General features: G+C 37.8%; 1 protein-coding gene and 2 long non-coding RNA genes across 7 annotated transcripts; 1 reads left to right on the forward strand and 2 right to left on the reverse strand.

The window, feature by feature from the left end:
* Positions 1 to 1,109: 1,109 nt before the first annotated feature.
* LOC141385658 (uncharacterized) lies at positions 1,110 to 4,298 on the reverse strand. The gene is made up of 2 exons (XR_012406472.1): positions 4,099 to 4,298; positions 1,110 to 2,979 (listed from the first exon to the last, which is right to left on the reverse strand). It is a non-coding gene; the product is annotated as an uncharacterized lncRNA (long non-coding RNA).
* A 2,182-nt stretch (positions 4,299 to 6,480) lies between these two features.
* On the reverse strand, positions 6,481 to 24,712 carry LOC141385652 (uncharacterized). Of its 3 annotated transcripts, XM_073951573.1 has the most exons (8): positions 24,635 to 24,712; positions 23,216 to 23,393; positions 19,436 to 19,629; positions 15,494 to 15,678; positions 15,206 to 15,349; positions 13,333 to 13,422; positions 12,965 to 13,221; positions 6,481 to 7,149 (listed from the first exon to the last, which is right to left on the reverse strand). In XM_073951573.1, exons 5-8 carry the CDS (start codon positions 15,339 to 15,341, stop codon positions 6,907 to 6,909), a joined length of 726 nt encoding a protein of 241 aa, XP_073807674.1. In that variant the 5' UTR covers positions 15,342 to 15,349; positions 15,494 to 15,678; positions 19,436 to 19,629; positions 23,216 to 23,393; positions 24,635 to 24,712; the 3' UTR covers positions 6,481 to 6,906. The 3 variants fall into 3 exon arrangements, with proteins under 3 accessions (XP_073807674.1, XP_073807675.1, XP_073807676.1); XM_073951574.1 differs by lacking the exons at positions 23,216 to 23,393; positions 24,635 to 24,712 and having other exon boundaries at positions 19,436 to 20,646; XM_073951575.1 differs by lacking the exons at positions 19,436 to 19,629; positions 23,216 to 23,393; positions 24,635 to 24,712 and having other exon boundaries at positions 15,206 to 16,613.
* Positions 24,713 to 27,900: 3,188 nt separating this feature from the next.
* On the forward strand, positions 27,901 to 41,164 carry LOC141385654 (uncharacterized). Of its 3 annotated transcripts, XR_012406467.1 has the most exons (5): positions 27,901 to 28,015; positions 28,583 to 28,616; positions 28,850 to 28,951; positions 33,125 to 33,255; positions 39,036 to 40,802. It is a non-coding gene; the product is annotated as an uncharacterized lncRNA (long non-coding RNA). The 3 variants fall into 3 exon arrangements; XR_012406468.1 differs by lacking the exon at positions 33,125 to 33,255 and having other exon boundaries at positions 39,036 to 41,164; XR_012406466.1 differs by lacking the exon at positions 39,036 to 40,802 and having other exon boundaries at positions 33,125 to 35,836.
* The last annotated feature ends 30,925 nt before the right edge of the window (positions 41,165 to 72,089 follow it).

Genomic DNA, 72,089 nt, shown 5'->3' on the forward strand with positions numbered 1-72,089 from the left:
GGATAAAAGCTGCTTTAAATTGATTATTAATTTGAAATTGATATAACTGTAAACAAAGAAGCACAACAAATGAAACAAACACAAACTCATTTATTAAACATCATTTATTATAGATTATTCTGAAGTATTCTGCTTTAATATAATCCACCCAGCAAGACATACACTGTTAAAGCCAAAAAGTTAAGGTAACTCAAACCATTTGAGGAAACCGACTGAAACCAACCATTTGAGTAAAAAAACTACACTGTAAAAAGTCATGAGTTTAGTTTTCTTAGAAAAACTGTGGAAACTGATAACCTTATTTTCAAGTAAATTAATGTATAATTTCTGAGTTGATTAAACTACAATAACTTAGTTCAGTTAACTTTTTTATTTGTAAAGACTACCTAAAAACCTGAGTACAGGGAACTTAGTATAACAAGTTCAGTTGACTTAAAGGTCTAAGTTAGACTTATTACTGATAATTCAATTAAAACAGTTCAGTTAACATACAGTTGAAGTCAGAATTATTAGCCTTGCTGTTTATTTTTTCTCCCCAATTTCTGTTTAACGAAGAGATTTTCTCAACACATTTTTTAACATAATAGTTTTAATAACTCATTTCTAATAACTGATTTATTTTATCTTTGCCATGATGACAGTAAAAAATATTTGACTAGATATTTTTCAGGACACTTTTATACAGCTTAAAGTGACATTTAAAGGCTTAACTATGTTAATTAGGTTAACTAGGCAGGTTAGGGTAATTAGGCAAGTGATTGTATAAAGATAGTTTGTTCTGTAGACTATCGAAAAGATTAAAAACTGCTTTTATTCTAGCCGAAATAAAACAAATAAGACTTTCTCCAGAAGAAAAAATATTATCAGACATGCTGTGGAAATTTCCTTGCTCTGTTATCACATGTTATAGTATCATTTGGGAAATATAAAAATAAATAAATAAATACAATGAATATTTATAAATACAATAAATAAATAAATACAAATACAAATAAACAGGGGCTAATAATTCTGACTTCAGCTGTATTTGCTAGTTCACATTACTAGAAAAAGGAAACTGATTATTTAAATTGCTCTAATTAGTTAATCATACACAGGCAGATAGCAGATTGTTGGAACAACAATAGGATCATTTATTTGTTCCATAAAACATGTTGTATGTTAATTCAAAACAATGTTAATTCAAGTCAATAAAGCATGACATATCAACAATATTGCACATTTGCATCAACAAAAATTGCACTTTGAAAAAAAGAACAGTGTGCCCTTTTACATTTATAACTTCATGCAAAATAGAACAACACTAAAGAATACACTGCAAATAACAAAACATCTTTATTAAGCATTTTTGTCTTGTATTTTACAAATATCTAATCATTCTTGAATCAAGATACACTTTCTTGACAAAAAAAAGTTACCTCTGATCGTTAGTCTTGTTGTGTAAAAATTTAACAATCAAGGTTTATAGAACAAAACAAGCACAAGCAAATGATGAACCCGAGTCAAATTATGAACTTACATTATTAAATTGTCTTTCATAAAACAAGATTTAATATCGTATGGCTTGTTTCTTGTTAATTGTATATTGATTCAAAAAGTTTTCGGTGTTCATACATATTTTTACTACTAAAATTCCATGACTTTTACAAGACTTTCAATTAATTTTCTTGACCTAATGTTTCATGCAACGTCTATATATGAAAAAAGAAAAACAATGCATCTTCAAATTTATTACAGCATATCGTTATATGCGTATCGTAAACACACAGCAATCTATTTAGGTTCAATTTATATTTATGTAAAATTGATTTAGATAAGGGCAAGCAGTGGCGCAGTAGTGCTGTTGCCTCACAGCAAGAAAGTTGCTGGGTCGCTGGTTCGATCCTCGGCTCAGTTGGCGTTTCTGTGTGGAGTTTGCATGTTCTCCCTGCGTTCGCGTGGGTTTCCTCCAGGTGCTCCAGTTGTCCCCACAGTTCAAAGACATGCGGTACAGGTGAATTGGGTAGGCTAAATTGTCCGTAGTGTATGCGTGTGTGTGAATGAGTGTTTGTGGATGTTTCACAGAGATGGGTTGTGGCTGGAAGGCCATCCGCTGCATAAAACGTGCTGGAAAAGTTGGCGGTTCATTCCGCTGTGGTGACCCCAGATTAATAAAAGGACCAAGTCAACAAGAAAATGAATGAATGATTTAGATAATGCTTACACCGCACTAATAATGTGAGAGTATGTGATTGGCCAAGGACAGAATAGGTCAACACAACTAACCTATATTCAAGTATACAGATATCTGTTTTCCATGACTTCTCCAAAACTTTGTGGGTTTTTCTGTTTTTTCCAAAATTCCAAAAATGCCATGTCAAAATTCCATGACTTTTCCAGATTTTTCGTGACCGTATGAACCCTGAGTTTTACATATTTAAAAAAGAAAAGACAAAAATGCCTAATGAAAATGTCATTTTTACAGTGTAGCTGACCATGCAGTTATTCAAAGCAAGAAAAACGGTAAAAGAAAAGTAGCAGTCAGTACTGAAATAAAAAGTACAGCAACTTCTCATTACAAAGCACAACTCCTGTCTCCTTACATCAAGTTACAGTTTTTCAGAAATTTAGGACCTGGATTTTGCCTTACAGATCATTTGCATCTAGCCCAAGCAGCAACCTCCCGCTCTCCCTCGGGAAGCCAATACGAAAGTAACTAAAACTGCTACTTTTCGAAATTCTGCTAGTCCTGGCTCCATTTGGAGCAAATTTAACCCAGGCTCATTCTGAAAACGTAGTCCCGTGGACGTTTCTGGAGATAGCGAAATGGTACGTATGGCTACATTTCTTTTTTTTTTTAAGCGAACGCTGCGAGGCGGTGTGACACTGTTCTTTTCGGCGCTTGACGGCTGGCCAGCCGCGTGGAGGGCGTTCCAGCTGCAACCAGTTTGTCCTGTTAGCTCGTCATGTGCGTTGGTGGACTGGAGGCGCAGAGAGGTGCTGACCACGACAACCAGGTTGGAGTCCAGAGAAGAGCGGTTCCAGAAATCAGGTAAGACAAAAACAGAATCCAAAAAATAAAGCGAACAAGTTCATTACAGGGTGAGAATGTGGTCAAAATCACAAAACAAGGTAAAAATCAGACGAGGGCTTTTCTTTTTCTGGACGGCTTTCGTAAATCGTCGTTGGTTGGGTTTAGGGAAAGAGGAGGGTGGGTCAGCCAATTAGCCGGTCGCACGGTCAGTCATTCTGTCATTCAGACAGACAGACAGACGGAAGGTCGTTTGACAGCGGCCACTGGCGGGTTTACGCGAGAACAGCGACGTTTGAGATGCGAAAAAGCACGCACAGCGGCCGTCACTTTACCTCAGCTGATTCCGGCTGATTAGCTGCTGAACTCGGCATATACATCAAACTTTCATTATGTTTTATGAGGCTTTACACACTCAGTTGCCTTTTGGAATTATTTTCAACAATTATCAGATGATATGGCATGCCGTGTGCACTTTATTTTGCTCACAAACCCTTCACATGGCCTCCGTTTCCCAGGTGAGTGAAATTATACACTTATATATATCTATAAATGTATTTGTTTTATTTAAGATCATTTATAATTTATATTTCTCTTTAGACCTGTAATGCCCTCCAGAATCTGACAGATTGATTAGCTGTAGGCTCGAGAACAGTCGTCTGAAACATTGCTATACAGTGTTATGCTTGGATTTCATAAATAGCCTTGCATTTACAAACATTTACACTTACATTTAGTCATTTAGCAGATGCATTTATCCAAAGCGACTTACAAATGAGGACAGACTATATACTTTCTTCTGCCAAAAAACGTCATAAGAACAATGTTTGGTGGCTCACTGTGTTACAACTGTGTTTTTAAAAGTGTACAACCAAACACGTGTGGTCAGAACACAAACTTCAAAAAATGAAGTATTAAGCATTTCTCCCATAGGAAAGCCTGTCTAAGCAAAACACTATCAGGCGTCTGTAGCTCCACTCATGCTCGCATCTTTGCCCGTGCCCTTTGTGACGTCACGGATACTACGTCCATATCTTTTACAGTCTATGATTTAGCCAAAATGTTTTTGAAATACTTCAAAAGAGTACCTTAGGTTTTTGTGAGAAAGTTGAAGCTTAATGCGTAAAAAATTATGCATTTGCCGCATTGTCCAAGTTTTTGGATGCCATCAGTGATGATTCCAACACCTTCACAATGGTCTGTAGTAGCTATCTGCCTCTTTCTATATGACGAGATGGTTTTCTCGGGTGTTGTACAGCATAGTTAGGGCTTCTTCATGTTCATCATCCTAAGATCAAGTACAAAATAAACAATCACCAATAGACCAAAGGGCAAAGGAGTTTTGTTTAATTCAAGATTTAAATAAAATGTAAATAACTTGCCATGTGCTCCTTTATGAGTTTCAAAGGGTCTTCAAGTAGACAGCAAGGGCTTTCAGGATGCATTCACATTCTTTCTACAATCTGAACAATGTGAAAAAAGCTTTAGTTAGGATTTTAGTTTTAAAGTGGAAATGAAGCACTCAGTCAAGTTTAACTTATTTTCTACATTGGATTCCACTTATAACTGAAGACATAACTGAAGACACTTAAATGCTTGTATTTGTACCAGCTCTGTGATGCTCATCCACAACTTCATGCATTGGGTTAAATTAGGCTGTCCAGTCTCTGTGTTCAGTCCGTTACAATCATTGTTGAAACCCATACAGGCAGTGTAATACAGAGAGTAGAGCAAAGCACATCAAGCTGGGTCACTTTTAGTTTAGCTAAGCAAAAATCATTGGATTGGATTAGACCATTAGCACATCGCTTAGAAAAGGCCTAGAAAATAGCAACTTTTTAGTGTCGTTTGGTCTTAGTACACAAATGAACTACAGAAGAGTGAAGCTTTAAATAAGAAAAATATCAGAACTCTTCTTGAAATATTTAAGCGAGAAGCTAATGGTCTAATGCGATTCAATGATGCTAAGCTAAAAGTCCTCTCACCAGTCCCAGAGATTGGCTGAATAGATTAAAACAAGGTAAAACTGAACTGTTTCACTTTAGGAGAGTTGTAAAATGAGCCTATTTCCAAAATAAGAAGTGGATTAATGGTTTAAATCAGCCAGCTTTTTGGGACGAGTCACGGTATGCAACATAGTGAGATTGTACTTGGGGAAAAATGCTAAATTTGATGTCTTGATTCTGGGGGGAAATCGTCTCCTGATGTGTGTGACGATACTTCAGTGTGTTCTGTAGGAAGAGTTGTGTTATGGCCTTTTTTCTGCATGTTCAGCTTGTCAGAGGAAAAACGGACATGATTACACAACGGTTTATTTTCTTCTGTGTGTTTTGATTTTATTTAATTGTTATTATTATTATTTTTTACTCCACTGCTGAAGAGCGCTGGCAGAGCGGAGGAAAAACTCAAGGTTTCTGCTATAAAGCCAGTGATGTGTACTTCATAAGCACTGTTAGATTGCAAACTATTTGATATTTTAATATAAGATTGAAAGGAAATGAAACACTGGTGTATTTGATTTCTGTTGGAAAGATATTGAGGATACTGTATTAACAAGGGTAAATGTTGATGTGACCTTTTTTCTCCGTTTTTAGTAAAAGAAATAAAAATGTACCTTGAACACTGGATGTTTCTGCTTTATTTATTGAGTCTTCACATTGATCCCGTGGGCCAGCCTGATCACCTGCCGGTTACCTACCCACACCTGCAGTTCTCCACGATGGACGTCCAGTGTTCTCCAGCCTCCAGCACCTAGATTGCAGTTCCGTACAAGAAGTTTGGCCAGAGGAGAAATGGTCATGCCCAACTGAGCCATGCTTCTCTAAAGGTTTTTATTTCCTTCACTTTCGTCAATTGGTGAAGATTGTTCCTCACCACTGGCTTGCTCGGTCTGGGACTTGTATAGATGTGCATCGATGGATTCGCCCTCAGTGTTTGGACGTTCAGCAGTGAAAATTAGACCACACTGAACTGAACTGAACTTCGCCTCTGAAAACTGGACTGACAGTTTCAGTTTACTATAATCTTCTGTGTTAAGCTGTGTCATCGGTCCTTTGGGAACAAACGAATTGCTGAACGGTCCATATAGAAGTCGCTGGGATAATTAGGTAAAGATAAATGCATATTATAAGACAATGAAAGTGTTTTTTGACCTTGCACATATATCAGCATGTTGTTGGAGACCCCTAAAACCTAAAAATGATCTTTTTAATGCAAAATGGGGGTTCTTTAATCTGTAAAGGGCACCTATTGCACCCCTTTTTAGGATTTAAGGTAAGTCTTTTGTGTCTCCAGAATGTGTCTGTTAAGTTTCAGCTCAAAACACCCATCAGATTATTTGTGATTCCTTTTAGAATTTTATACCTTTTTAGACACACCTGGTCCAGATCCCCCATGATTGCTGAAGCTGTGAATCCTGCATTTGGATCTTGTCCAGCGTCTTCTTCACATGACAGAAGAATCAGCCACAACATGGATCCAGTAGATCAGCTGTGTCTGCTAAGACAAGGATCAAGCACTCTTGAGGACTATATCTGTAAGTTTTTGGACATTTCAAATGAATCTCACCTCTCAGACTGTATACTTGGAGATTTGTTTGTATCATGGACTAAATGAGCCATTTAAATCATGGGGGATCTGGACCAGGTGTGTAAGTGAAGTGCATGATGGCCTTTGTAGTTTATCAGTGATTCTGCAAAGGCTGGATCGCTGGTGACGGTGACAAGAATCATCACCAACATGACTCCAGACACAAAATTCAGCACTTTTAAAACAGACAATTGAGCAGATAAACACAACAAGCAGAATTTTTTTTTTTATTAAGCATTTCAAACATTTACATATGTACAATCTTTTAGCAAAGGTTCCTCTGCTCTGTACACTTTCTTCTTCAAACTTCATCTCCTCTTCTTCCTCTTCTTCATGCAGATTTCCACCTCCTCCTTTATCTCGTCCTCTTTTGTGTCAATTTTCCTTTTCCTCCTCCACTTCTTCGTTTCCTCCTTCTCAGCCTCCTTTTTCACCTCAGTGTCCATTTTCTGTATCCCTCCCCTCCTCCTCCTCCTCTTCTTTATCATCATCTCCTTTTCCTCCTCCACCTTCCACTTCTCGTTTGCCTCCACCGTCCACTTGTCATACTCCTCCCACTTCATCCTCTCATCCGCCACCTCCCACTCCATCTCCTCCACCTCCATCTCTTCTCCCTCCTCCACCTTCCACTTCTCATTCTCCTCCACCTTCCACTTCTCATTCTCCTCCACCGTCCACTTCTCATAGTCCTCCCACTCCATCCTCTCATCCTCCACCTCCCACTCCATCTCCTCCACCTCCATCTCCTCTTCCCCTTTCTTCATGATTTTTTTCATCAGCATCAGAAAATTGGAGAGAATAATCTATAAGCCACTTCACAACTTCAACAAACCCACATAGAACTTCTCAGTTTTGCAGGCTTAATGTACCGTTTGGAACTACGATTAGAACACATTCTACGCATCATAGCTCATGTCACAGCATGTTTTCTTTTAAATAAATGTCTGAGGATCAATGCAAATGGCATAAAAACTAATACAATTCACATTAATGATCCATTTAAAACAGCTTTTGTCTCTTAGATTAATCATAGAGGTAGGATAAACGCTGTTTTAAATTGATTATTGATTTGGAATTGATATAACTGTAAACAAAGAAGCACAACAAATGAAACAAACACAAACTCATTTATTAAACATCATTTATTATAGATTATTCTGAAGTATTCTGCTTTAATATAATCCACCCAGCAAGACATACACTGTTAAAGCCAAAAAGTTAAGGTAACTCAAACCATTTGAGGAAACCGACTGAAACCAACCATTTGAGTAAAAAAACTACACTGTAAAAAGTCATGAGTTTAGTTTTCTTAGAAAAACTGTGGAAACTGATAACCTTATTTTCAAGTAAATTAATGTATAATTTCTGAGTTGATTAAACTACAATAACTTAGTTCAGTTAACTTTTTTATTTGTAAAGACTACCTAAAAACCTGAGTACAGGGAACTTAGTATAACAAGTTCAGTTGACTTAAAGGTCTAAGTTAGACTTATTACTGATAATTCAATTAAAACAGTTCAGTTAACATACAGTTGAAGTCAGAATTATTAGCCTTGCTGTTTATTTTTTCTCCCCAATTTCTGTTTAACGAAGAGATTTTCTCAACACATTTTTTAACATAATAGTTTTAATAACTCATTTCTAATAACTGATTTATTTTATCTTTGCCATGATGACAGTAAAAAATATTTGACTAGATATTTTTCAGGACACTTTTATACAGCTTAAAGTGACATTTAAAGGCTTAACTATGTTAATTAGGTTAACTAGGCAGGTTAGGGTAATTAGGCAAGTGATTGTATAAAGATAGTTTGTTCTGTAGACTATCGAAAAGATTAAAAACTGCTTTTATTCTAGCCGAAATAAAACAAATAAGACTTTCTCCAGAAGAAAAAATATTATCAGACATGCTGTGGAAATTTCCTTGCTCTGTTATCACATGTTATAGTATCATTTGGGAAATATAAAAATAAATAAATAAATACAATGAATATTTATAAATACAATAAATAAATAAATACAAATACAAATAAACAGGGGCTAATAATTCTGACTTCAGCTGTATTTGCTAGTTCACATTACTAGAAAAAGGAAACTGATTATTTAAATTGCTCTAATTAGTTAATCATACACAGGCAGATAGCAGATTGTTGGAACAACAATAGGATCATTTATTTGTTCCATAAAACATGTTGTATGTTAATTCAAAACAATGTTAATTCAAGTCAATAAAGCATGACATATCAACAATATTGCACATTTGCATCAACAAAAATTGCACTTTGAAAAAAAGAACAGTGTGCCCTTTTACATTTATAACTTCATGCAAAATAGAACAACACTAAAGAATACACTGCAAATAACAAAACATCTTTATTAAGCATTTTTGTCTTGTATTTTACAAATATCTAATCATTCTTGAATCAAGATACACTTTCTTGACAAAAAAAAGTTACCTCTGATCGTTAGTCTTGTTGTGTAAAAATTTAACAATCAAGGTTTATAGAACAAAACAAGCACAAGCAAATGATGAACCCGAGTCAAATTATGAACTTACATTATTAAATTGTCTTTCATAAAACAAGATTTAATATCGTATGGCTTGTTTCTTGTTAATTGTATATTGATTCAAAAAGTTTTCGGTGTTCATACATATTTTTACTACTAAAATTCCATGACTTTTACAAGACTTTCAATTAATTTTCTTGACCTAATGTTTCATGCAACGTCTATATATGAAAAAAGAAAAACAATGCATCTTCAAATTTATTACAGCATATCGTTATATGCGTATCGTAAACACACAGCAATCTATTTAGGTTCAATTTATATTTATGTAAAATTGATTTAGATAAGGGCAAGCAGTGGCGCAGTAGTGCTGTTGCCTCACAGCAAGAAAGTTGCTGGGTCGCTGGTTCGATCCTCGGCTCAGTTGGCGTTTCTGTGTGGAGTTTGCATGTTCTCCCTGCGTTCGCGTGGGTTTCCTCCAGGTGCTCCAGTTGTCCCCACAGTTCAAAGACATGCGGTACAGGTGAATTGGGTAGGCTAAATTGTCCGTAGTGTATGCGTGTGTGTGAATGAGTGTTTGTGGATGTTTCACAGAGATGGGTTGTGGCTGGAAGGCCATCCGCTGCATAAAACGTGCTGGAAAAGTTGGCGGTTCATTCCGCTGTGGTGACCCCAGATTAATAAAAGGACCAAGTCAACAAGAAAATGAATGAATGATTTAGATAATGCTTACACCGCACTAATAATGTGAGAGTATGTGATTGGCCAAGGACAGAATAGGTCAACACAACTAACCTATATTCAAGTATACAGATATCTGTTTTCCATGACTTCTCCAAAACTTTGTGGGTTTTTCTGTTTTTTCCAAAATTCCAAAAATGCCATGTCAAAATTCCATGACTTTTCCAGATTTTTCGTGACCGTATGAACCCTGAGTTTTACATATTTAAAAAAGAAAAGACAAAAATGCCTAATGAAAATGTCATTTTTACAGTGTAGCTGACCATGCAGTTATTCAAAGCAAGAAAAACGGTAAAAGAAAAGTAGCAGTCAGTACTGAAATAAAAAGTACAGCAACTTCTCATTACAAAGCACAACTCCTGTCTCCTTACATCAAGTTACAGTTTTTCAGAAATTTAGGACCTGGATTTTGCCTTACAGATCATTTGCATCTAGCCCAAGCAGCAACCTCCCGCTCTCCCTCGGGAAGCCAATACGAAAGTAACTAAAACTGCTACTTTTCGAAATTCTGCTAGTCCTGGCTCCATTTGGAGCAAATTTAACCCAGGCTCATTCTGAAAACGTAGTCCCGTGGACGTTTCTGGAGATAGCGAAATGGTACGTATGGCTACATTTCTTTTTTTTTTTAAGCGAACGCTGCGAGGCGGTGTGACACTGTTCTTTTCGGCGCTTGACGGCTGGCCAGCCGCGTAGAGGGCGTTCCAGCTGCAACCAGTTTGTCCTGTTAGCTCGTCATGTGCGTTGGTGGACTGGAGGCGCAGAGAGGTGCTGACCACGACAACCAGGTTGGAGTCCAGAGAAGAGCGGTTCCAGAAATCAGGTAAGACAAAAACAGAATCCAAAAAATAAAGCGATCAAGTTCATTACAGGGTGAGAATGTGGTCAAAATCACAAAACAAGGTAAAAATCAGACGAGGGCTTTTCTTTTTCTGGACGGCTTTCGTAAATCGTCGTTGGTTGGGTTTAGGGAAGGAGGAGGGTGGGTCAGCCAATTAGCCGGTCGCACGGTCAGTCATTCTGTCATTCAGACAGACAGACAGACGGAAGGTCGTTTGACAGCGGCCACTGGCGGGTTTACGCGAGAACAGCGACGTTTGAGATGCGAAAAAGCACGCACAGCGGCCGTCACTTTACCTCAGCTGATTCCGGCTGATTAGCTGCTGAACTCGGCATATACATCAAACTTTCATTATGTTTTATGAGGCTTTACACACTCAGTTGCCTTTTGGAATTATTTTCAACAATTATCAGATGATATGGCATGCCGTGTGCACTTTATTTTGCTCACAAACCCTTCACATGGCCTCCGTTTCCCAGGTGAGTGAAATTATACACTTATATATATCTATAAATGTATTTGTTTTATTTAAGATCATTTATCATTTATATTTCTCTTTAGACCTGTAATGCCCTCCAGAATCTGACAGATTGATTAGCTGTAGGCTCGAGAACAGTCGTCTGAAACATTGCTATACAGTGTTATGCTTGGATTTCATAAATAGCCTTGCATTTACAAACATTTACACTTACATTTAGTCATTTAGCAGATGCATTTATCCAAAGCGACTTACAAATGAGGACAGACTATATACTTTCTTCTGCCAAAAAACGTCATAAGAACAATGTTTGGTGGCTCACTGTGTTACAACTGTGTTTTTAAAAGTGTACAACCAAACACGTGTGGTCAGAACACAAACTTCAAAAAATGAAGTATTAAGCATTTCTCCCATAGGAAAGCCTGTCTAAGCAAAACACTATCAGGCGTCTGTAGCTCCACTCATGCTCGCATCTTTGCCCGTGCCCTTTGTGACGTCACGGATACTACGTCCATATCTTTTACAGTCTATGATTTAGCCAAAATGTTTTTGAAATACTTCAAAAGAGTACCTTAGGTTTTTGTGAGAAAGTTGAAGCTTAATGCGTAAAAAATTATGCATTTGCCGCATTGTCCAAGTTTTTGGATGCCATCAGTGATGATTCCAACACCTTCACAATGGTCTGTAGTAGCTATCTGCCTCTTTCTATATGACGAGATGGTTTTCTCGGGTGTTGTACAGCATAGTTAGGGCTTCTTCATGTTCATCATCCTAAGATCAAGTACAAAATAAACAATCACCAATAGACCAAAGGGCAAAGGAGTTTTGTTTAATTCAAGATTTAAATAAAATGTAAATAACTTGCCATGTGCTCCTTTATGAGTTTCAAAGGGTCTTCAAGTAGACAGCAAGGGCTTTCAGGATGCATTCACATTCTTTCTACAATCTGAACAATGTGAAAAAAGCTTTAGTTAGGATTTTAGTTTTAAAGTGGAAATGAAGCACTCAGTCAAGTTTAACTTATTTTCTACATTGGATTCCACTTATAACTGAAGACATAACTGAAGACACTTAAATGCTTGTATTTGTACCAGCTCTGTGATGCTCATCCACAACTTCATGCATTGGGTTAAATTAGGCTGTCCAGTCTCTGTGTTCAGTCCGTTACAATCATTGTTGAAACCCATACAGGCAGTGTAATACAGAGAGTAGAGCAAAGCACATCAAGCTGGGTCACTTTTAGTTTAGCTAAGCAAAAATCATTGGATTGGATTAGACCATTAGCACATCGCTTAGAAAAGGCCTAGAAAATAGCAACTTTTTAGTGTCGTTTGGTCTTAGTACACAAATGAACTACAGAAGAGTGAAGCTTTAAATAAGAAAAATATCAGAACTCTTCTTGAAATATTTAAGCGAGAAGCTAATGGTCTAATGCGATTCAATGATGCTAAGCTAAAAGTCCTCTCACCAGTCCCAGAGATTGGCTGAATAGATTAAAACAAGGTAAAACTGAACTGTTTCACTTTAGGAGAGTTGTAAAATGAGCCTATTTCCAAAATAAGAAGTGGATTGTTGGTTTAAATCAGCCAGCTTTTTGGGACGAGTCACGGTATGCAACATAGTGAGATTGTACTTGGGGAAAAATGCTAAATTTGATGTCTTGATTCTGGGGGGAAATCCCTCCCCTCCTCCTCCTCCTCTTCTTTATCATCATCTCCTTTTCCTCCTCCACCTTCCACTTCTCGTTTGCCTCCACCGTCCACTTCTCATACTCCTCCCACTCCATCCTCTCATCCTCCACCTCCATCTCTTCTCCCTCCTCCACCTTCCACTTCTCATTCTCCTCCACCTTCCATTTCTCATGTGCCTCCACCGTCCACTTCTCATAGTCCTCCCACTCCATCCTCTCATCCTCCACCTCCCACTCCATCTCCTCCACCTCCATCTCCTCTTCCCCTTTCTTCATGATTTCTTTCATCAGCAGCTTTTCCTCCGCCTCCTTCTTCATCTTCCTCCTCCTCTTCCTGATTTCCTCCACGGTTATGGGAATCTCATCATCTGTTAAAGGAGAAGCGATTGCCGTTTACCCAAGGAGACCTTAAGCTCCAGCTAAGGGTGAATGAAGCTAAAGTTTCATTAGAATAGATTTATGCAATAACAATCGTTCACCTTTAGAGGATCTCAAACACCACATCTGGCACATTGATCTGAAAAAACTTGCCAGTCGGTTCTTCTTTTTGTTCTTCATGTTCTTCTTATCTGTTAAAAGAGAAATGATTGCGCAGTTATTTGAGAAGAAATGAAAAATGTGTCTTTGTTATTTATCCCTCATGAAAACTCACCATTTATGCTAAGCTACTTTAAGCATGTGATTTTACATTGTGTTTTATTATTTATGCCTTTAACTGCCTGCTCTACCAAATAATTGGCCATGATTTGATTGTGTTAAATAATGACTGGTAAAGTTTACAATTATAATGGTTCGCACTACACTCTCAGAAATAATGGTGCAAAGTTGTAGCAAAGAAGGTACAAACCCGCGTCACTGGGGCAGTAACTACTTATGGAACAGAATTGCACCTTAAGACAAAGAAACACATTTTGACCATTGCAGTTTGTACCTTTAAGGACATGATTTGTACCATGGAAAACCAAAATGTACCTTTAGTTTTTAAAGTCTGCAGATACAATATTGTACTTCATCAAAGGTACAAATCTGATCTACGAAGGCACCACCACAGTGACAAGACACTTTGTACCTTAACAGTGTCAAGTGTGTTTCTTTAAGAACTATTTAAGGGTATTTTCCATATCCAAAATGCGGCAATTTATTTTCAGTAAATATCAAATATTAAATACACTTTAAACGATGTTTTTTAAAAGTTTCTGTTTGTGTAAATGTACCTTTTCCATTTACAATAAAGAAAACACTTTAACATCAATCAAAAAATTTATTTTCTGCTAAACATTTCACAACACTTTTTAAAAAAAATCTTGAAACACATTCTCCCATGTACAATATAAAACTTTTTTCTCCATTGTTCATACAATACTTTTGTAATCACTTAAAAGTTGATTTAATTTACTTAATTTTAAAATAGAAATAGAATTATGCAAAAGTATTGGAATGAGATATGCACAATGTTTGAGTAGCTTTACAATAGCACATTTTTTGCATGAACACTTTGCATATGCAGGACTTCTGCCAGCTCACGTGTGTATATTAATAATGAAAATGTATTTATCAGAAAATGTTTTCCAAACGTTCATTAGAAATATCTTAAATGTTTAGTTTACAATACCTAAAGTTTTGTTTGACACTCTAAGAAATAAAGGTGCGCTGTCACTGGGGTGGTACCTATAAAAAGGTACACGTTTGCACTTAAAAGGTTCACATTGGTACCTAAAAAGAATATATTAGTACCTACAAATTTGAAAAGGAACACAATTGCACTTTTAAGATACTAATACGTACTCTTGAGGTATTAATATGGACTTTTTAGGATTTTTCTGTACCAAAATGTGTACATCTTTTACAAATGCAAAATGCGATCCAAAAAAAGAATTTTCTTGGTGGAGCAGTTAAAGGGTTATTAGAATTGATTATAATAATAGTTTTTAATATAATTTTCATAGTATTTAAAACAGGTTAGGCCTGCACAAATGGCACCAAAACACACGTTCAGAACCCTTTTATAAGTTACACAAGTAAATTCTTTATTTTAGTAGGGGATTTGAGACTAAAGCTGTATCAGAAAAGCTGTAAATGGGATACAACATTAATTTACAGTTCATAAAGAGACTAGAATTCACAATGTCAGCTCTGTTTCTGCTAGTTCTTAACGGTGTAGAATGAAATAAGAAAAGTCACTTTGTTAAACTGCAGAGTTGAATTTTCAACATCAAAAGTGGCCAGAGCTGAAATCAACCGTAAAGTAACGGGAACGGTAAGGTTAGCCTTGAAAAGCTTGATGGAAAGGTGGCCTAATTAATCTCTAATTGGGGAAATGTCTGAATATTCATTCATATCACAATAACTTACCATTTGTGTAACAAAAAGATCTTAATTTCAGGGAAGAGGACCTCTTCATCTTCAGTCTTGCCCAGTTGAAGCTTGGTTTTTGAGGCTTCAAACCTGGATGGTGTTGGTCAACCGTTATATCAGGATGTTCAGCCATCTGAGCCCCTGAGATGTAAGAACAGGGTGTTTTATCAACGGTATTAAAAATAGTTAAATCACGAGAAATCACTGGAGAGAATAATCTACAAGCCACTACACCACTACAACAAACCCACAAAGAACTTCTCAGTTTTGCAAGGCTTAATGTACCGTTTGGAACAGGCACGTGCACACATAGGGCTCAACCTGTGCAGTGCACATGCCCTTTTTAGTCTTGGATAGAAAGTGCCCTTCCAAAATGATCAAAAGTGCCCCCGCGACGCGGCACACCTTCGGTCCCGCCCTTCAGTAGGCGCGCGACAACACCGCTCTTCAGTACGCGCGCGTTGATATAACTGTAAACAAAGAAGCACAACAAATAAAACAAACACAAACTTATTTATTAAACATCATTTATTATAGATTATTCCGAAGTATTCTGCTTTGATCTGATCCACCCAGCAAGACAAACCCTGTAAAAAGTGATTAGTTACTTAAAGCAAGTAAAATAATTGACTTCACAAAGATAATGTAAGTAAACCCATTGTGACTTGGAACTGTTAAGTTGACTTAATTTTTATAAATCTGCTAATTTTACTTTCAACTAATCCCTTTTTACAGTGTCACACTATTGCAGAATGTCTGTTTTAAATTTTAATTATCACTGTAATTATTACAATATGACATTTTTGGTGTTTTATTAAGTCTACAAAATCTACAATTATTGCCTGTGTGGAATATAAAAGACACATCTCCACACTGTGCAGTCTGGAAGAGCAGATTTATTCTACTGGATGTCATTTTTCTAGATAAAGAAAAGCTGATATTTTTTAAGGTGTATTGAAAAAAGGTGATTAGTTTATATAAAAAAAGAAGTACAATTTGCATATTTATAAAAAAATTAGGTCAACATAACAGTTTACTTACATTTTTTTTAGGAAAGTCAACTTGTTGCTTTTAAGGCAATTGGTTTACTCGCTTTAAATAATAATTTTTATCAGTGTACACTGAAAAACCCAACAAGTTAAGGTAACTCAAACCATTTGAGGAAACTGATTGCAACAAACCATTTGAGTTCAAAAACTAATCTATATGATTACTGTGAACTTAAAGGGCACCTATGGTGAAAAATCTACTTTTCAAGCTGTTTGGACAGATATATAGTGTATAGACCGTCATATTGGGGTGATATAAACACACACAGTCCTTTTTTCAATTTAACAGAGTAAAAACAGTGGACCAATTAGAGCGGTTTTCAGACCGACCACAACTTGATGTAGGAGTGCGGTCCCCTCGCCCACCAATATTTATTGACAGGCGCATCACCTTATTCTTAGTTTGTTGTTTCATGTCCGCCATTTTCAGTGTGTGAGTCAAAGCGATATCACTAAAGGAACACCCTTGCTCTATTTTTAGATGTAAGGCTCATTGGGCTCAACACAAGATCAATATTCTCCACATTATCGCTCTTATTGGAATTATTGTTTGTACCTTTAGGTAGGTTTGCAAACGTGTACTTTTCATTGCGTCTACCTTAAACTTTAGCCGTTTTCATTTCTCGCGACCACAGAAGCTCCCTGTGATCTTAACTACGTGCAGCCTGAAAAGTGCAAGCGTTGCCTCGTGCGCATCTCTCCACTGGAAATAAAAAAACGAACTTGTCTGCAGGTCGCACACCAGAAGCACCACTCTGGTGTGCCGTGTCGCGGCTTCGAGCGGTGCATCCGGTGCCTTAGTCAAAGTTAATTCAGTGTGCGTGGTTATTAGTCTCGGTGTACAAGCTCGGCACTTGAAACTAGCACACAGTTGGCTGTAAAACTACAAAGACACAAATGATTTTGTACTTTCTGCTTGGTCTGTGTCCAAGTCGTACATGTACGGCTGAGTGCTGATTCTCTCCCTCATGTAGCTTAGCTTCTCTCTGTCTGCCTGTCTGTTGCAAACACAGAGCATGGGAGCTCTTGGCTCCGCCCACTTGTTACGTTGGCAGGAAGCCGAAACTAATTTTCATGTAAGGCAACACGCCCCTAAAACAGCAAGCTGTGTACACGCCCCCAAAATAACACCTTTTTTAACACGTTGTAATAAAAACATCTGAACTGTGTTTTGAACTGAACCTAAACTGGCACACTCAGAAGAACCATAATATTAATATTAAATCATAAAAAAGGGATAAACTATGTGCCCTTTAAACATTTTGAGTACACACAGCTATTTGAGCACAGTAAAATCCAATAAATGAAGAGAACTATGCAATACCTTGCTGCTCGTGCCATATATTACTTATTACGGGTTTGAGTGTGTGGAAGTCTGTGCATTATGTTTTATGATGTGCAATAATCTACTAGGTGCAATATTTGTACGTTTTTTTACTAGGTCTTAAATATTTTTAGTGCAATATCATTGTTTTTTAAATGAGTGTTGAATCACTTTATTACTTGAAATATTTTATGTGTAATTGTTTTATGTGTAATATTATTGGTTTTGGTTAATATTATTTTCATTACTTGATATATGACTTAATAGTATTAGTTACCACTGATTCTTTTAAGTGTAATATCTATGTAGTATAATAGTTTGTATACTTATGTATTTTGGCTGTTTCCTTTTATAGATTGGTTGGATTTATGTGACTTATTTCACTTATTTAATTTAATTTATTTATTTTGTCTTGTGGTTTTGTGTTTCTGTGTTTTGTGTGTTATGGCAGTCATTACGTAAACAATTTCCTGCGGGATCAATAAAGTTTTCTAAGTCTAAGTCTAAGTCTAAACCAATTGACTACTGTAAAACCCAATAAGATAAGGCAACTCCAAATGGTTTGTAGCAATCGGTTTCCTCAAACAGTTAAATTAAACTAATCTATATGAGTGCTGTGAACTTACTCCATTTGAGTTGAAGTGATGAGTCAATTAGTGATTAAGTAAGTGTTGGTTGAGCATTAATGATGAACACCTGCTGTTAACAAGCAGAATTACTGAAGAGAAACACTAAACTACAGCTGACTTCAGTCACAGCCTTAACAGAAATAAAACACATTCAGTCTCTTAACATTTCAGCAGAGCATCATTAAACAACTCGACAAACATCAGCAGCTTCACTTATTATTTACCTGCTTGAGTTTATCTTTGTCAGATGTCTTCTGAAATTCTCTGAAAACAATAATTGTCTTAGACATCACCCCTGATGTAAACAGTGTTTGCTTTATAGGGTCCTTTGACTACCTCACATTAGTTTTCTTTGGCTTCTGTAACTGTGTGTTATGGCAAGCGTAATAAAAAGAAATAAAATATATATATATATATATATATATATATTATAGGTGGGCATAGATAAATTTTTTAATCTAGATTAATCTCACTGTAATCTTGGAATTAATCTATATTAAAATGGCTCATTTGAATACTGCCGAAGGCATTCAGAATATGTGCTACCCAAATAATAAGTCTTTGAGAACAGGTTTCTTAATTTAGGTGGCGCATTAGACCAGGGGTTCATCTCCTGTTTCCAAAATGCTTTACAAACTGCTTAAGAAACTGTTCTACTGTGATAATTGGTGATGAAAATAAATTTGATCTAGCATTCGTTGCTAGATCGGATATGATTACGGTCGGAAATTAATGAGAATTATTTATTGAATTTATTACATTTCCCATTTATTGTATTTTATTAGCGTCTACCCCCACTCCAACCCTAAACCTAACCGTCACAGTACTGTAAAAATATTCATTATTGTTATACTGTCATAAAATATGCTGCTATTTTGATTTGCATATTGCACTTCTAGTCGGCCGTCAGATCTAAACTTTACCTACATCGATGACGGTTGATGACGTTTTTTAAGAAGAACGCTAGTACAGACAAGAACGCATACTTGGAAACAGCCATAGGCATTTAAGCTCCGCCCTCTTTTGAAAAGAGCACAATCTCATTTGAATTTAAAGCAACGGTCACCAAAATGGCACAATTAGGGTCAACGCCAAAAAGCTGCATGACAGTCAAGGTGAATAGGTTATTCAGTGAACGTCAGGGGGTTAGAATGGGATGTCTTTCATTAAGTTCTTCTCTCTGTCTGTCTGTCTGTCTCCACAGGTTCAGGTATTGCTGTATTACCTGCAGCATCCGCCCATATCCTTCGCTGAGCTGAAGAAGAACACACTCTACTTCTCCACTGACGTCTAGCACACACACGCCACGCCATCCAGTTCTTCAGTACTCAAGCAACGCCATCAGCAAGAGACTGTTCATGTGCAGCCCTGAGAAGAGCTGGGGCGATAGGATGACCATCTGAGAGAGCCCACCATTCACTGTCAACACAAGCAAATCACAAACTTATCACACTGCTGTCCTGCCAATCACAAACACCACCCCCATTACTGTCCCTTCTGAAGGTTTGTATGATGGGATGTTGGCTCATCAGAGACACGGATGCATGCTGGGATGTCTGTGGACTCCTCTGAAGCATGTTTATACATATGATTTGTTTTGTTTAGTGTCAGAAGCTTTTGTGCATGTGATATGATTGTGTGTGTGTGTGTGTGTGTGTTTGTTTGTTTTTATATCCTGGTGTGGACTTGGACCTGTTTACACACCAAACCCGTGGGGACCTCTTGAGCAAATTTAGGTCCCCACCGGCACAACCATTGAAACTGATAGAAATGGCCATTTTAACATAGGTGGCAGTGTTTTCCTGAATTTGCCCCAAAGTCCTAATGGGGTTGGTTTCACCAGACATTAACTGTGTGTGTGTAAAAACTGTGTTTGAGAGTGCACCTTCAATGGTCAAAATTGGAACAACTGTGTGTGCGTTTTTTTGAGAGTGCGCCCTCTATGGTCAATATTGGAACAAACGTATGTGCGGTTTTTGAAGCTGCGCCCTCAATGGTCAATATTGGAACAACCGTATGTGCGGTTTTTGAAAGTGTGCCCTCAATGGTCAATATTGGAACTGTGTGTGTTTTTTAATATAAATTCTATAATTCTTTTTTTTAACACTGATTAATATAACTTGCAGATACAAGCTAATTTCCATTATGCAATATTATTAATTATTTTAAAAAATAGTGAAACTTATTCAATGATTATGGAATTTTTCCAGAAGAAAGTAATGAAGTAAACAATGAATTTTACATACATATATACATTAAATATTCCACTCTCATTAATAAGCACTGAAATGACGTAAAGTTGATAAGCATAAGCGTAACCAAAATTATATGGATTTAGACAGACTTTTCTGTTTTTAATGACAAGGAGGGTGCACTTTAAATGTATTTTCCTATGTTATAAGAATATATATATTAGTGAAAACAATGATCATTGATGCACAGTATTATTATTTTGACAGTCACTGCTGTATATTTGGTGTAATAGTCCATTCTTCGGTTTGATCTAATGATAATAGCTTACAGTACAACTGCAAGCACATGGAGGTTATGAGACAACATTATGAGAAATACCACCGTATTTGAAGGATACAACTTTTAAAAAATGATTAAGATTCAAAAAACACTTCACTGACACACAGAGACAGATAATTGTATTAGTTAATATTGTTTTAACTATATATATATATATATATATATATACATATATATATATATATATATATATATATATATATATATATATATATATATATATATATATATATTTCTATAAAATAGATAACAGATGTGCACATTATCTGCAAAGCTTTATCAGTGTAATAAAATTTAAGTGTGAAACAATCATGGATCATTTTCATGGATCTATTGGAATATTTATCCTAAAATTTTATATGGATTATTATTACTATTATTGGCAATAAAAATCCTGCAAATCCTGAGTTTTTTCCTGCATGTATAACTACGGGGCAGCCACCTCCATCAAATGTTGCACTGCCTTCCAGCTTTTAAACAAATGAGGTAGGCTTTGCTGTTATGTGCACCAACAAAACCTAAGTGATGTTCAAGCACTGGTCATTTTGGCCATTGACAATTTTGCATACTTTTAGGCTGTAGTTTATTTTAAAATATGACCCATGTTATCCGTTCTTAATACAATGATGTGTATTTAGCCATCTATTGCATGTTGCAGTTGCATAAGTGCACAAGCCAATGCTGTTATGGTTATCAGCTGGAGTGCCAACAAGACTCAAGGGCACTCCAGCTTATATGTACACTAGGCTTGGGCGATATTACGGTATTATGGTATACCGCGGGATCTAAAAATAGCAACGGTGTCAGTTTCAATACCGTTATACCGTCATAAAGTATTAAATATCCTTTATTTAATGCCTAAAAAACGTGTGTGTGGTTGTCATCACGGGACAGTGTGGAGGAGAGAGATAGAGGAAGAGGGAGGGGGAGAGGGAGAGAGGGACAGGGAGACGTGACGTGACGAGTCGCGCTTCAAAGTGTCCTGCAGTTTGGCAGTTTCGACTGAACAGAAGGGAGACGTGGTTAATATAAACGAGAGGTCTGCATTAGAGCTGAAGATCTTTGCCCGAACCCGGCGAGACCCGAAAAAATCCAAATCCCTGCATTAAAATCCATCCCTGCAAAGGTGAAGCAAATTATGAGAAGTAGTAAAAAAAGAGAATTTTGACGGCGGTCAAGCCAGTCAGAAAGAGCGGTTATTCCAGCCGCAGGTATTTAGCGGTCACTCATACACTGCGTATTACGGTAGAGCCCTAAACCGCAAGCTGACAGGTAAAATGTCGAGGCCACTCGCTACCCTGAAACTACGGTCATGGAAAATTCAATGCATGTTCCTGACTGGTATAAGATGAATAAACAATCCTACCTAAAACTTGCAAAATCAGCCAGATCAGAACTCTGCATCTCGGCCTGTAGCAGTAGCAGTGAAACGGTGTTCAGCGCTGCTGGACGCACATGAGCGCAAGACTGCGCTAAAGCCAGTGGATTTAATAATGTTCCTCCACAAACACACGTAGCCTAATCTTGGTGAGTAAAGGGTTTTAAATTATAAATAAATATTAATTAAACCATATAATCATAATGTAGACAGAGTATACAGACTAATGGTGGCATTATTCTTTTAATATTCAGCTTCAATTTAGTTACTGCCAAAATACCCGTCATCATTTAGAGTTTATTTGATTTGTTAAGCAAGATTTCTTTTCATTGGTGTGTTGGCCAATTTAAAGGCTAAGTGCATGTAGACCTATAGAGTGCTGAGATGTTACGATGTTACAGAGGACTTATTTTATTTCTTTGTTCCAACTTTCAAGTGGGATATAGTCTACGTTTGTTACGAATAAATGCTGTTAAAACATATAAATGACTCATTCTTGAAAAAATGCATTAGAGCTGTAAGGGCTCGGGCTTTATAAAGCTGTCAATCAAAATGTACGTGTCGGACTCGGGACCTATCGGGTATAATTTTTATGGCCCGATTACAGCTCTCTGCATTCCCGCGGGAGCCGGCCAGATTTCTTACGGTGTGGGAGTAAATTTCTGAATAAATCGCGGGAGAGATGTGTGTGTGTGTGTTTGTGTAAGACAGAGAAAGTCTCTCTGTCTGTCTCTCTGTCTCTCTCTCTCTCTCTCTCTCTCTCTCTCTCTCTGCCTAAGGTCGCATAGAAGGTATTCAGTTTCTGAATGGTTTAGGCTTAAGTCAACAGTTTGGTGACGCTGTCTGAGCCTTACGTCATAATTTTTTTTATTACGCCGGTAATACCGGATACCGGGGTAAAATATGGAGGCGGTTTGACGGTCTCAAAATTTGGACACCGCCCAAGCCTAATGTACACTTCACCAGCTACTCACCAACATCATGCTTTGTACCAATCCTATTACACTCTACAGCTGATGACAATCTGGATTTGTCACACACATATCTGCAGGTCATTATTGGCAACCTCAGCCTCAGCTCTGTGCCCAAGCCCACCTCAGCTCAGCCTCAACTACATGCCCAGGCCTTCCTCAGCTCCGCTTTATGCCAAGGACCGCCTCAGCTCCCCTTCCTCAGCTCCGCCTCACGCCCAGGCCCGTCATGGTTCGGCTCCACGTCCATGCTCGCCTCAGCTCCACACACATGCTTCACACAGCACAGCTTCATGCCCACACTGTAAACGATTTCTTGTTAAATTAACAGTAAGTTACTGGCAACAATTATCCAGTAGCTGCTGTATTTCATAAAACAGTAAACAATAGTATTACATTTACTGTAGAATATAATATATATAAAACATTGTTTTTATTGTTTTTGTTGGCGAAATGCAGTTTGTTGTAAATTCACAATTACACTAACGTTAATGGGGAAAAGATCAGCAGGCATTGTTCTTGAAGATTGCAAGTCAAGTGCCCACACAGGTGTGTAAAAAATAAAGTCTCATTTTAATGTCTGACTCTGTATAGCTCGAATATCTGATTCCATGACCTCACTACTAGCGCTTCCACGGATTTAAGAGGGGTTAACACAGTTCATTCTGACTTTAGGAGGCTACATATTTAAAATAAATAAATAAAATAATCCAATTTAACGTGACTAATGTTAATGTTAATTAGGTTCTTTTAGGCTTTAAATCTGAATCTGTGGTACAACCATACCAATCTGTATGGGGTTAAAATAAATTTGTACACAAATCATTCCCTGACCCCATCAATTTATCTTAGAATAGAATATATATGTACACACACAGTTGATGTCAGAATTATTAGCCCCCTTTTGATTTTGATTTTCTTTTTTAAATTCTTCCCAAATGATTTTTAACAGAGCAAGGAAATTTTCACAGTACGTCTGATAATATTTTTTCTTTTGGAGAAAGTCTTTTGTTTTTTATTATTAACTCTATTTAATAAAACGGTTAAGACTTGTTTCATTTTGAGTTTAGTTTAAATAACTAACTTGCAGTTAACAAATTCAACCATTATGAAAGCTTAGTAATAATGACTACGTGAAGACCAGCTTACCCTAACCGTAAAGGTTTAATTTTTTATGGTGACTTTGCCTTTATCTCAGTGTTGTGCTGAAATAGATAATTCATTAATGTAGTTACACTAAGTTAAAGTTATGTTTTTTTCAGGTAAAGTTAACTTAACGTTACTACGGTCAAAAACTCATTTAAGATAAAATCACTGTATCTAACGTTAATACCTCGCAAACACTACAATGACCCCCTGGCGTCTGTTATATCTTGTTTAAAATACCATTTGTTAACGAATAACGTGACATAACTTTACTACATAACTTTACTACTAAAGTCACTTGGTTAATTCTTTTAAACTAACGTTACACACACGCACTACACAGAAATATATACAAAACAATCCTTTAACGGACAGAATTAGACTTTTAAACACTTACCGAGGATGAATTCACTGGATGAAAGACGACAGATGGTTCAAATTAGGAGAGCCGTTGCCTGCAGGTCGAGTCGTGTCCGCTCGGTTCTATGAATCGGCTCCTTAGTGAACAGTAAAGAATCGAATCTGCCTAAAACCGATTCCTTTTTGTGTACCATTGTAAGACACAACAATATGATTAATTACTATTTCGTTATACTGCTCGGCCACACGCATTTATACTCTAATTGCATATTGCTGAATGTGCTTGTGAACACGTGTGATAAAATAAGCAAACGGTTCAATCCGGTTCAATCCGATTCAGTGTCGCTCGAGTGCTGAACCGAACCAGTGCAAACGTGATATTGAATAAAAAAAATAAATAAAAAAACGTGATATTGAATACAATATAGCAATATTGTTTTTTATTCACTTTACCAGCGAAAATATTACATATACCTGACTTTAACAATACGAAAAAAGTTAGTTTGAAGTGTTTTGAGAATTATTTTTTTTTCTCCCAGAATTCATTTCACATCAACAAGTGGTGACGTGTATGTGACGTATGTATACTGTTTTCGGGTCCAAGCCGCCATTTATTTAAGTGGAGAAATCATTCGTTTATGATCACGTTTTATTCCTATCACACGTTAAAGTTAATTTTATATAAAATCATAGTGTACACACCAATCTCTGGGCTTGCTGCATAACAAATACCAAAAATTTAGCAATTTATAAAAAATTAATCACTTTCTGGGCATCGGATATTAGGCATGGACATATATACTGCGATCGTGGTTTTCGAAATCATTAAATCGCTTTGTAAACGTTTATTCATGAGTCTCCCCATTCAGTTGAATGGAGCGCTCTATATGCGACCTCTATGGTGACGATTGCCCAATCCTTTTTGCATGAATCCGTCTAAAGCAGGCTGGTCATTCTGACATATAAGCTGACTTTGAAATCATTCTGGGTGTTTTACAGTCTTTGGTTTCATGAATCAATTACTTTTGTTCCAGTTTACGTTTTGGTTAACCACAAAGTTATGTTCATTAAAAATGATTTAATATTTTCATGTTAACCTTAAAAAATTAAGGTGCAGTGCACCCAAAAATGGAAAACCATGGGACAGTTTAATGCACTGAACAGTCTGAAGAAACTGGTTAGTTTATTTTTCTTGACAAAATACTTTGGCAAAAAAATAAACGTAATAATAATAATTTATAGTGTGTGTGGAGTTTTTCATGGTCATTTGCAGTACTGTATTTAGATGGACAGTACCTGATTTTTTCTCAAAATTCAATAAAAAATCTGCAGTAGCATACTGTTAACCATGTTCACAGCATGGAAATGTTGAGAATACATTATCATGCTGTGAAAACAGCAATATATACAGTAACACTGTGCACAGCTTATGCAGAAAGAAACTGTTGAGAAATGCAGTATAATACTGTGAAAACAACAGAAATCGTTTACAGTGCAGGCCCACCTCAGCTCTGCTTCATGCCCAGGTTCGTCACGGCTCGGCTTCACACCCAGGCTCGCCTCAGCTCCACGCCCAGGCCTGCCTTAACTCCGCTTTACACCCAGGCTCGTCACGGCTCAGCTACACAATTAGGCTCGCCTCAGCTCCACCCCCAGGCCCACCTCAGCTTTGCTTCACGCCCAGGCCCTCCTCAGCTCCACGCCCAGGCCCTCCTCAGCTCCACACCCAGGCTCGCCTCAGCTCCACGGCCAGGCTTGCCTCAGCTCCACTCCCTGGCCAGCCTCAGCTCACCTTCAGCTCCACGCCCATGCTTGCCTCAGCTCAGTTGCACGCCTAGGCCCTCCTCAGCTCTGTGCTCTGCTACACTCCAGGTCTGCCTCAGCTCCGCTTCACATACAGGACCACCTCGGCTCGGCTCCATGCCCAGGCCCACCTCAGGTCCATGCCCAGGCCCGCCTCAGCTCAGCCCCTTGCCCAGGCTTTCCTCAGGTCCATGCCCAGGCCCGCCTCAGCTCAGCCCCTTGCCCAGGCTTTCCTCAGCTCCATGCCCAGGCTCGCCTCAGCTCCACTTCCAGGCCCGCCTCAGCTCAGCTTTAGCTTCAGCTCCACGTCCATGCCTGCCTCAGCTCTACTTAATTTATACAACACTTCAGTATATCTTTTATTGACAGTTATTAGCCAAAATATTCTGATTGTCTACTGCTATGCTGGATTTTTTTCAACAAAAACAGAATCAAAGTAGGACAAAGCATCAGGGAAGGTGAAAGCTGGTGACGCCTAAATTGACAACATTTGCTTATTTTTGCTGATGATCAGTTACTCAAAGGCATTTGGATATTAGACTAGCGTGACTCCAACTTACACTATTTTGTTTTAAAATTTAATATCATTGTTTAACTGCATTAGGCCAAATAAAGTGTTATGCATGACAGGTTCTAATTAGGCCTGATCTGCTTGTCTATACTGTTTTAATCACAATAAATACAGTTTAATACAGAACAAAATATTAATTTAGCAAAACATGGGAATTAAATGATTAGTTCACTTTGAAATTAAAATTACACCGTTTTATTCATCCTCAAGACATCTTAAATGAAACTGAACTAATAATTTATCTGAACCAACATATTAGTTAGATTGTCACCTCTTTTCTGTTAAAAAGCGAAATACTCTCCCCGTTAGATGTAGGCCTACATGACAACATGCCTGCAGTGATGTGAAACACTCTTAAGATCACTTAATGTAAAAAAACGTGAATAAAGTACTAAGACCCAAATTCAGCATACACCAAATTACTGTATGTAATGGCGATGCAACTTCATAAACAGATAAGCCAACAAAACCATTGATAAGACTAATGCAATGCCATGTTATTTAATGCCTGTTTCAGTTTTAAAATGGTCATGTACTATCATGGGTTCAGAATAAAGGCTCTCAATGGTGTGGGAGAGTTGCTCTCTTTATTTATCATTCTGGTTTATGTATCAATAAATCAAAAAGTCAGTTTTTAAATATAGCATAATAAACAAATTTGTATATAAAATAATTATTTTTAGTTTTTATTTCCATGGTTAAAAAGAAATCATGGACACAAATGAACATTATTTCTGTGTTTTGCATTAGACCTAAATCAACTTAATGTAAGGCGTCTAGACAAAACACTGACAATAGATGGTCAGAACGAAGGCCTGATGAGTACAACGAAACATTCCCCAACAGTGTGTTGACCTGACTTAAGTCCCCACCGCGACCACCCCTCCCCCACTGGATGATGCAATCGCGGAGCGCGCGGCCGCCATTTTAGTTTCTAATTGGAGAGCAGTAGGTAATGCAGAACACACCGAGCCGAGCGGGACGCTGGCGGCACCTCATCAGAGATTTCATTGAGTAATGGACGCATGATGGAGGAAATATAAGGTAATACTTGTTATATAATTATGGTAAATTTAGAATTCTGTTTATAGACTGACCACTTCAAGAGATTAAGCCTGCTAAGATTGCTTTGGGTATAACGTTATAGCAAGGCTAACGTTAGTTTACACTATTAAGGTTAACTAATGTTAGCAAGCATATTGCTTTATGTCGTAATTAACTTTCAGTACGCTAACAAAACTATTTGAAGGTCTTAACCTAAGAGTACGTGTGCTGTAAACATTTTTCATACACTTTAAGGTAATAATACAAACTATTGTGCTTAAAGATTTACCAATGTCTCATATTCATAATGGAAATGTTTAAACTTGGAGGTACGTTAGTAATGCTGACCCCAAGTTCACGCCTGAGTTAGAATCGGCGTGATATTAACTGTTTATTTTTTTCAGTGAGATTCGTGCTCCTAAAGACAGTTTAAGCATGTTTTGTTAACTTAAGAGTAAGTTACTTTATTTAATACTAGCCGCTTCTAGTTGTATATCACACGTGGCCTAATGCGGAGTTCAGTATGTGTACATTTATTAATATTACCTTTACTTTGCTTCCATACAGATTAAACGAAGAGAGACATTCAGCTACACAGAAGGTAATTCTTATTTGTTTATAATGTATATGTTATTCATTTTTGTTTTTATTTCATTATCTTAAATAAATACATTAGTTTGTATAATATTGCAGTTAAATTGTTCACATCATAAGTTGTTCATTTTATGACAAGTTTTACCAATCACATTTTCATGTCAAATATTATTTGTACTATTATTATTATTATTATTATTACTACTAATAAAAAACTGACATATTAATCTTTTTGTCCAGGACATGGATAGTGACGCAGAAACTGTAATCCTAGAATTACCCAGTTCTTCATCACCAAGAGCCTGTGATGTCCCAGAACAAAGGAGGACTGAGAGTGTATTTGTATGTTTCTCACTTGTGTGTGTGTGTGTGTGCTGATCATTTTGTCTAAAGACTACATTTAGTGTATATATATATATATATATATATATATATATATATATATATATATCAAATGATGTTTAACAGAGGAATTTTTCACAGCTTATTTGTTTTATTTTAGCTAGAATAAAAGCAGGTTTAAATATTTTGAATCCTATTTTAATAGCTCGATATTATTACCCCCTTAAGCAATTTATATTTTTGATTGTCTGCAGAAGAAACTACTTTTATACATTGAGTTGCCTAATTACACCAATTAAGCCTTTAAATGTAACTTCAAGCTGAATACTAGTATCTTGAAAAATACCTAGTAAAATATTATGTACTGTCATCATACCAAAGATAAAAGAAATCAGTTTTTAGAAATGAGTTATTAAATCTGTTGTGTTTAAAATGGGTTGAAAATAAATCTTTCCATTAAACAGAAATTGGGGAAAAAGTAGGGCTGCTCAATTTTGGGAAAAATCATAATCAACATTATTTTGGTCATAATTGTAATCACGATTATTCAAAACGATTATCAGTTAAAGTCAAAATATTAGCGCTCCTGAGAATTCTTTTAAAATAAATATTTTCCAAATGATGTTTAACAGAGCAAGGAGTTTTTTACAGTATTTCCTCTAATATTTTTTCTTCTGGAGAAAGGCTTATTTGTTTTGTTTTGGCTAGAACAAAAGCAGGTTTAAATATTTTTAAACCTCTTTCAAGGTCAATATTACTAGCCCCCTTAAGCAATATATATTTGATGATCTGCAGAAGAAACTACTGTTATACAATGACTTGCCTAATTACCCTAATTAAGCCTTTGAATAGCACTTTGAATTTGAATGCTTGTGTTTTGTAAAATATCTAGTAAAATATTATGTGCCGTCATCATAGCAAAGATAATATAAATCAGTTATTAGAAATTAGAGATTTAAACTATTATGTTCAGAAATGTATTGAAAAAAAATCTTTCCATTAAACAGAAATTGGGGAGGAAAAGGGCTGCTAAAATTCAGGAGAGCTAATAATTCTGACTTCAACTACAGTTATTTTCTACCCTGCAAAGGAAAGAGAAATAAATACAATAGAGTAAAAATATGATACAAACTGTGCTTTAAGCATCTTTACTGTCAGAAAAACACTTAAGCAACAAAAGTCCTTCAGTCAAGAGCAGTGAGGGGTTTTCTCCTTGTTGTTTTATTAATCATGATAAAAACAGGAGGCAGCAGCAATATCGCATTGTCTTTTTAATAGTTTCTCTTTCACTTGTCTTTTGATCCTCAACTCGTTTGTTTATTACACAAATGAGGGTTAATATGAATAATCACTAAACACTGCGTTTTGACACCTATTTGACCTTTAAAGCGCTCGCGTTAAGATGACTTTAGATGTGTGTGTGCTCTGCTCGTCCACCCCGTTAATTTTATTTATTTATTTATTTTTTTTGTGAACTATCACGTAAGTATATGGCAATAGCATATATTGTATAATAATAGTATATGGCATTTCCACTGTCAGGCCAGTGTGAGCCAGGGCTTTTAACGGGCCAGGCCGGGCCAATCGTCCAGAAGGTTGAGCAGTGAGGCTGAAAACTTATCGCGTTTTCGCTGTCAGGCTAGTAGCTCGCAGCGTGTCATGCAAACCCCGCCCCCGAAATGTCCTCTGAATCAAACGTCACACAACCCGCCCACTTCAGCGGGAATCAGGCAGATAAAGCACACCATCGCATTATCACGAAACTATTAAAATGAAGACAACCGAAACAAACAAATGACACGTTGCTGTACAGCAGTACATTATAGGTCTATACGCACAGGCCTGTGTGTTTTTATTCATTACATTTGTTTACTCGTCAATCCACTGTTGGCATTGTACATCAAGTGGTCTCGCCACTAACGGAGGAATGACCCAGAGCACAACCCATAATATAAAACCACAGAAATTCTCCGGTTATAACTCGGTATAAAATTTATTTTATAACATCCTCTTTTAGATAGACACAAACAATTTATTTGTTTGTTTGTTTGGCGCATGTGCTCGTGTGCGATCGGAAAAATAATGTAATCTTTATCTCTGTAAATATCTTTACTGAACTCGGGCAAAGTCGGCCTCTCCATTCACTCCACCCCAAAGCCCCATCTGGCCCTCCTTGGCCAAAGGTATTCGGCGGGCCAAACAAGGCTGGCCACTATTTTTGTTAGTGCCGGTGTGCTACACAGCTGTGCACTTGGATGATTAGTTTCGCTCTATGGAAAATAAGCATTTAATTAACGCTCCACGTAATTGCTGTATCACCAACCTCTGTTATATAATTGCTACATTTTTAATGCAAGTCGTTATTTTAAAGATTATGTCTTAAGCATCTGATTTTTCCTCGGTTTTGTGTGCTTTTATTTTCTCCATCTCACACGTGGCGAGTTCAGGCCAGGGAGTGTTTTCGTATGTAAAACGTTTAAATATGTTGCAGTTTAGTTTTATTATTAACATCAAACTGGAAGTGAAATATCAGGTTTGAACTTCTGGTTATTTCACCGGCGATAAAAGACGTGTATTACAGATTTCAAGCGAAGTATCTCATTAAAGTGGAAGGAGCTGACAATAGCAGATTCTATCAATGTTGTAATGAATGCTCTTAAATAATGTATTCTGTCATCTGTCATAATTTTGTTCTTTATAGAAGCTTTAAACAGATGCACGTGCGCTCATTCAGCCATGACGAGGCACATTGATTGAGCAAAGGGTACTATATAAGAGATTTTATTTTTTTAATATAGTGTTACATTACTTAAAATAACTTACATTTTAACATACAGTCTGTATATAAAATGAATGCTTAGCTTAGGTAGCGGTGATCATTATGCCAAAATCTTTATGCATTGCATCAGCTTATTCTTCAGTTCACATTCCTTGATTAAAGCGCTGTATTTTAGTCATTGCATTTAGTCATTAAATGATCATATTAAATAAGCAATTGTTGCTTTTTTCGATCTTACTAGACTTATTAAAAAAAAAAACATTTCTTTGGGTGGGGATGCTTGCGTATTGAATCTGCAATATAACAGACACATCTCGCATTATTGAGGATCAGTAATAATCATAAACGGTTATTATGTACTGCCTTAATTTATCTCATATGCATTATATGGCGGTAGCTTACTATGGTGGGGAGGAGACTGCGAGTACTTAAAATGCACAATTCACTGCTTGTTACTTTGCTGGACAGTCTTTCACTGACAGGAAAGTAGCTCACATCAGAACCCAACAAGGAAAAATTTTAAGTTAAAACTCTCTCACTTTCGGAGTCTCGTTTGACCTGCTGGCGTGTTTGTGAGGTAACATTTCATGTCCTCTCTCGGCTGTTACAACAATAACGTTACTTGTGGATCCACCTCATTGCCGTCTAATGGATCAGCTGATTGCTCGGTCGTTTAGCATCAGTGTCCTTGTCACTGCTTGCTGAACAACGACAGAGCCGCACTGACCATTAGAGCCAATCGCAGCCTTTTCTGTTAAGCGCGTGATCAATCATAGTGTTTAATAACTTGTCTAACAACGCTTAAAAAAAGCAAGCGAGATTATATTTACATTAGTTTATTTGCTTTAAATGCTCATGTTGTTCTGTGCATGTACTTGAGTGTTGTTTGATGCATTCAAAAAGGGTTTTCTTTAAGCAGGTAAAATTAAAGCTACAGTACATATATCTGACTGCTTGTAATAAAGTACAAAATTGTATTACAAATAATATATGAATATATATATATAAAAATTAATTATAAATTTTAATACAAGAATTAGTGTTGCTAAGTAAAACATCGAATTGTTAGTGAAAGGCATATTCAATGCTCCTAGATATTGAATTGAACCGAATCAATGGCATTTTATCTTAACCGAACTGAACCATGAGACCACTGTAGGTTCACACCACTATATACAATCACAGGTTTTGGTGACCATGCCTGCAGCTACACTGAATGCAGTCTGTTTAAATAAAGATGTTTGATGGGTTTTAAAACCTTGTAGGTCTCAATAGTAATGGTCTGGTACTCCTCTACCTTATATTGAATACAGAAGTTCTAATTTACATTAAAAAGCTGTGTGCCTAAAGATTGTTTGTGTTAAAAACTGAAGTAAAATTATTTTTATTTTTAGGTGCCTCAAAATACCCCAAAAAAAGAAAGTGGAAAATCTGAAAAGGAGGTAAAGGCAGTGGAAAGAGAACTTTTGGACTGCATCACTTCTGGCACGGTACCTGGTAAAAAGAAATGTGAAGACAGCATCAGGTCAGCGCCTCGAATACTTAAGTACAGAACGTGGGAATCGGTCAAACTTTACATAAAAAATGTACATACATTTTTAATTTACATTAAAAATTGGCCCGCGAGGCAGTTTGTTCCGGCCCTCCAAATAGTGTGACCAAGACATCAAAAATAAATTTATTTCAGTCGAAAAACAGCCGCTATAGTTATGAAGTGATGTGTGTCTGTTCAATACAGCACAAACTGCTGTTGAAGGCTGCGCAGAGCGTGAGTCACCTGACATTAAGCGAGCGGCACGAGCAGTCGAAAACATTTGGATACTTAATCTTAAAGGCTTCTCAACGCCATGTTTCTGTTGCATGGAATGAAACTGCTCCAACTAAACAAAGTTATGCCAACTGTGCGCTATTTTAAATTTCCGAGCCCATATACCAAGGCTAATACGCACGCACACTGGATTAACTATAGCAGTGGGCCATTCACATATCGGGTCTTTTCAGTGCACGGCAGCATATAGGCACTCGCAGGAAAAAAAAAAACACATTAAGCTTCACTCCCAGAAATTAGAATCACATGCAATGATACAATGCAATACCATTTAACAACAGATGTCACACTTTAACATAACATAGTTAAATGCTCTTAAATAATAAAAGCTGCCAAATACTCCTGGCGCCTGTCATTATACTTGTCACCGAACAGTATAAACACAACCCCCGATTTAATGTACTCATGGCATTGTTGCTGGTGTGTCTTACTTTTATGTGCATTAAAAGTGGAATATATACAGTATTTGTCTCAATTGAAGTCTTTAAAAGGACACTGAACTTTCTGACTAGGGTTGCACGGTTTACCGGTACTATGGTAGTATCGTGATACTATGTCTCCAAGATACTGGCGGTGCCACTGTAGTTTGTAAACGGTAGTATTGTCATTAACAGTCTGCCTACAATACATTATGCTGCAAGTGGTAAAGTCACTAAAATGCTCACACGATTCAGCAACAATAGATCACTGTATTTGAATAGTCTATGGAGCCTTCTAAAGTTGTAAAACTGTAGAATTTGCGCTGTTTCTGGTAGCCTATTGCATAATTTCTGACGGTTCATTTTGAATCGGAATTCATTTATTTCTGCTCCTTTCAATATGATATAGTAGCTTCAACAACCGTGACAATCTCTTAAAAAGAATGACTCATAAAGTGAAATTTTGAATTACTTTGGATTCTTATCCGATAATAAGTGTGAAAAAGTACAATAGATAAAAATCCCAAAATAGCAACAGGAAACATTTTTTGACAACTTGTAGCCCAAGTTTGTTGGAAAAATGCTTTTTTTATGTTTCATTATTTTAATGTATTTTTTGCTGGAATTAATACATTTTAGGTGAAGAGATGTGCAAATACTTTTTGATGAATATGATTGATGAATATGTTCGTGTGTAAATATGTATCTGCCTCATACAGTGACACGAATTGTAATCGCATAGAAATCCTAAATTACTTACGACACTCACAGGTCCATTTTGAGCTGAAACTGCTTTATAATGTTGTAAAAGCCCCGGCGGGTTAAAACTCCTGCTGCCCCGGCGATCATGGAGAAAAAAAAAGCGACTAGTCTGGTCATGAGCCGCTTGCTGACACCGGACCACAGCTGATCTTAAAAGTTAATCTTTAAAAAAAAAACACGCATATTTTCGTCACAATAAGCGCCACTAAAGTTCAGCGATAACTACTGTATTTGTAATGCGAGCAAAACGGTTTCGTTTTCTTTTCTTAATGTTGAACTACAGCTGTGGGTTAAAAATACATCTATTTGAATGGATCATTGCGCGCTCTCTCGCTCTCTTAGTGCATCATTTTAAAATGGCTTGGCCCGCTCTTTTAGAGCATAATGCCCACTTTACAAATTATTACTAACATTACAAATTATTAATAGTTATTAGAAAGAACTAGGCAGCTGAAAATAGCTAATCTAGTAAAGTAGACAGTATTGCAAATAACGTGCAGTGGTCAAAACGTTTAGTCACAACACCATGGGCTAATAATTAGTTCACAAAACAGCAAACAATTTCACAAAGTGCAGGAAATAAACAAAATGGTTATTAAAATGAAAAGTTTACCTTGATTTACTGCAGAGCATCTTCTCAATATGAAATCCTGTCCTTCCATGGCGGTGCTGGGTGGCGGTTGGTTGTGACTCGAGATGGGGAATGGGAAATCACCACCCAGTACGCATGCGTAACAGCATGGCTTAGCCATTATAAGCAATTTTACTCCAATTTCATTAGTTATGAGAACTTTATACCTTACTATGTCAGCAACACTAATGCATTTCTAATAAACTCAACAATTAGCTTGAAATTAAGTGAACACACTAAAATTTTGATAGTAAGGAATACTATTCGTATTTACAGTGTGGACTAAATGAGCCATTTAAATCATGGGGGATCTGGATCAGGTGTGTGAGTGAAGTGCATGGTGGCCTTTGTAGTTCATCAGTGATTCTGCAAAAACTGGATCGCTGGTGACCGTGACAAGAATCATCACCAACATGACTCCAGACACAAAATTCAACACTTTTAAAACAGACAATTGAGCAGATAAACACAACAAACAGAAAAAAACAGTTTTTTATTATTTAATTCTTTTATTAAGCATTTCAAATATGTACATATGTACAATCTTTTAGCAAAGGTTCCTCTGCTTTGGACACTTCTTCTTCAAACTTTATCTCCTCTTCTTCATGCTGGTTTTCACCTCCTCCTTTATCTCGTCCTCTTTTGTCTCAATTGTCCTTTTCCTCCTCCACTTCTTCATTTCTTCCTTATCAGCCTCCTTTATCACCTCAGTGTCCATTTTCTTTTCCTCCTCTGCCTCCTTCATGCTGTCCTCGTCCGACTCTTTCATTCAACTTTTCTTTATCCCTCCCCTCCTCCTCCTCTTCTTTATCATCATCATCATCATCTCCTTTTCCTCCTCCATGTTCTCTTTCTCCCCCACCTTCCACTTCTTATACTCCTCCACCTTCCACTTCTCATTTGCCTCCATCGTCCATTTCTTATACTCCTCCACCTCCATCCTCTCATTCACCTCCATCTCCTCTTCCTCCGCCACCTTCATGTGCTCTTTCTCCTCCACCTTCCACTTCTCATTTGCCTCCACCGTCCATTTCTTAAACTCCTCCACCTCCATCCTCTCATTCACCTCCATCTCCTCTTCCTCCGCCACCTTCATGTGCTCTTTCTCCTCCACCTTCCACTTCTCATTTGCCTCCACCGTCCATTTCTTATACTCCTCCACCTCCATCCTCTCATTCACCTCCATCTCCTCTTCCTCTGCCACCTTCATGTGCTCTTTCTCCTCCACCTTCCACTTCTCATTCGCCTCCACCGTCCATTTCTTATACTCCTCCACCTCCATCCTTCTCCACCTTCCACTCCATCTCCTCCACTTCCATCTCTTTTCCCTACTCCATCTCCACCTCCACCTCCATCTCCTCTTCCCCTTTCTTCATGATTTCTTTCATCAGCATCAGCTCTTCCTCCGCCTCCTTCATCTTCCTCCTCTTCCTGATTTCCTCCACGGTTATGGGAATCTCATCATCTGTTAAAGGAGAAGCGATTGCCGTTTACACAAGGAGACCTTAAGCTCCAGCTAAGGGTGAATGAAGCTAAAGTTTCATTAGAAAAGATTTATGCAATAACAATCGTTCACCTTTAGAGGATGTCAAACACCACATCTGGCACATTGATCTGAAAAAAACAGCCAGTCGGTTCGTCTTTTTGTTCTTCATGTTCTTCTTATCTGTTAAAAGAGAAATGATTGCGCAGTTATTTGAGAAGAAATGAAAAATGTGTCTTTGTTATTTATGCCTCATGAAAACCCACCATCTTGCTATGCTAAGCTACTTTAAGCATGTGATTTTACGTTGTGTTTTATTATTATATATGCCTTTAACTGCCTGCTCTACCAAATAATTGGCCATGATTTGATTGTGTTAAATAATGACTGGTAAAGTTTACAATTATAATGGTTCGCACTACACTCTCAGAAATAATGGTACAAAGTTGTACCAAAGAAGGTACAAACCCGCGTCACTGGGGCAGTAACTATTTATGGAACAGAATTGTACCTTAAGACAAAGAAACACATTTTTACCATTGCAGTATGTACCTTTAAGGACATGATTTGTACCATGGAAAACCAAAATGTACCTTTAGTTTTTAAAGTCTGCAGATACAATATTGTACTTCATCAAAGGTACAAATCTGATCTACGAAGGCACCACCACAGTGACAAGACACTTTGTACCTTAACAGTGTCAAGTGTGTTTCTTTAAGAACTATTTAAGGACTTTTTTAAGGCATATGCAGGACTTTTGCCAGCTCACGTGTGTATCAATAATGAAAATGTATTTATAAGAAAATGTTTTCCAAACGTTTATTAGAAATATCTTAAATGTTTAGTTTACAATACCTATAGTTTTGTTTTACACTGTCAGAAATAAAGGTGCGCTGTAACTGGGGTGGTACCTGTAAAAAGGTACACGTTTGTACTTCATATTGGTACCTAAAAAGTATATATTAGTACCTACAAATATGAAAAGGAACACAATTGCACTTTTAAGGTACTAATATGTACTCTTGAGGTATTAACATGGACTTTTTAGGATTTTTCTGTACCAAAATGGGTACATCTTTTACAAATGCAAAATGCAATCCAAAAAAAGAATGTTCTTGGTGGAGCAGTTAAAGGGTTATTAGAATTTATTATAATAATAGTTTATAATATAATTTTCATAGTATTTAAAACAGGTTAGGCCTGCACAAATGGCACCAAAAACATGTTCAGAACCCTTTTATGTTACACAAGTAAATTCTTTATTTTAGTAGGGGATTTGAGACTTAAGCTGTATCAGAAAAGCTGTAAATGGAATACAACATTTATTTACAGTTCGTAAAGAGTGTACCACGTTTTTTAACTGGCACACGCAAATATGAGCACATCACCCCAATTTTATCTTCACTTCACTGGCTGCCCGTGCACTTCAGGATCCATTTTAAGGTACTTTTATTTGTTTTTAAGTGTCTGAATGGAGCTGCACCCCTTTACCTCTCTGAGCTTCTCTGTCCCTACACACCTTATCGTTCGCTCAGGTCAGCCGACCAGCTCCTCCTGGGTGTGCCCAGGACTAGTCGAAAGCTCAGAGGGGATCGGGCTTTTGCTGTGGCTGCGCCAAAATTGTGGAATGAGCTACCGTTGTACATTAGACAAGCCTCTTCCATCACTGTTTTTAAATCCCTTCATAAAACCCACCTGTTCAATTTGGCTTTTAGCACATTTTGAGATGTTGACATTTTATGTTTATTTATTTGTATTTTAAAGTTTGTTTTACTCTTTGTTGTCAGCACTTTGGTCAACTGTGTTTTAAAGTGCTTTATAAATAAATTGAAAATTGAAATAAAGAAATTAATCTATTAAATAAAGGAGTATGACTAAAACAATGTACTAGTAGTTTGTTGATTAGAAAAATAAGAACAAATAAATAAATAATACTAATAGGAAATGATAAGGAGAAATTAAAATACAATATAAAGACCAGCTACTAAAGAAACATTACAATAGATACATTAGAAGAAGAAAAAAGAAGGGAAAATGATCAGAGTTGACAACAAGAAGGAAGAGTTCAGTCAGTAGGAAAAAATGAAGATTAAGAGGAGCAAAGACATAGAATTTACAATAAAAGCAGGTCAGGCAGAGAAGGATTTGATTTTGTTTGGATCTAACACTCATCTTTTGACAGTTAAAGAAGATGCTGAGTTGAGAGAAGGAAGGGAGAGTGGAATGAATCGTGAAGGAGAGTGTGAAGGATGCAGTAAGACGCAGAACAGGCCAGATGTATGGATCAGGAACTGGGAGCGGCCACAAAGTCCATTAAAAATGTGAGAAGGGAACTGAAACGCAATGAAGAGGTGATAGCACACAGAACCAGACAACAAACTAAGAAAGTGAAATTAGCAGATCACGAAAGTGAGGAAGAACTCACTTCCCACTGTCCCATTTGGGGCAGGTAGTCTCTAAAGGGGAACTGAGACTATTTGAACAGGAAGCGGGTACACACAAATTTCAATCAAGCACTCCTTTTGGCAATGTGGCAACTGCTTGGGGAGCAGTGATGAGAAAAAAGTTTACAGCACCGCCTGGTGCAATACATAACATAAAATTCAGCCCTAAGGTAGATGAAACCCCAGCTGCATACTTAATGAGGTGTAAGCAGGAGTGGGAAGCCCAAACTGGGACACATCCTCATGCTAACCAACTACATGAAGGGGTGTTCAGATCAGCTGTGTTGGAGGGTACTCCAAGCTGTTAAAACGGCCCTAAAAGATAACCCTGACATACCAGGAAGTGGCTCGGTCACCTGGGAGAGGTACTTAATTCATCATATGAATATAGCTAAAAATAAAGCTGATGTGAGCCGGTCTGAGGTTGAGGAGCTGAAAAACCAATTAATCAAATTGCAGGTGAAGAAAGCCAGACAGAAACTGATTGATAAAAGAATAAAGAGAAAGTTAAACAATTGGTGCAGTCACCTGACCCTAAACTATATTACATGGCACCTGTATATAACCAACCACCCAAATGCCAACATCAGGTTAAAGGACCAAATAGGGGAGGCATGGGGGGTCAATGGGGTCCCGGGATTTACAAAGGGCGTGGGCGTGGAGAGGGCTGTTTCCGGTGTGGGCAGCTAAATCATCAGATATGCGACTGCCAAAATGTTCAATGTTTCACTTGCAACCAGTGAGGGCACATTTCAACAAGATGTCCCCAAGGACAGAACCCACAAACCCAGAGAGGGGGTGCACAAGGAGGCCAAGGCTTTGCAACACCACACGCAGGGCTAGCCCCAAACCCTGGTGGACAACACCCAGGACAGAGTGGGACACAATATCCACTCTGGGGAGGACATGAACTATACTGAGGTGGCCCACCGGGAGACCCAAGCGTGGGTATGGTGGAGCCAATTCTGTCAATGGAGATTAACAAAGACTGTCTGAACTTTTTGGTCGACACGGGCGCTACCTATTCCGCACTGAGTAGCCCTGTCAACCAGGACTTGATTTCACAAAAAACTGTGGAACTGATGGGTTTCTCTGAGGAATGTGAAAGACTGCCTTTAACTGAACCAATACCCGTGTCTGTGGCTGGACAGCAATTAAAACATCACTTTCTGTTGTAAGACAGAGCCCACACAAACTTATGGTACAGAGACTTGCTGATAAAGCTTGATGAATCATTCTATGGTGTGCTGATGGTGTTATGGTGAGATTTCCAACAGGGACCACTAAGAACTGTTCACTGGGTACACCTCACCTGGGAGGACAATAATTGCTGTCATCGATGCGAGAGCCTGTAGGAGCTGACATTTACTGGGGCAAACTAAAGCCAAAAACCATGCCGGGAGACGGCCTTCTCTCACTTTATGCTCAATGGAGACCTTGGGTAACTCTTATTAAACCCTACATGCCTCCCACCAACCCACTGCACATGACTTTATTTTGTGACCAAAACTAAACTGAAAAAAAAATAAAATAAGAAGGGTGTGGTTGGCAGATTAGCTAAACATATATGGATCACACGGTGGCATGGGAGAGAAAGAACGTATCATAAGGTGGCAGCACCAATGCTAGAAAGTTTACAAAGCCAATTATGTTCTACAGGACCAGCAGATGTGGGTTTTTGCTCCTCACTCTCAGACATAAATCAAAGTCAAATAATTAAGTTAAGGAATGAAATGCCGATTTGGCAGCCACAGTATCCTCACAAATCACAAGCTGAAGCAGGTATTGCAGATACAATTAAAGGATTTTTGACTATAGTTGTGTTAGAGCCATCGACCTTACAACCAAACACTCCAATTTTACCTATAGAAAAACAAAAAAACAGAATAGCTCATGATTTAAGAAAAGTTAACGGGGTAGTGAAAACCGCCACGATGCCAGTTCCAAATTAATACACTGCATTACCAGCTTTACACCAAAAGAATAAGGGATTTTAATGTCTAGACTTAGCCAATGAAATTTTCTGTTTAACACTGGCACCAAATTTGAGGGATGTGCTTTCATTTATCTTTAGGGGCAACAATAAAGGAACACAAGAGTACCCCAAGAATTTATATTATCAGGGTTGTTAAATCCCAGCAAGGCCCGCTGAGTTATTGCCCCTTGGCAGAGGGAGTGTTACGGATAGGTGATGTTGATGATATTTTACTTGCAGAAAAAGAAAAGACACCTAATTGATTGGGATTAAACAGGTGCGATAAAATTTATATGGAACTAGATTTAAAGGAAGTAAATAAAAATTATAGGTGATTAGATGACACGCCTCAATATTAGGATGAGTGGTGTTTGAGAAAAGTGGAGTCAGATTGCTAAATAAATAAGCCAACTTAAATCACTGTATACCGGTGACTGTAAAAGACATGGTAATAAGACTTAAATTATATTTAGAGGTATCAAAAACTGCAAGAGATGAATGAGGGTGAGGTTACAATTGATTATAGAGATATGGGAGAACAGGTGAATAAAAATATAACTGCTAGTCATGATTGACAGCTATAGTGAATGGCTAGAGGAGTGGCCAGCAAGCTAGGAGGACAGTCAGACAGTGATAAAGTGTTTAATAAAAGACGATCTAGAAACAAATAGATGTTGAGTAAGAATTAGATTGGATAATGATAAACACTGAAATAATGAATATTTTAAATTGCAGCAAGTAATGGGCCTGAAGCATGAATTTAGGGATGGTGTAAGACTAATAATTACAGGGAAAGGTAGAGAAAATGGATACAAATTTGAACATAATTGGCAAAAATCTGTGCACAGATCAAACTGAATTGGATAAAAATCATATTGAGGGGTATTAGTTCGTTATGGAACAAAACGATGAAATTAATGATTTTTGAACTGTTTACAGGACTGCAGTTTCGGGACCTGGAGCAGCTTTGATGTGCAGTGGATTACTTGTGTAGAGATTATATTATGACAAATTAACAACTTTTTCCCAGATTTTTCTAAAACAGGTTGCTGAAGGTGTGAAGCTGGCCGGATTAACTTGACAGTCAACATAGGGGTGTAAAAACGGCCTGGAGCTAGGCCCATGCCGAAAGGGGGATAAAACACAAAAAGGGGATATCTGATATCTAATTGGAGTGTGTAAGCATGTATTGGTGTGGGAGCTGAACACGCTGCAACACCAATGCATGAGGCCAACTGTATATTAGATACAAGCCAACACAAAAAGGGGAACCGAAAACAACATAAAATTCTAAAATAGAAAGAGAAAATAAGACTGATTTACTAGCATATGACAATCTGACAGAAAGTGAGTGATTAAGTGTGTATGGACGTTTCCCAGAGATGGGTTGCAGTTGAAAGGGCATCTGCTGTGTAAAACATGTTAGATAAGTTGGCGGTTCATTCCACTGTGGGGACCCCAAATTAATAAAGGCACTGAGCCTTAAAAAAATGAATGAATGAATTGGACAAATTAGATTGGAGAAAATTTAGAAAAAATAAAATAATCACATTTTAAAATTATTTTATTTTACACGTTATATTTTAGAATTTTTTTGAATTATTTTTATTCTTTTATTTTAGACACATTTTTTATCTTTTATGTGAAGACATGTTTTATATTTTTATTATCTTTTATTTTAAGAAATTTCCATGACTTTTTATCTTTTATTTTAATACATTTCTAATGCTTTTTAAATCCTTTGTTATTTTAAGTCATTTGTATGTTTTTTTCATAATGTTTTATTTTAAGACATTCAATGCTTTAAAAAAAACTTTTATTTTAAGATGCTTTTTGAATCTTTTATTTTAAGACATTTTTAAGATTATTGTATTTTAAACACATCATTATGATTTTAAGATTCTTTTATCTGAAGACATTTTTAAGATTCTTTTATTTGAACACATTTTTGAAGATCATTTTATTTTAAGCCATTGTTGTTTTTAAATCTTTCGTTTAAAGACATTGTAAGATTTTTATTTTAAACCATTGTTGCTTTTGAACCTTTTATTTGAAGAGATTCTTAAGATTTTTATTTTATTTTAATTACATTGTTGTGCTTTTGATTTTCCTGTTTAAAGACATTGAGAAAAAAAAAGAATCTAGTTTAAATATGTTTGAGTTTTGGTTTTAATCATTTGGTGACGAGTTTAAGTTGTTAGTTTAATAACCTTGTTATGATTGAGTTCTGAACTTTTCATTTTAATAATTGTTTAGTTTAATCCTACTTTAAAGCTGTTGATTTTTCATCCTAAATCTCAATTGTAATTTTTGTTCAATAATGACTTTAAAATGCTGAAATTCAGTCTGAACTATTCAAGGTTATTTTAATTTTGTATTAGTGAATTTCTTATTCCAATCACAAGTGTTTTCACAAGTGTTGATCTTTGATCTTAATTATATGGTGGGATTTTTAATTGGAGCATATCTTTATAGGTGGGGATTTCCTTTTGATCAGATTTTTATTTTTTATGATGGAGTTTTTAAATTTTGTTTACATTTTTATTATTCTCACTCTTATTCTAATTTTGGTGGGGAAGAAGAAAAAAAAATTACCTTTATTGATAAAGTGTATAAGAATTGAACATTTTTATTATGGTATAATTGGAAGTTAATAAGAGTGTTGGGAGTAATAAGCCTGAATATAGCAAGTATAATCCTTATTAAAAGAAGATATCAGAGTGACTTCAAGAGGGAAGAGACTGCACCACCTAGGAGGAGAACCAAGAGTGTGGAAATTATAAACTGAATCCAAAAAAGTTAAAAGAAATTGAGTTAAAAGGGGTTATGGGCATCATCTAACACAGGGGTTCCCAAACTTTTCATCCTGCGACCCCTAAAATGACAATGCCAGTGACCCGCGACCCCCAATATTCTCTGAGGTGGTTATGAATACAGAAACCTTGCATGCAAACAATAACATTAACACAAACCTTCTTTATATTTTAATGTATGTGAGTGTTGTAAATGGGCCAGAAAGTTTAACCTGGTGTTATAAAATCAATTGCTATTGCTGTGTCTTTAATATAATGTTATTACCCCAGGGGTTGTAATCCAATAGATCTAGTAACTATAAGCTACTATAGTAACTATTTTTTCCCCTTCAGTAGGGTATAGATAAAATATGGTCATTCTTATGGTTTAATAAAAATAAATAGATTTTTGGAAATCACCAGGCGACCCCCCCCTTCATTGTCCCGTGACCCCTCGGGGGGTCCCGACCCCCACTTTGAGAACCACTGATCTAACATAATGAATGAGCACTATGATGTTAACGATTATTTTGAATAAGAGGTAAACAAAGATTTAGGCAAAGGCCTGCAGTAATGACAGTTAAAACATTTGTGGGGATTTGATTATCTATTTTTGTTTTTGTCTGCTCCAGAGAGGAGCAGAAAAGGGAGAAATTATTGGAAAATAGGAATAATTTTTTATTATTTTTGTCTCTTTTTCTTTTAATCAAACAATTATTTGTATAGGTCATGTAAGGGTCATATATTAACTGAACCATGGTAGTGTGTGAGTGCTGTACATACTAATTAGCATTTTTGCAGAAGTCAATAGATGCGGGTCCAAAATTAAATTCAGCTCTGCAGAAACTTCCTGTCTGAAGAGAGGTGTTAAAACTGAACACAGAAAGTTGTATGCTTTTTTGTTGTGCAGAGAATTCGTAGAAAAAGAGGAAGTATGTCGAAGGTGCGGCCAATGGACGACTTAACAATGACTGACAAGTGACGTTACACCAAAACTCCACCTGTTAAGATCAGTTGTGTATATATGCTGAAGTCAGGAAATGTATGTTAGTTGCGAACCTCCTGAATGTAATTCTTGTATTGCATTGGGGTAATGTAACCCAGAGCTCTGTCATCGAATTATTCATTTGTATTGTTACGTTTCACATATGTTTTGTGGTATTTTTGTTGTTTTCTGTTTTGCACTCTTCTCCTCTCTCTCTCTCTCTCTCTCTCTCTCTCTCTCTCTCTTGTTGTTGTTTGCTATCCTGTTTCAGGTGTGCAACCATTGGTCGAGTTAGCTGTCATTTACCTTCGTCACTCAATCGGCGCGCCAATAAGGATCAGGTCTGCACAGTATAAAACCGGTGCGCTTGCGCTGTTCTGGAGGAGCGCTTGGCCTGCCAATCTCCTCACTTGTGTCGGCCGGACTGTTTATTTGTTTGTTGGGCTTGATTCGTTTGTGAGTGCTGTGTTCTAGTTTTCTCTCTGTTGATATTGATTTGTCAGTTAAACTTGTGCTGCTCTTGTTAATGTATAGTGAGATTTTGAACGATCTTTATAAGAATTGGATTACCTGAGATCTTGTTTTGCTAATGGCTAACTGTGTACTTTACGAGAATTCTAGCATTTCGAGCAGCTTAGTATAATTTTGTATTAGTTAGTTTTTGGAAGCGTTGCCACATGTGTAATTATGTTTGGGAGTTATGAAGTTTAGTTAAGCTACGTGCTGAAGATTACGGTTTTGTTTCTGCATTTTTCTTTGATCAGTCAGTTTAGTGGGTTGGGGTTTAGTTAGTTCGTTTTGTTATATTTATTTCTTTGTTTTGGCAACACTCCTATTTTTCTTTATTTAAATTATTTAAAATTACATTTATCTTCCATCTCATATTCATTGTTTGACATTATCCATTAATAAATACTTACTTTTTGTTTCACTTATCAAGCGTATGTGTCTTCTCCTCATTCACCCAGATTGTTACGCATCATCCCCTTAATTATTGAACATCATAAACACGTAACATTCAATGGTGGCAGCGGTGGGATGTTCCTTTATTGGAATATCCTTAATTTTGGATGAGCATTGTGAGATTTATTGTTGCTGGTGAATAGGAGAAACTTTTGTGAACAGGAAGGTTTGATTAAAGAGCAGCGGCCTCATGTACGAAGACTTGCGTGGAAATCTTACTAAAACATTGCGTACGCACAAAGCTGTAAATGTGCGTAAGCAGAAAAAAATTCTGAAAGTGTATGAAACACTGCGTACGCGGAATCTCACGCATATTCTTTTGCACATCCGAATGAACGTGAAACTGAGCGCAACATGCACGAGCACAAAACCCCTCCCTGCCTCCTCCCCCGTATGAATATGCTAATGACTATGCTAATGGCAAAACCCAACGAAAAAGCAAAGGCAATAGCAAGCAAAAAGAGAAACTTTGAACAGAATGTGAATTGGAGGTGCTGCTTTCGGAGGTAGACCGGAGAAAAACTGTGTTATTTGCAAGTTTGTTCTCCGGAATTAACAACAAAAGAAAAAATAGAGTGGGAGAGTTTAGCTGATGCGGTTAACACAGTTGGGTCTGAACATCGCACTGAGTGCATTAAAAAAGAAATAGTGTGGTTTATATCTGTAAAATGTTGCAGTACCCTTAACAGTCTCAGTGGCGCAGCTCGTAAGACTTATGTGATCATGTATTGACACGTTCGAGCATGAACTCGGCTCAAATCCAGCGTCTGATGAACTCTTTTTTTCTTTTTTTCCCCGCTACATATCAGATTTTGCCAACTATTTATCACGAGAAAGACAAGTAGGAATCATCAATAAGTTTGTGCATCATATTTTATTTGCACATTTATTGAACGGAAATGTTTCTGATTCACGCATGCAAATTCATCTTCAGAAAGTGTCTTTATAGCAATGTGCATGCAGTAGATAGCTCCCATTACATTGGGAAAACAGGCGAACGCTGCAAATTGCGCTTTAATGTTTGGCTGGTCAACTGCATGGTATGAAAACCTTATATACCTGCTAGATGAACCCATCTCATACAGCTGCAATTGCAAGGCTCAGACACTTTGTAGAGAGCAATTTAACACAACTGCCTCTTGGAGTCGCCAATGGAAATAAAACAGACACACACAAAAAATGTGCGTACGCCAGCCATAAAGCTGCCGTGGAGCTGCGCACATTCCCACGTTCAGTTCATCGTTACTAAATCCAAACATGAGCGATTCTGAGCGTGAAACCTGTCGTACGCAAAGTTTTTGTGCGTACGCAGCGTTGATACATGAGGCCCCTGGTCCAGATCCCCCATGATTACTGAAGCTGTGAATCCTGCATTTGTATCTTGTCCAGCATCTTCTTCACATGACAGAAGACTCAGCCACAACATAGATCCAGTAGATCAGCTGTGTCCGCTAAGACAAGGATCAAGCACCCTTGAGGACTATATCTGTAAGTTTTTGGACATTTCAAATGAATCTGACCTCTCAGACTGTATACTTAGAGATTTGTTTGTATCATGGACTAAATGAGCCATTTAAATCATGGGGGATCTGGACCAGGTGTGTGAGTGAATTGCATGATGGCCTTTGTAGTTCATCAGTGATTCTGCAAAGGCTGGATCGCTGGTGACCGTGACAAGAATCATCACCAACATGACTCCAGACACAAAATTCAGCACTTTTAAAACAGACAATTGAGCAGATAAACACAAGCAGAATTTTTTTTTTTTTTATTAAGCATTTCAAATATTTACATATGTACAATCTTTTAGCAAAGGTTCCTCTGCTCTGTACACTTTCTTCTTCAAACTTTATCTCCTCTTCTTCATGCTGGTTTCCACCTCCTTTATCTCGTCCTCTTTTATCTCAATTGTCCTTTTCCTCCTCCACTTCTTCATTTCCTCCTTCTCAGCCTCCTTTTTCACCTCAGTGTCCATTTTCTGTATTCCTCCCCTTCTCCTCCTCCTCCTCTTCTTTATCATCATCTCCTTTTCCTCCTCCACCTTCCACTTCTCGTTTGCCTCCACCGTCCACTTGTCATAATCCTTCCACTTCATCCTCTCATCCGCCACCTCCCACTCCATCTCCTCCACCTCCATCTCTTCTCCCTCCTCCACCTTCCACTTCTCATTCTCCTCCACCTTCCACTTCTCATTTGCCTCCACGGTCCACTTGTCATAGTCCTCCCACTCCATCTTCTCATCCTCCACCTCCCACTCCATCTCCTCCACCTCCATCTCCTCTTCCCCTTTCTTCATGATTTCTTTCATCAGCATCAGAAAATTGCAGAGAATAATCTATAAGCCACTTCACAACTTCAACAAACCCACATAGAACTTCTCAGTTTTGCAGGCTTAATGTACCGTTTGGAACTACGATTAGAACACATTCTACGCATCATAGCTCATGTCACAGCATGTTTTCTTTTAAATAAATGTCTGAGGATCAATGCAAATGGCATAAAAACTAATACAATTCACATTAATGATCCATTTAAAACAGCTTTTGTCTCTTAGATTAATTATAGAGCTAGGATAAACGCTGTTTTAAATTGATTATTAATTTGAAATTGATATAACTGTAAACAAAGAAGCACAACAAATGAAACAAACACAAACTCATTTATTAAACATCATTTATTATAGATTAATCTGAAGTATTCTGCTTTGATCTGATCCACCCAGCAAGATAAACCCTGTAAAAAGTGATTAGTTACTTAAAGCGAGTAAAATAATTGCCCTAAAAGCAACAAGTTGACTTCACAAAGATAATGTAAGTAAACCCATTGTGACTTGGAACTGTTAAGTTGACTTAATTTTTATAAATATGCAAATTTTACTTTCAACTAATCCCTTTTTACAGTGTCACACTATTGCAGAATGTCTGTTTTAAATTTTAATTATCACTGTAATTATTACAATATGACATTTTTGGTGCTTTATTAAGTCTACAAAATCTACAATTATTGCCTGTGTGGAATATAAAAGACACATCTCCACATTGTGCAGTCTGGAAGAGCAGATTTATTCTACTGGATGTCATTTTTCTAGATAAAGAAAAGCTGATATTTTTTTTAAGGTGTATTGAAAAAGGTGATTAGTTTATCCAAAAAAAGAAGTACAATTCTTGGATCCAATCAGTGACTCCGCATAACTGAGGACCTCGGGATGAGTATCCCCAGGTGGAAAAATAGGATAGAGAGAATAATTAGCGTAGCTGCTGTTCATAGTGCATATAAGCAAGATGCAGAAGCCTGTGTGGAAACCCGCTAAGTGATGCATTGAGTGTATGCTTTACTAAACAGATAGGTCTTTAATCTAGTTTTGAACTGGGAGAGTGTGTCTGAGCCTCGGACATTATCAGGAAGGCTATTCCAGAGTGTAGGAGCCATAAAGAAGAAGGCTCGACCTCCTTTACTCGACTAGCGTGGATTTCTTCCGGGTGCTTCGGTTTCCCCCACAGCTCCAAAGACATGCGGTATAGATAAATTCGGTAAGCTAAATTGTCAGTAGGTTATGTGTGTGAATGAGTGTGTATGAATGTTTCCCAGTGATGGGTTGCAGCTGGATATGAATCTGCTGTGGCGACCCCAGATTAATAAAGGGACTAAGCTGAAAAGAAAATGAGTGAATGAATGAATGAAATTCAGAGACGGTTGATGACGTTTCATGAGGACACAAGAACGCAAGTACAGACAAAACCGCATATTGAGAAACAGCCATAGACCTTTTTAGCTCCGCCCTCTTTTAAAAAGAGCACAATCTAATTTAAAGCGACCGTTACCAACATGGCCATCACCAACATCAGTTTAAAACAGTTATTTAAACATTAGTAAAACATTACTTATGGGCTATTTTGAGCTGAAACTTACACATACACACACATTTCAATCTTTGAATGGAAACATAGTTAACGGCTGCACCACTCGTACATGACAGTCAATGTGAATAGGTTATTCAGTAATTGTCAGGGGGTTAGAGTGGGATGTCTTTCATTAAGTTCTTCTCTCTGTTTGTCTGTCTGTCTCCACAGGTTCAGGTATTGCTGTATTACCTGCAGCATCCGCCCATATCCTTCGCTGAGCTGAAGAAGAACACACTCTACTTCTCCACTGACGTCTAACACACACACACGCCACGCCATCCAGTTCTTCAGTAAGTAAGTAAGTAAGTAAGTAAAGTTTATTTATAAAGCACATTTACTTCAGTTTGGCACTGACCAAAGTGCTGAACAAAACCATAGCACAAAAAAAGAGTAAAAAGATAAAAGAGTAAAAGATAACAATAAAAGTAATAATAGGAATAAAAGTATTACAGCAACAACCACAATAAAGATTAAAAGCCTGGGAATGCAATAGAATAAAAATGTGTCTTAAGTCTGGACTTAAAAATAGAGAGAGAAGAAGCACTTGTAATATCCGGTGGTAGCTGGTTCCACAAACGAGGAGCAGCGACTGCAAAGGCTCTATCCCCTTTCAGTTTAAGTCGTGACCGAGGAACTTGAAGTAAAATTTTATTTGAGGACCTAAGAGACCGAGGAGTTGACTGTAAGTTAATAAGCTCTGATATATAAGAAGGTGCTTGCCCATTCAGTGCTTTAAAAACAATAAGTAAAATCTTGAACTGAATTCTAAAATTAACAGGAAGCCAATGAAGGGATGCTAAAACTGGTGAGATATGAGCATGTTTTTTGGTGCCTGTTAAAAGTCTAGCTGCCGCATTTTGAACCAACTGCAACCGTGCCAATGAGGATTGGGGGAGACCAACATATAGAGAATTGCAATAGTCTAGGCGGGACGTGATAAAAGCATGTATGACCTTTTCCAGATCTTGAAAGGAAAGAATGGATTTGAGTCTGGAGATGATCCTCAGCTGATAATAACTATTCTTAACCACTGAGCTAATTTGTTTTTCTAGACAAAGCTCAGAATCAAAGATAACACCTAGATTTTTTACTTGCGATTTAACATACGGTGCAAGACTTTCCAAGCCCCCAATATACGACATTCTTGTTTTTGAGGGGCCGAAGAGAATAACTTCAGTTTTGTCATTATTAAGTTGAAGGAAGTTTTTTGCCATCCAACATTTAATATCCTCAAGACAATTAATTAGAGACTGCAGGGAGTTCTGAGATTTTAAAGGAACATACAGCTGAGAGTCATCTGCATAAAAATGAAAAGATATGTTATGTTTCCTTATAATATTACCAAGAGGAAGCATATATAAGTTGAAGAGCATTGGACCCAGAATAGAGCCCTGGGGGACACCACACAGAAGAGGGGCAGATGTTGACATAAATTGGCCAACAGAAACTGAAAAAGACCTGGATTTCAGATATGACTGAAACCATTGAAGTGCTGAACCCTTTATGCCCACCCAATGTTCCAGACGTGACAGAAGTATGGTATGATCAACTGTATCAAAAGCAGAACTCAGATCTAGTAAAACCAAAACTGCATTACTGCCTGAATCTACCGACAGCAGTAAGTCATTCCACACTTTTAACAGAGCGGTTTCAGTACTGTGGTGCATAGTGAAACCTGACTGTAAAGGTTCAAGTTTATGGGACGATTTTAAAAAAGGCTGTAGCTGTGATAAGACAGCTCTTTCTAGAACCTTTGACATAAATGGAAGTTTAGAGATAGGACGGAAGTTATTTAAGCAATTTAAATCTGCATTGGGTTTTTTAAGCAATGGCTGGACAACTGCATGCTTTAAAAACGCAGGGACAGTGCCTGAAACTAAGCAGGAATTAATAATTGCTTGTATTCTAGAACCTATTGTGTTGAAAGTCTCCTTTAAAAGGTTAGAGGAAATAGGATCACACAGCGAAGTTGAAGTTTTTGTCTGAAACACTAAACCCCTTAACTCAGAGAGAGACACTGGTTCAAAATTACAGAAGGTAGCTGAAGAAACTGTCGAGTCCACACAGGAACTAGGGCAGAGAGGGGCAAAAGAGGATCTGATATCAGCTACCTTCTCAGTAAAGAACCTTTTAAATCTCTCACATATCTCTGATGACTGCTCAATTTTGCATGAGGTACGTGGAGAAATTATTGAGTTAATTGTGTCAAATAAAATTTTAGGGGTGTGTGAATGTTTATTAATAATGTCTGAAAAGTATGTAGCTCTAGCCTTTTTTGCTGCTTTTTGAAAGTTTACTTGTGCATCTCTAAAGATTTCAAGCGAGACAACAAGGTGATCTTTTCTCCAGCGCCGTTCTGCTTTACGACAAATCTGTCTGAGTGAGCGAGAGAGATCATCCAGCCATGGCTGTGATTTCATTTTTGGATACTTATATTTTAAAGGAGCTACACAGTCTAAGATATCTGAACAAGAAGAATTAAAAAGAGAAATTAAATCATCAGGACTTGAGGAATGCTCAGCAGCAGCTAATATTGCTGTAGACACTTTGTTACTATTAAACATAGTAGAAAACTGATTTGCAGTGAGAGAGTTTATGCAGTGAGAGTGAAAACCTTCACTTTTTGTAGTACCAGAGAAATATGATAGAGTAGTGTTAAAAACAATAGGCTTATGATCTGAGAAGGAGGCATCTTCAATGACAATATTTTCTATGGAAAACCCGTTGGACATTATAAGGTCCAAAGTGTGGCCTAGTGCATGTGTAGCACCAACAATATGCTGAGTAAATCCAAAAGAATCCAAAACATGCATAAACTCAGTTACCAAAGGCTTTCCAGGGCAGCACACATGAATATTAAAATCCCCTAAGATTAATAAACGATCATAAAATGTGATTATATGAGAAACAAATTCAGAAAACTCCTTTATGAAACCTCTATCTGGCTTAGGAGGCCTATAAACCAGAACACACAGAAAAGGAGTGGTATCCGATTCTATCAGAGCACATTGGGATTCAAATGTAGTGAAGTCCCCGACAGAGATAGTCCGACATCTGAACCAGTTTCTGAAAACCATAGCCACCCCACCTCCTTTCCCAATACATCTAGGAGTGCTGATAAAAGAACAGTTTAAAGGACAAAGTTCACCGAACACAGAGGACTCACCCGCTCCAATCCAGGTCTCAGTTAAAAAAAGGACTCAAGCAACGCCATCAGCAAGAGACTGTGTTCATGTGCAGCCCGGAGAAGAGCTGTGGCGAGAGGAGGACCACCTGAGAGAGCCCACCATTCACTGTCAACACAAGCAAATCACACTTATCACACCGCTGTCCTGCCAACCACAAACACCACCCCATTACAGTCCCGTCTGAAGGTTTGTATGATGGGACGTGGACTCATCAGAGACACAGATGCATGCTGGGATGTCTGTGGACTCCTCTGAAGCCCAGCTCGGTGATCCCGGAGCTGGAATACTACGGTAAATTTCTCCTCTTCCCCAAGAGACATTCCGGTAAACATCAGCATTGACATATTTACAGGGTTCCCGTGGGTCCTTAAAAAGTCTTAAAATGTCTTAAATTAAAATTCGGGAAATTAAGGTCTTAAATTGTCTTAAATTTTACAGTCAAGTGGCTGTAGGTATTACATTTTCAGCCGGTGTACTTAATGGCGATAGGGAAGCAAAGTGGTCCACAGTAAAACATCTAATAGTTGATTAATTTAGTATGTGTGAAACTGGAGAGAAATGACAGTCTCCATGATTTATTAGCTTATTACGGTAGGTCGGCTACAGAAGCTTAAGTTGGTCTGCACTTGCGTGCTGTCATTACGCGGTTGTTGATGTGAGATTCAAAATGCAAAGATGGGAAAGTGTAAATTTAACGACGTGGCAATGAAGCAATGTGTAAATTCAGCAAAAAGACCTTTTTGTTAGGGACCATGGGTCTCAAAGCCGTCGAGTCGCACATAAAAAGAGGAAAGCAGCCGCGGGACGTTGCAGCAGCTAGTCATAGCAGGTCCAGGATAATCCTTGCATTGTTTGCAGCTCAACCTAACAATGTTACTAGTTCAGACTAGAGCTGAAGATCTTTGCTGGGTTCGGACTTTATTTCTGTCATTTTTGACGGGGTCGTGCCGGGCTTGGGCTTGCGCAGTAAATGAACATGTGATGCATTTCGATTAGCGCGAGGAAGTAATCAAATTGTTTGTTACAACATTGAAATCCATCCCTGGTATAACAAATGATGACAGGTATAACAAATGATGACAGAGATGTCAAAAAGAGCTAATTAACTAAGAAGCAGTGTCCAGCTAGCTGACAGGGAAGATGACGAGGTCACTCGCTGCATTGAAACCGCTGTCATGGAAAATGAAATGAATGTTCCTGACTAGTGGAAGATGAACAAACAATCCTAACCAAAACATGCTAAATTAGCCAGATCAGTAGTGCATCCCGGCCAGTTGCAGCAGCAGAGAAAGGGTGTTCAGCGCTGCTCAGTGAGCGAAGGACTGCGCTAAAGCCATTTACAGTGGATTAAATAAAGTATAAAATAAATGTTCCCCCACAAAAACACATAGCCTAATTTTGATGAGTAAAGAATTTCAAATTATAACTAAATACTAATAAAACCATAATATATAATGTAGTCAGAGTATACAGGCTAATGCTGGCATTATTCTTATATTATTTAGCTTCACCATCGCCTTATTGTCAGGAGAAGTGGCAAAACAAATCCCACAGAGCCTTTATCTTAATTTAGTTATTGCCAAATACCCGTCATCATTTATCATTCATTCATTCATTTTCTTGTCGGCTCAGTCCCTTTATTTATCCGGGGTCACCAAAGCGGAATGAACCGCCAACTTATCCAGCAAGTTTTTACGTAGCGGATGCCCTTCCAGCCACAACCCATCTCTGGGGAAACATCCACACTCACATTCACACACACACACTCATACACTACGGACAATTTAGCCTACCCAATTCACCTGTACCGCATGTGTTTGGACTGTGGGGAAAACCGGAGCACCCGGAGGAAACCCAAACGAACGCAGGAAGAAGATGCAAACTCCATACAGAAACTCCAACTAAGCCGAGGCTCGAACCAGCGACAAAGCGACCTTCTTGCTGTGAGGTGACAGCACTACCTACTGCGCCTTATTTTTATTGGTGCGTTTGCCAATTTAAAGGTTAAGTGTATGTACCCAGGCCTATTTAGAGTGTTCAGATGTTAAGATGTTACAGAGGGCTTATTTTATTTTTATGTTCCAACTTGACCTGTAGTCTATGTTATGAATAAGTAATGTTAACCCATATAAACGACTCATTCATGAAAAAAAGACAAAAGAGCTGTGTGCATGTGCACATTTGGATAATGTCGGGCTATAAAAGGGTTCGGGCTTTTAAAAAGCTGTCAATCAAAATGTACTTGTCGGGTTCAGGCTCTATCGGGCCTAACTTTTATAGCCTGATTACAGCTCTAGTTCTGACGCCCTCTCACAGTCAGCTATAACAGTTTCATTTCACCACCAGACAGCCAAAAGGCAGGTACTGTGGGTTATCCATACTGTAACAAGGCACACTTTATTTAAATCTAACCAGAACATTAAACTGAGTAGCCTATTCCAAAGAAATTATACAATTTTGGGTTCTTAAATTATATTTGTTGAGGTCTTAAAAAGTATTAAACTTTACTTTTAAAATGGTGCAAGAACCCTGGTTTATACACATGATTTGTTTTGTTTAGTGTCAGAAGCTTTTGTGCATGTGATGTGTGTGAGTGTGTGTGTGTGTGTGTGTGTGTGTGTGTGTGTGTGAGTGCGAGTGTGTGTGCGTGTGTGTGTGTGTGTGTGTGAGTGAGAGAGAAAGGAAGAGCAAATGCTTTTGTTCAGAATTAAATCTCATGCTGCGAGTGTTTCCTTCTGAACAAATCTTTTCCCAGACCTTTTCTCATCCAAGTACATCCAGGCCAAAAGAATTGCCCTATTATGAATATATACTGTTAATTGTGCCTGTACAGTTCAGTACACATGGAGACTCTGCAGAACCGTTCATTTGCAATTTATTTAGATTCATTTTAACTGTCAGTATAGGCTTGAGTATGCTGTAGACAAGAGTTAAGGGAACACTCCACTTTTGGGGGGGATTGGCTCATTTTACAACTTTCCTACAGTTAAACAGTTGATATTTACCATTTTTAAATCAATTCAGATTAATTATTCAGATGATTGCTGGGTCACTTTTAGTTTAGCTAAGCAAAAATCATTGAATTTTATTAGACCATTAGCACCTCGCTCAGAAAAGGCCTAGAAAATAGCAACTTTTTAGTGTCGTTTGGTCTTAGTACACAAATGAACTACAGAAGAGTGAAGCTTTAAATAAGAAAAATATCAGAACTCTTCTTGAAATATTTAAGCGAGAAGCTAATGGTCTAATGCGGTTCAATGATGCTAAGCTAAAAGTCCTCTCACCAGTCCCAGAGATTGGCTGAATAGATTAAAACAAGGTAAAACTGAACTGTTTCACTTTAGGAGAGATGTAAAATGAGCCTATTTCCAAAATAAGAAGTGGATTGTTGGTTTAAATCAGCCAGCTTTTTGGGACGAGTCACGGTATGCAACATAGTGAGATTGTACTTGGGGAAAAATGCTAAATTTGATGTCTTGATTCTGGGGGGAAATCGTCTCCTGATGTGTCTGACGATACTTCAGTGTGTTCTGTAGGAAGAGTTGTGTTATGGCCTTTTTTCTGCATGTTCAGCTTGTCAGAGGAAAAACGGACATGATTACACAACGGTTTATTTTCTTCTGTGTATTTTGATTTTATTTAATTGTTATTATTATTATTTTTTATTCCATTGCTGAAGAGCGCTGGCAGAGCGGAGGAAAAACTCAAGGTTTCTGCTATAAAGCCAGTGATGTGTACTTCATAAGCACTGTTAGATTGCAAACTATTTGATATTTTAATATAAGATTGAAAGGAAATGAAAAACTGGTGTATTTGATTTCTGTTGGAAAGATATTGAGGATACTGTATTAACAAGGGTAAATGTTGATGTGACCTTTTTTCTCCGTTTTGAGTAAAATAAATAAAAATGTACCTTGAACACTGGATGTTTCTGCTTTATTTATTGAGTCTTCACATTGATCCCGTGGGCCAGCCTGATCACCTGCCGGTTACCTACCCACACCTGCAGTTCTCCACGATGGACGTCCAGTGTTCTCCAGCCTCCAGCACCTAGATAGCAGTTCCGTACAAGAAGTTTGGCCAGAGGAGAAATGGTCATGCCCAACTGAGCCATGCTTCTCTAAAAGTTTTTATTTCCTTCATTTTCGTCAATTGGTTAAGTTTGTTTCTCACCACTGGCTTGCTCGGTCTGGGACTTGTATAGATGTGCATCGATGGATTCGCTCTTCAGTTTTTGGACGTTTAGCAGTGAAAATTAGACCACACTGAACTGAACTTCGCCTCTCAAAACTGGACTGACAGTTTCAGTTTACTGTAATCTTCTGTGTTAAGCTGGGTCATCGGTCCTTTGGGAACAAATGAATTGTTGAACGGTCCATATAGAAGTCGCTGGGATAATTAGGTAAAGATAAATGCATATTATAAGACAATGAAAGTGTTTTTTGACCTTGCACATATATCAGCATGTTGTTGGAGACCACTAAAACCTAAAAATGATCTTTTTAATGCAAAATGGGGGTTCTTTAATCTGTAAAGGGCACCTATTGTACCCCTTTTTAGGATTTAAGGTAAGTCTTTTGTGTCTCCAGAATGTGTCTGTTAAGTTTCAGCTCAAAACACCCATCAGATTATTTGTGATTCCTTTTAGAATTTTATACCTTTTTAGACACACCTGGTCCAGATCCCCCATGATTGCTGAAGCTGTAAATCCTGCATTTGGATCTTGTCCAGCGTCTTCTTCACATGACAGAAGAATCAGCCACAACATGGATCTAGTAGATCAGCTGTGTCCGCTAAGACAAGGATCAAGCACCCTTGAGGACTATATCTGTAAGTTTTTGGACATTTCAAATGAATCTGACCTCTCAGACTGTATACTTAGAGATTTGTTTGTATCATGGACTAAATGAGCCATTTAAATCATGGGGGATCTGGACCAGGTGTGTAAGTGAAGTGCATGATGGCCTTTGTAGTTCATCAGTGATTCTGCAAAGGCCGGATCACTGGTGACAGTGACAAGAATCATCACCAACATGACTCCAGACACAAATTCAGCACTTTTAAAACAGACAATTGAGCAGATAAACACAACAAGCAGAATTTTTTTTTTATTAAGCATTTCAAATATTTACATATGTACAATCTTTTAGCAAATGTTCCTCTGCTCTGTACACTTTCTTCTTCAAACTTCATCTCCTCTTCTTCCTCTTCTTCATGCTGGTTTCCACCTCCTCCATTATCTCGTCCTCTTTTGACTCAATTGTCCTTTTCCTCCTCCACTTCTTCGTTTCCTCCTCAGCCTCCTTTTTCACCTCAGTGTCCATTTTCTGTATTCCTCCCCTCCTCCTCCTCCTCCTCTTCTTTATCATCATCTCCTTTTCCTCCTCCACCTTCCACTTCTCGTTTGCCTCCACCGTCCACTTGTCATACTCCTCCCACTTCATCCTCTCATCCGCCACCTCCCACTCCATCTCCTCCACCTCCATCTCTTCTCCCTCCTCCACCTTCCACTTCTCATTCTCCTCCACCTTCCACTTCTCATTCGCCTCCACCGTCCACTTCTCATAGTCCTCCCACTCCATCCTCTCATCCTCCACCTCCCACTCCATCTCCTCCACCTCCATCTCCTCTTCTCCTTTCTTCATGATTTCTTTCATCAGCATCAGAAAATTGGAGAGAATAATCTATAAGCCACTTCACAACTTCAACAAACCCACATAGAACTTCTCAGTTTTGCAGGCTTAATGTACCGTTTGGAACTACGATTAGAACACATTCTACGCATCATAGCTCATGTCACAGCATGTTTTCTTTTAAATAAATGTCTGAGGATCAATGCAAATGGCATAAAAACTAATACAATTCACATTAATGATCCATTTAAAACAGCTTTTGTCTCTTAGATTAATTATAGAGCTAGGATAAACGCTGTTTTAAATTGATTATTAATTTGAAATTGATATAACTGTAAACAAAGAAGCACAACAAATGAAACAAACACAAACTCATTTATTAAACATCATTTATTATAGATTAATCTGAAGTATTCTGCTTTGATCTGATCCACCCAGCAAGACAAACCCTGTAAAAAGTGATTAGTTACTTAAAGCGAGTAAAATAATTGCCCTAAAAGCAACAAGTTGACTTCACAAAGATAATGTAAGTAAACCCATTGTGACTTGGAACTGTTAAGTTGACTTAATTTTTATAAATATGCAAATTTTACTTTCAACTAATCCCTTTTTACAGTGTCACACTATTGCAGCATGTCTGTTTTAAATTTTAATTATCACTGTAATTATTACAATATGACATTTTTGGTGCTTTATTAAGTCTACAAAATCTACAATTATTGCCTGTGTGGAATATAAAAGACACATCTCCACATTGTGCAGTCTGGAAGAGCAGATTTATTCTACTGGATGTCATTTTTCTAGATAAAGAAAAGCTGATATTTTTTTAAGGTGTATTGAAAAAGGTGATTAGTTTATCCAAAAAAGAAGTACAATTTGCATATTTATAAAAATTAAGTCAACATAACAGTTCCAAGTTACAATGGGTTTACTTACATTATTTTTGTAAAGTCAACTTGCTGCTTTTAAGCCAATTGGTTTACTCGCTTTAAATATTCAATTCAATTCAATTCAGCTTTATTTGTATAGCGCTTTTACAATGTAGATTGTGTCAAAGCAGCTTCACATAAATGGTCATAGTAACTGGATCAGGGTAGTTCAGTTTTTAGTGTTTAAGTTCAGTTCAGTTTAGCTCAGTTCAGTGTGGTTTAAAGTCATTACTGAGAGTTCAAACATTGAAGAGCAAATTCATCGATGCGTAGCTCTACCAATCCTGAACCATGCGAGCCAGTGGCGACAGCGGAGAGGGAAAAAAAAGAGCTTCAGTCACCACGGTGGAGGCTGGAAGCTGGCCTCAGCGAAGACTCGTCTGTCCCTGGAGCGTCACTGGAATCAGACTCATGTTCTCCACTCCCCATGACCATCAGCGCAGCAGCAGCTCAGGATATGGCCTGGTCCCGGATATGGAAACCTTGGGATGTCGCTGGTATTGGATCCAATCAGTGACTCCGCATAACTGAGGACCTCGGGATGAGTATCCCCAGGTGGAAAAAGAGGATAGAGAGAATAATTAGCGTAGCTGCTGTTCATAGTGCATATAAGCAAGATGCAGAAGCCTGTGTGGAACCCGCTAAGTGATGCATTGAGTGTATGCTTTACTAAACAGATAGGTCTTTAATCTAGTTTTGAACTGGGAGAGTGTGTCTGAGCCTCGGACATTATCAGGAAGGCTATTCCAGAGTGTAGGAGCCATAAAGGAGAAGGCTCGACCTCCTTTACTCGACTAGCGTGGGTTTCTTCCGGGTGCTTCGGTTTCCCCCACAGCTCCAAAGACATGCGGTATAGATAAATTCGGTAAGCTAAATTGTCATTAGGTTATGTGTGTGAAAGAGTGTGTATGAATGTTTCCCAGTGATGGGTTGCAGCTGGATATGAATCTCCTGTGGCGACCCCAGATTAATAAAGGGACTAAGCCGAAAAGAAAATGAGTGAATGAATGAATGAAATTCAGTGACGGTTGATGACGTTTCATGAGGACACAAGAACGCAAGTACAGACAAAACCGCATATTGAGAAATAGCCATAGACCTTTTTAGCTCCGCCCTCTTTTAAAAAGAGCACAATCTAATTTAAAGCGACCGTCACCAACATGGCCATCACCAACATCAGTTTAAAACAGTTATTTAAACATTAGTAAAACATTACTTATGGGCTATTTTGAGCTGAAACTTACACTTACACACACATTTCAATCTTTGAATGGAAACATAGTTAACGGCTGCACCACTCGTACATGACAGTCAATGTGAATAGGTTATTCAGTGAACGTCAGGGGGTTAGAGTGGGATGTCTTTCATTAAGTTCTTCTCTCTCTCTGTCTGTCTGTCTGTCTCCACAGGTTCAGGTATTGCTGTATTACCTGCAGCATCCGCCCATATCCTTCGCTGAGCTGTAGAAGAACACACTCTACTTCTCCACTGACGTCTAACACACACACACGCCACGCCATCCAGTTCTTCAGTACACAAGCAACGCCATCAGCAAGAGACTGTGATCATGTGCAGCCCGGAGAAGAGCTGTGGCGAGAGGAGGACCACCTGAGAGAGCCCACCATTCACCGTCAACACAAGCAAATCACACTTATCACACCGCTGTCCTGCCAACCACAAACACCACCCCATTACCGTCCCGTCTGAAGGTTTGTATGATGGGACGTGGACTCATCAGAGACACAGATGCATGCTGGGATGTCTGTGGACTCCTCTGAAGCCCAGCTCGGTGATCCCAGAGCTGGAATACTACGGTAAATTTCTCCTCTTCTCCAAGAGACATTCCGGTAAACATCAGCATTGACATATTTACAGGGTTCCCGTGGGTCCTTAAAAAGTCTTAAAATGTCTTAAATTAAAATTCGGGAAATTAAGGTCTTAAATTGTCTTAAATTTTACCGTCAAGTGGCTGTAGGTATTACATTTTCAGCCGTTGTACTTAATGGCGATAGGGAAGCAAAGTGGTCCACAGTAAAACATCTAATAGTTGATTAATTTAGTATGTGTGAAACTGGAGAGAAATGACAGTCTCCATGATTTATTAGCTTATTACGGTAGGTCGGCTACAGACGCTTAAGTTGGTCTGCACTTGCGTGCTGTCATTACGCGGTTGTTGATGTGAGATTCAAAATGCAAAGATGGGAAAGTGTAAATTTAACGACGTGGCAATGAAGCAATGTGTAAATTCAGCAAAAAGACCTTTTCGTTAGGGACCATGGGTCTCAAAGCCGTCGAGTCGCACATAAAAGGAGGAAAGCAGCCGCGGGACGTTGCAGCAGCTAGTCATAGCAGGTCCAGGATAATCCTTGCATTGTTTGCAGCTCAACCTAACAATGTTACTAGTTCAGACTAGAGCTGAAGATCTTTGCTGGGTTCGGACTTTATTTCTATCATTTTTGACGGGGTCGTGCCGGGCTTGGGCTTGCGCAGTAAATGAACATGTGATGCATTTCGATTAGCGTGAGGAAGTAATCAAATTGTTTGTTACAACATTGAAATCCATCCCTGCAAAGGTATAACAAATGATGACAGAGATGTCAAAAAGAGCTCATTTTGTCAGCGGTCAGGCCAGCCACCAGTTTAATTCGAACAGTCATTCTAGTCGCCAGTATTTCGGCGGTCGCTTATATACTGCGTATTACGGTAGAGCACTAAGAAGCAGTGTCCAGCTAACTGACAGGGAAGATGACGAGGTCACTCGCTGCATTGAAACCGCTGTCATGGAAAATGAAATGAATGTTCCTGACTGGTGGAAGATGAACAAACAATCCTAACCAAAACATGCTAAATTAGCCAGATCAGTAGTGCATCCCGGCCAGTTGCAGCAGCAGAGAAAGGGTTTTCAGCGCTGCTCAGTGAGCGAAGGACTGCGCTAAAGCCATTTACAGTGGATTAAATAAAGTATAAAATAAATGTTCCCCCACAAAAACACATAGCCTAATTTTGATGAGTAAAGAATTTCAAATTATAACTAAATACTAATAAAACCATAATATATAATGTAGTCAGAGTATACAGGCTAATGCTGGCATTATTCTTATATTATTTAGCTTCACCATCGCCTTATTGTCAGGAGAAGTGGCAAAACAAATCCCACAGAGCCTTTATCTTAATTTCGTTATTGCCAAATACCCGTCATCATTTATCATTCATTCATTCATTTTCTTGTCGGCTCAGTCCCTTTATTTATCCGGGGTCACCACAGCGGAATGAACCGCCAACTTATCCAGCAAGTTTTTACGTAGCGGATGCCCTTCCAGCCACAACCCATCTCTGGGGAAACATCCACACTCACATTCACACACACACACTCATACACTACGGACAATTTAGCCTACCCAATTCACCTGTACCACATGTGTTTGGACTGTGGGGAAAACCGGAGCACCCGGAGGAAACCCACACGAACGCAGGAAGAACATGCAAACTCCATACAGAAACGCCAACTAAGCCGAGGCTCGAACCAGCAACAAAGCTACCTTCTTGCTGTGAGGTGACAGCACTACCTACTGCGCCTTATTTTTATTGGTGCGTTTGCCAATTTAAAGGTTAAGTGTATGTACCCAGGCCTATTTAGAGTGTTCAGATGTTAAGATGTTACAGAGGGCTTATTTTATTTTTATGTTCCAACTTGACCTGTAGTCTATGTTATGAATAAGTAATGTTAACCCATATAAACGACTCATTCATGAAAAAAAGACAAAAGAGCTGTGTGCATGTGCACATTTGGATAATGTCGGGCTATAAAAGGGTTCGGGCTTTTAAAAAGCTGTCAATCAAAATGTACTTGTCGGGTTCAGGCTCTATCGGGCCTAACTTTTATAGCCTGATTACAGCTCTAGTTCTGACGCCCTCTCACAGTCAGCTATAACAGTTTCATTTCACCACCAGACAGCCAAAAGGCAGGTACTGTGGGTTATCCATACTGTAACAAGGCACACTTTATTTAAATCTAACCAGAACATTAAACTGAGTAGCCTATTCCAAAGAAATTATACAATTTTGGGTTCTTAAATTATATTTGTTGAATATAATATAATATATAATATAATATAATGAAAAGTATTAAATTTTACTTTTAAAATGGTGCAAGAACCCTGGTTTATACACATGATTTGTTTTGTTTAGTGTCAGAAGCTTTTGTGCATGTGATATGAGCGTGTGTGTGTGTGTGTGTGTGTGTGTGTGTGTGTGTGTGTGTGTGTGTGTGAGCGCGGGTGTGTGTGTGTGTGCGCGCGGGTGTGTGTGTGTGTGAGTGAGAGAGAAAGGAAGAGCAAATGCGTTTGTTCAGAATTAAATCTCATGCTGCGAGTGTTTCCTTCTAAGCAAATCTTTTCCCAGACCTTTTCTCATCCAAGTACATCCAGGCCAAAAGAATTGCCCTATTTATTATGAATATATACTGTTAATTGTGCCTGTACAGTTCAGTACACATGGAGACTCTGCAGAACTGTTCATTTGCAATTTATTTAGATTCATTTTAACTGTCAGTATAGGCTTGAGTATGCTGTAGACAAGAGTTAAGGGAACACTCCACTTTTGGGGGGGATTGGCTCATTTTACAACTTTCCTACAGTTAAACAATTGATATTTACCATTTTTTAATCAATTCAGATTAATTATTCAGATGATTGCTGGGTCACTTTTAGTTTAGCTTAGCAAAAATTATTGGATTGGATTAGACCATTAGCACCTCGCTCAGAAAAGGCCTAGAAAATAGCAACTTTTTAGTGTCGTTTGGTCTTAGTACACAAATGAACTACAGAAGAGTGAAGCTTTAAATAAGAAAAATATCAGAACTCTTCTTGAAATATTTAAGCGAGAAGCTAATGGTCTAATGTGATTCAATGATGCTAAGCTAAAAGTCCTCTCACCAGTCCCAGAGATTGGCTGAATAGATTAAAACAAGGTAAAACTGAACTGTTTCACTTTAGGAGAGTTGTAAAATGAGCCTATTTCCAAAATAAGAAGTGGATTGTTGGTTTAAATCAGCCAGCTTTTTGGGACGAGTCACGGTATGCAACATAGTGAGATTGTACTTGGGGAAAAATGCTAAATTTGATGTCTTGATTCTGGAGGGAAATCGTCTCCTGATGTGTCTGACGATACTTCAGTGTGTTCTGTAGGAAGAGTTGTGTTATGGCCTTTTTTCTGCATGTTCAGCTTGTCAGAGGAAAAACGGACATGATTACACAACGGTTTATTTTCTTCTGTGTGTTTTGATTTTATTTAATTGTTATTATTATTATTTTTTATTCCATTGCTGAAGAGCGCTGGCAGAGCGGAGGAAAAACTCAAGGTTTCTGCTATAAAGCCAGTGATGTGTACTTCATAAGCACTGTTAGATTGCGAACTATTTGATATTTTAATATAAGATTGAAAGGAAATGAAACACTGGTGTATTTGATTTCTGTTGGAAAGATATTGAGGATACTGTATTAACAAGGGTAAATGTTGATGTGACCTTTTTTCTCCGTTTTAGTAAAATAAATAAAAATGTACCTTGACCACTGGATGTTTCTGCTTTATTTATTGAGTCTTCACATTGATCCCGTGGGCCAGCCTGATCACCTGCCGGTTACCTACCCACACCTGCAGTTCTCCACGATGGACGTCCAGTGTTCTCCAGCCTCCAGCACCTAGATTGCAGTTCCGTACAAGAAGTTTGGCCAGAGGAGAAATGGTCATGCCCAACTGAGCCATGCTTCTCTAAAAGTTTTTATTTCCTTCACTTTCGTCAATTGGTGAAGTTTGCTCCTCACCACTGGCTTGCTCGGTCTGGGACTTGTATAGATGTGCATCGATGGATTCGCTCTTCAGTGTTTGGACTTTCAGCAGTGAAAATTAGACCACACTGAACTGAACTGAACTTCGCCTCTGAAAACTGGACTGACAGTTTCAGTTTACTGTAATCTTCTGTGTTAAGCTGGGTCATCGGTCCTTTGGGAACAAATGAATTGCTGAACGGTCCATATAGAAGTCGCTGGGATAATTAGGTAAAGATAAATGCATATTATAAGACAATGAAAGTGTTTTTTGACCTTGCACATATATCAGCATGTTGTTGGAGACCCCTAAAACCTAAAAATGATCTTTTTAATGCAAAATGGGGGTTCTTTAATCTGTAAAGGGCACCTATTGTACCCCTTTTTAGGATTTAAGGTAAGTCTTTTGTGTCTCCAGAATGTGTCTGTTAAGTTTCAGCTCAAAACACCCATCAGATTATTTGTGATACTTTTTAGAATTTTATACCTTTTTAGACACACCTGGTCCAGATCCCCCATGATTGCTGAAGCTGTGAATCCTGCATTTGGATCTTGTCCAGCGTCTTCTTCACATGACAGAAGAATCAGCCACAACATGGATCCAGTAGATCAGCTGTGTCTGCTAAGACAAGGATCAAGCACCCTTGAGGACTATATCTGTAAGTTTTTGGACATTTCAAATGAATCTGACCTCTCAGACTGTATACTTGGAGATTTGCTTGTATCATGGACTAAATGAGCCATTTAAATCATGGGGGATCTGGACCAGGTGTGTGAGTGAAGTGCATGATGGCCTTTGTAGTTCATCAGTGATTCTGCAAAGGATGGATCGCTGGTGACCGTGACAAGAATCATCACCAACATGACTACAGACACAAAATTCAGCACTTTTAAAACAGACAATTGAGCAGATAAACACAACAAGCAGAATTTTTTTTTTTTTATTAAGCATTTCAAACATTTACATATGTACAATCTTTTAGCAAAGGTTCCTCTGCTCTGTACACTTTCTTCTTCAAACTTCATCTCCTCTTCTTCCTCTTCTTCATGCAGGTTTCCACCTCCTCCTTTATCTCGTCCTCTTTTGACTCAATTTTCCTTTTCCTCCTTAACTTCTTCGTTTCCTCCTTCTCAGCCTCCTTTTTCACCTCAGTGTCCATTTTCTTTATCCCTCCCCTCCTCCTCCTCCTCTTCTTTATCATCTCCTTTTCCTCCTCCACCTTCCACTTCTCGTTTGCCTCCACTGTCCACTTGTCATACTCCTCCCACTTCATCCTCTCATCCGCCACCTCCCACTCCATCTCCTCCACCTCCATCTCTTCTCCCTCCTCCACCTTCCACTTCTCATTCTCCTCCACCTTCCACTTCTCATTCGCCTCCACCGTCCACTTCTCATAGTCCTCCCACTCCATCCTCTCATCCTCCACCTCCCACTCCATCTCCTCCACCTCCATCTCCTCTTCTCCTTTCTTCATGATTTCTTTCATCAGCATCAGAAAATTGGAGTGTATAATCTATAAGCCACTTCACAACTTCAACAAACCCACATAGAACTTCTCAGTTTTGCAGGCTTAATGTACCGTTTGGAACTACGATTAGAACACATTCTACGCATCATAGCTCATGTCACAGCATGTTTTCTTTTAAATAAATGTCTGAGGATCAATGCAAATGGCATAAAAACTAATACAATTCACATTAATGATCCATTTAAAACAGCTTTTTTTTCTTAGATTAATCATAGAGCTAGGATAAAAGCTGTTTTAAATTGATTATTAATTTGAAATTGATATAACTGTAAACAAAGAAGCACAACAAATGAAACAAACACAAACTCATTTATTAAACATCATTTATTATAGATTATTCTGAAGTATTCTGCTTTAATATAATCCACCCAGCAAGACATACACTGTTAAAGCCAAAAAGTTAAGGTAACTCAAACCATTTGAGGAAACCGACTGAAACAAACCATTTGAGTAAAAAAACTACACTGTAAAAAGTCATGAGTTTAGTTTACTTAGAAAAACTGTGGAAACTGATAACCTTATTTTCAAGTAAATTAATGTATAATTTCTGAGTTGATTAAACTACAATAACTTAGTTCAGTTAACTTTTTTATTTGTAAAGACTACCTAAAAACCTGAGTACAGGGAACTTAGTATAACAAGTTCAGTTGACTTAAAGGTCTAAGTTAGACTTATTACTGATAATTCAATTAAAACTGTTCAGTTAACATACAGTTGAAGTCAGAATTATTAGCCTTGCTGTTTATTTTTTCTCCCCAGTTTCTGTTTAACGAAGAGATTTTCTCAACACATTTTTTAACATAATAGTTTTAATAACTCATCTATAATAACTGATTTATTTTATCTTTGCCATGATGACAGTAGTAAATAATATTTGACTAGATATTTTTCAAGACACTTTTATACAGCTTAAAGTGACATTTAAAGGCTTAACTAGGTTGATTAGGTTAACTAGGCAGGTTAGGGTAATTAGGCAAGTTATTGTATAATGATAGTTTGTTCTGTAGACTATCGAAAAGATTAAAAACTGCTTTTATTCTAGCCGAAATAAAACAAATAAGACTTTCTCAAGAAGAAAAAATATTATCAGACATGCTGTGGAAATTTCCTTGCTCTGTTATCACATGTTATAGCATCATTTGGGAAATATAAAAATAAATAAATAAATAAATACAATGAATATTTATAAATACAATAAATAAATAAATACAAATATAAATAAACAGGGGCTAATAATTCTGACTTCAGCTGTATTTGCTAGTTCACATTACTAGAAAAAGGAAACTGATTATTTAAATTGCTCTAATTAGTTAATCATACACAGGCAGATAGCAGATTGTTGGAACAACAATAGGATCATTTATTTGTTCCATAAAACATGTTGTATGTTTATTCAAAACAATGTTAATTCAAGTCAATAAAGCATGACATATCAACAATATTGCACATTTGCATCAACAAAAATTGCACTTTGAAAAAAAGAACAGTGTGCCCTTTTACATTTATAACTTCATGCAAAATAGAACAACACTAAAGAATACACTGCAAATAACAATACATCTTTATTAAGCATTTTTGTCTTGTATTTTACAAATATCTAATCATTCTTGAATCAAGATACACTTTCTTGACAAAAAAAAGTTACCTCTGATCGTTAGTCTTGTTGTGTAAAAATTTAACAATCAAGGTTTATAGAACAAAACAAGCACAAGCAAATGATGAACCCGAGTCAAATTATGAACTTACATTATTAAATTGTCTTTCATAAAACAAGATTTAATATCTTATGGCTTGTTTCTTGTTAATTGTATATTGATTTAAAAAGTTTTCGGTGTTCATACATATTTTTACTACTAAAATTCCATGACTTTTACAAGACTTTCAATTAATTTTCTCGACCTAATGTTTCATGCAACGTCTATATATGAAAAAAGAAAAACAATGCATGTTCACATTTATTACAGCGTATCGTAAACACACAGCAGTGTATTTAGGTTCAATTTATATTTATGTAAGAATGATTTAAATAAGGACAAGCAGTGACGCAGTAGTGCTGTTGCCTCACAGCAAGAAAGTCGCTGGGTCGCTGGTTCGATCCTCGGCTCAGTTGGCGTTTCTGTGTGGAGTTTGCATGTTCTCCCTGCGTTCGCGTGGGTTTCCTCCAGGTGCTCCGGTTGTCCCCACAGTCCAAAGACATGCGGTACAGGTGAATTGGGTAGGCTAAATTGTCCGTAGTGTATGCGTGTGTGTGAATGAGTGTTTGTGGATGTTTCACAGAGATGGGTTGTGGCTGAAAGGGCATCGGCTGCATAAAACGTGCTGGAAAAGTTGGCGGTTCATTCCGCTGTGGTGACCCCAGATTAATAAAAGGACCAAGTCAACAAGAAAATGAATGAATGATTTAGATAATGCTTACACCGCACTAATAATGTGAGAGGATGTGATTGGCCAAGGACAGAATAGGTCAACACAACTAACCTATATTCAAGTATACAGATATCTGTTTTCCATGACTTCTCCAAAACTTTGTGGGTTTTTCAGTTTTTTCCAAAATTCCAAAAATGCCATGTCAAAATTCCATGACTTTTCCAGATTTTTCGTGACCGTATGAACCCTGAGTATTACATATTTAAAAAAGAAAAGACAAAACTGCCTAATGAAAATGTCATTTTTACAGTGTAGCTGACCATGCAGTTATTCAAAGCAAGAAAAACGGTAAAAGAAAAGTAGCAGTCAGTACTGAAATAAAAAGTACAGCAACTTCTCATTACAAACCACAACTCCTGTCTCCTTACATCAAGTTACAGTTTTTACAGAAATTTAGGACCTGGATTTTGCCTTACAGATTATTTGCATCTAGCCCAAGCAGCAACCTCCCGCTCTCCCTCGGGAAGCCAATACGAAAGTAACTAAAACTGCAACTTTTCGAAATTCCGCTAGTCCTGGCTCCATATGGAGCAAATTTAACCCAGCCTCATTCTGAAAATGTAGTCCCGTGGACGTTTCTGGAGATAGCGAAATACGTAGCCGGAGGTACGTATGGCTACATTTCTTTTTTTTTTTTTTTAAGCGAACGCTGCGAGGCAGTGTGACACTGTTCTTTTCGTCGCTTCACGGCCGGCCAGCCGCGTGGAGGGCTTTCCAGCCGCAACCAGTTTGTCCTGTTAGCTCGTCATGTGCGTTGGTGGACTGGAGGCGCAGAGAGGTGCTGACCACGACAACCAGGTTGGAGTCCAGAGAAGAGCGGTTCCAGAAATCAGGTAAGACAAAAACAGAATCCAAAAAATAAAGCGAACAAGTTCATTACAGGGTGAGAATGTGGTCAAAATCACAAAACAAGGTAAAAATCAGACGAGGGCTTTTCTTTTTCTAGACGGCTTTTGTAAATCGTCGTTGGTTGGGTTTAGGGAAGGTGGAGGGTGGGTCAGCCAATTAGCCGGTCGCACGGTCAGTCATTCTGTCATTCAGACAGACAGACAGACGGAAGGTCGTTTGACAGCGGCCACTGGCGGGTTTACGCGAGAACAGCAACCTTTGAGATGAGAAAAAGCGTGCACAGTGGCCGTCACTTTACCTCAGCTGATTCCGGCTGATTAGCTGCTGAACTCGGCATATACATCAAATTTTCATTATGTTTTATGAGGCTTTACACACTCAGTTGCCTTTTGGAATTACTTTCTACAATTATCAGATGATATGGCATGCTGTGTGCACTTTATTTTGCTCACAAACCCTTCACATGGCCTCCGTTTCCCAGGTGAGTGAAATTATACACTTTACATAACTATAAATGTATTTGTTTTATTTAAAATCATTTATCATTTATATTTCTCTTTAGACCTGTAATGCCCTCCAGAATCTGACAGATTGATTAGCTGTAGGCTCGAGAACAGTCGTCTGAAACATTGCTATACAGTGTTATGCTTGGATTTCATAAATAGCCTTGCATTTACAAACATTTACACTTACATTTAGTCATTTAGCAGATGCATTTATCCAAAGCGACTTACAAATGAGGACAGACTATATACTTTCTTCTGCCAAAAAATGTCATAAGAACAATGTTTGGTGGCTCACTGTGTTACAACTGTGTTTTTAAAAGTGTACAACCAAACACGTGTGGTCAGAACACAAACTTCAAAAAATGAAGTATTAAGCATTTCTCCCATAGGAAAGCCTGTCTAAGCAAAACACTATCAGGCGTCTGTAGCTCCACTCATGCTCCGCCTCTTTGCCCTTGCCCTTTGTGACGTCACGGATACTACGTCCATATCTTTTACAGTCTATGATTTAGCCAAAATGTTTTTGAAATACTTCAAAAGAGTACCTTAGGTTTTTGTGAGAAAGTTGAAGCTTAATGCGTAAAAAATTATGCATTTGCCGCATTGTCCAAGTTTTTGGATGCCATCAGTGATGATTCCAACACCTTCACAATGGTCTGTAGTAGCTATCTGCCTCTTTCTATATGACGAGATGGTTTTCTCGGGTGTTGTACAGCATAGTTAGGGGTTCTTCATGTTCATCATCCTAAGATCAAGTACAAAATAAACAATCACCAATAGATCAAAGGGCAAAGGAGTTTTGTTTAATTCAAGATTTAAATAAAATGTAAATAACTTGCCATGTGCTCCTTTATGAGTTTCAAAGGGTCTTCAAGTAGACAGCAAGGGCTTTCAGGATGCATTCACATTCTTTCTACAATCTAAACAATGTGAAAAAAACTTTAGTTAGGATTTTAGTTTTAAAGTGGAAATGAAGCACTCAGTCAAGTTTATCATATTTTCTACATTGGATTCCACTTATAACTGAAGACATAACTGAAGACACTTAAATGCTTGTATTTGTACCAGCTCTGTGATGCTCATCCACAACTTCATGCATTGGGTTAAATTAGGCTGTCCAGTCTCTGTGTTCAGTCCGTTACAATCATTGTTGAAACCCATACAGGCAGTGTAATACAGAGAGTAGAGCAAAGCACATCAAATGATCGGTAATCAAAAGGAAAAAAAAAATATATATATACTTTTATATTAGACAGATAGACATACGTCTGGGGCCTCATGTATCAACG

Source organism: Danio rerio, chromosome 5, assembly GCF_049306965.1.
Source record: "Danio rerio strain Tuebingen ecotype United States chromosome 5, GRCz12tu, whole genome shotgun sequence".
Classification (NCBI taxonomy): Eukaryota; Metazoa; Chordata; class Actinopteri; order Cypriniformes; family Danionidae; genus Danio; species Danio rerio.

Bases quoted from the DNA above. Each gene is read 5' to 3' on its own strand.
- LOC141385652 (XM_073951573.1), bottom strand. From the start codon at position 15,341: ATGGCTGAACATCCTGATATAACGGTTGACCAACACCATCCAGGTTTG. The intron at 13,222-13,332 runs GTGAACGATTGT...CTCCTTTAACAG, and splicing joins GTGTTTGAGATCCTCTAAAG to ATGATGAGATTCCCATAACC. The intron at 7,150-12,964 runs GTGGAGGATGAG...ATGAAGTGGGAG, and splicing joins AGGAGGGAGAAGAGATGGAG to GAGTATGACAAGTGGACGGT.